The 64,771-nt window shown below is 32.1% G+C and overlaps 3 protein-coding genes across 3 annotated transcripts; 1 reads left to right on the top strand and 2 right to left on the bottom strand.

Moving 5' to 3' along the window:
- Positions 1-10,259: 10,259 nt before the first annotated feature.
- Positions 10,260-10,972, bottom strand: LOC136975216 (protein lethal(2)essential for life-like). The gene has a single exon (XM_067270249.1). It carries the CDS (start codon positions 10,878-10,880, stop codon positions 10,359-10,361), a length of 522 nt encoding a protein of 173 aa, XP_067126350.1. The 5' UTR covers positions 10,881-10,972; the 3' UTR covers positions 10,260-10,358.
- Positions 10,973-17,481: 6,509 nt separating this feature from the next.
- On the bottom strand, positions 17,482-38,667 carry LOC136975204 (gametocyte-specific factor 1 homolog). The gene is made up of 8 exons (XM_067270243.1): positions 38,649-38,667; positions 36,924-37,037; positions 35,529-35,652; positions 29,608-29,685; positions 24,771-24,912; positions 21,222-21,285; positions 18,595-18,649; positions 17,482-18,040 (listed from the first exon to the last, which is right to left on the bottom strand). The coding sequence occupies exons 2-8, from the start codon at positions 37,035-37,037 to the stop codon at positions 17,922-17,924; spliced, it is 696 nt and encodes a 231-aa protein (XP_067126344.1). The 5' UTR covers positions 38,649-38,667; the 3' UTR covers positions 17,482-17,921.
- Positions 38,668-62,746: 24,079 nt separating this feature from the next.
- Positions 62,747-63,652, top strand: LOC136975225 (uncharacterized). The gene has a single exon (XM_067270255.1). The coding sequence runs from the start codon at positions 62,747-62,749 to the stop codon at positions 63,650-63,652; it is 906 nt and encodes a 301-aa protein (XP_067126356.1).
- Positions 63,653-64,771: the final 1,119 nt, after the last annotated feature.

Genomic DNA, 64,771 nt, shown 5'->3' with positions numbered 1-64,771 from the left:
AACTCTGTAGCCGCCCTTTACACAAACCCTTCATCTATGTCAGTAACATTATCTTTCGATTTCACTATTAATTGACGGACCACAAATGGAAGAAACTGATTGGTCTGTTTCTGAGTCAAATTGTCTTTTAGTTGATTGATTTCTTTTGCAGCTTCAATTGCCGATACAGTCTGACCTTCCAGTTTCAATACAGCTTGATGAAAACTTGCTGACAGAGCGTGTAAAAAATAAAGCCACAATTCGGATGTGGGATCTTCAAAAAAGTTTTTTAGTAACAGGGGACATTTTTCAATACTCAAAAAGTCGTTTTTTAATGGCCGATACATTTTTAAAACCCTTTCCAAGGCAGGCATAAGAGCAAGCCATCTAGTTTTGCTATAGCCGAGCATTTGTTGATATTCCGTTTCAGTTTCGGCGCAAAACTCCTTTAGAGCTTCAACTCGAATCGTGTAAATATAAAAAAATGAATATATCTTCACAATAATGCTTTCTTAATCTAAGGGTAGCCTGTCTGCAGCAGATTTTATTGCATTGTGAATTACATGGGCTCCACATCCAATACCTATCAATGGCTTTTTCAGTGATGATTGCAATTTCGTTAAAACATTGTTAGTTCCTCGCCTAGCCGCACCTCCGAAATTGACGTTGGCATTGTCTCCGCAAAATGCCACGACTTTTGCTGTCAAATTATTATCTGTCAACACTTGGTTTAAATAATGGACAATGATGTCAGAAGTCTCACCTGGTTGGTCTTGGAGATCTAAAATTTTTACTTGCACACCTACGTAAGGTTGAAAAAAGCGCAGTAGAATAGGGTATATTTTCTTGTTACCGTGGTTTGAAGCGTCGTTTAGTATTGTAATACAATTGGACTTATCAAGATCATCTTTTAATTCTTTCATTGCTGTAGGCGTCAAAACGTTTACTACAATAGCTTCTGATTTCGTACGCGTGCATGTAAATTTGGGATCAAAACATGATTGAATTAATTTCGACGCACAATCATTAGAGCGAAAACTGTGGTTTTCTTGTATCGTGTGAGTAAGCCTAGACGCCTTCTGCCGCGGCGATATCCAAATCCTTTAAAGTTGGTGCGTCCGATTTCTTGAAAAAGGTTAACATCGAAGAACTCGAAGCGGCGGTACGATCGGCATTTTTGTTTTTCAGACTTTAAATGCTGTTCAATATCATTGGCACCACCATGGGAAACGCTAAATTCTGTACGACTAATTTCTGACACTTTTCACATCTGACATCTGAGGGAGTATTTATTTGCTTGATAAACGGATATTTTTCTTGTAAGTTAACATTGAACGTATACTTGCGTTTCGGCATTTTAACTTATGATTCCAAAACAAAAAAAGTTTAAGTTATTTACTAGGTACACGAGCATCAAACAACAACAAAACAAATATCGAGAAGTGGGCGAACAAAAAATCTGCCAAACAATTAGTCAACAAAGCGCGAGCGATGACGTCTTCGCCACTCTCGGCTATCGTCGCGTCAACTGACGACGCGGTTTGCTCTCGCACACCGATCGCGTTCGGCCGCCGGCGCGACGGCCGTCCGGCCGGCTCGACTACTCAAATTTTCGCGCGGTTTCAGAAAACGGGACAATTTTGCGTCCCAGAGTTCATTTCGGGGACACCGGGACTCGTAACTCTAAAAAGGGACAGTCCCGTTCAAAACGGGACGTCTGGTCACGTTAGCCATACAGCATCAGGTCATAAATACTAAAAACTACAGAAAACACATACTCAACGATGCAACACTCACAAATGACACATGCAGAAAATGTCACATCATGCCAGAAACTATAAACACATCACTTCTGGTTGCAAGCTCTTGGCACAGACAGATTATCTACACATACATAATCAAGTAGCAAATATAATACATCAAGAGCTTGCAAAGAAACACAAATTAGTAGACATCCACGAACCATACTACAAATACATTCCACAGACAGTATTGGAAAACAACACGCACAAAATGTACTACGACAGAGCCATAATCACAGATAAAACAATTTACCACAACAGAACAGACATCACACTCATTGACAAACACAATAAAATCACATACATTATAGACATATCCATTCCAAACACTCACAATATACAAAACGCATGCACTGAAAAAATTAGCAAGTACACAGAACTCGCCCAGGAAATAAGACATCTGTGGAGGATGGATAGGGTGCTTATTGTACCTGTTTGTAGGGTATGGAATCGCCTAGGCGAGATTTTTGCCCTGGTTTAATTAATATAACGAACTTTCGTAACGGAAAAACCGTTAGAAACGGCCGTTAGAAACTTCCGTGGGAAGAACCGTTAAGTTTCAAATCGATGATAGACGAACGATTGGCCGACGGAAAGTGACCGTTGGCTAGACGTTGTGGAACATTCGAATTTGATTGGCGGAGGGTTCGAACGTTGGACACTATTTAAGGAGTAGTTTCGGCGGGAAGAGGAGTTCGTATCGGGAAGATCGGATCGGATCGGATTAGGACCGTTGTTACCGAAGTTCTAACTGTCTCTCTCGTTGGACGCTACGGAAATCTGGGGGAAGTAATCTCCAGTGGTTTAGTACGAACTTGTTCCTGATTCGGAGGTGGTGTTAATTATAAGTCTGCTTGTGGATGTCGTAAGGAGTTTCTTTCGACGAACTTGTACGGGTATAGTCGGTTGTTGTTTGGACTAGTGTTTGTGCATAATTAATTGTAACTCTAATTTGTATTATTTTGTACATTTTTACTGTAAATATAAATTTTGTGTTTCGTCAAACCGACTGAGTTGACGTCCAACATAATAATAATAATAATTTAATGTTGCAAAAAGAAACCGTCAAACGAGGGAAAAAAGGTAGAAACGAAAAATGTATATTTTGTGTCCATAAAAAGGTATGTCTGTAGAAATTTAAAACAAGGTTAAAACAATAGATAAATTTGAGTACTAAGATCGAACATCTTCGATAGGAATGGAATTGTCAGTCGATGTTGACTCATCCTACGATCTGGGTTCCGATCTCGTTACACTTCGTAACGAGAGGGGACCAATTGGAGAGCGGGGGTAAGTCGGCATCGACCTATCGGAATGTTCGAACTGGGACCCAAAAAGGAACTTATAAAAATCGCGCGAGTCAAGGACGGGACGCTCTCTCTCGGATCTTGGTTCTTGGTTCTTTGTCTCTCGACCTTACGACTCGGTGTTTCCGTGAACTTCTTCAGTTGGATTTCATCTCCTTTGGAGTGTCACTCGCTCCCCTGGAATTGTCACCCGCTACCAAATCATCCCTTCTACCGGAACCTTCCCTTAGAAACTGAACAGTGCTCCGGGGCCGTCGACTCCTGCGGAAACATCGGAGAACTTTTTTTTTTCGACCTTCGTCATCCGGAAAAGGGGCCCAGAAGATTTGACCTTCGTCATCCGGAAAAAGGGCCAGAAGATTTGACCTCCGTCGCCCGATAAAAGTGTATTGTTGTTGTAAGAACCTTTCGTTATATAAACGGGTTAAAGATGAATAGTTTGTCTCGGAAAGTTTTTCCTACCCCTACACGTTAGACGTGACGGCGCGACAATCCTGATTAACGCAGTCGGTCGGCAAACCTCACACTAAGACGAAATCCTGCAGACGCAGTAGTTCCGTTGGTACTGTACATAACAGGGATGAGTTAATTTGCTTGTGCCAGTAATTATAGGTGGCATATGAGTCGATCAAAATGGCTGCCACAAAGGGTAAGCACAAGATATGATTCAACATTGATATCTCACAGAGACATTTTTAATCGAACAACCATCTGACTTGTCTCTTGGCGGATACGATTATTATAAACTATTTTAGATACTACACCTTTATAAGCTTCGGCCTTAATGTAATACTAATCCATGGCTTATAAAAATGTGATTCAAATACTATGGAAATAGCGCCGGATTAAGCCTCTAGCGGGCCCTAGACAAAATTTAAATTGGGGCCCCATTTAAATAAGTTTCTCCTAAACAATGGGCTCTCGTGGCGCACATTACTTCTGACGCACGGGTGGCTGTTGACCTTCTTTTTTTTTTTTTCTTTTTTTCTTTTTTAGATAATGGCTAGTCGAGCGGAGCTTAATAGGAATTGTTAAATACAGCCTTTTCTGTCCTATCTAATTTCTTAAATAATTTTTAACTTGTTTTGAAACAGAGAAATCTTCTGCACTGAAGCCGGGCTCCTCCGAATTCCGGGCCCTAGACATTTGTCTACTTTGCCTATTCGATAATCCGGCCCTGTATGGAAACATATTAAACATAAAAATCTTATCATTTTTAAAATATTCGATAACAACACGAACGAATATTTATGGTCCGAGATCGTTTATCTTTTATTAAGTAAATCCTGATGTTTTATGATTTACTTAATGATTTACTTGATCACCTTAATGTTTAAATAAATCATTAGGGTGTTTGTTCATCTGATTGCAATTAATCTATGATTTTTAATGCAGAACTCCTTCATAAAATGAAGTTAAACGTTTATAAGTTCGGGACTCATTGCTATCTTTTAAACATACGCATTAACACATTTGGATCAGATACTATTGATAAAACTGTGCATCAACTTGGAATCAATTCAAATATAATTATTTAAATAAAAAAATATGAAAGTATGCTGATAATATATAACAAAATATAAAAACAACAACATTTCTAACTAACATTTTAAATTTTGTTTTAAACTCAAACTACTTACATCTGTTAGAAAATGAAAATGTTTAACTGAGTTGTATTAACTTGTTAACGTCATTATTGAAATCGTCTTTTTTCCTTTAAACATACTAAATATAGAACATTTCCTGTTTATTAGAGAACTATATCGGAACTGTATATGTAATAAAGAATAGAAGCTTCGTACAGGTTAGAAAACGGAAACGGGGCAAGAGTTCTAGAGTTTTAAACGTTTATCAATCCAAATATATATATTGCTCAATTGATGATAACTTTTTTAACTATAGCTTTTTAAAACTAAAAGCTTCAAGACAAGAACAATTGAATTCTAATTTATTAATAATTTAACTATACAATTTTATTTATTATACAGGATTTTTTTACCAAAATTTTTTCTCTGTAGGCGATTGTTCGTTTCATGCCAAATTTATTTTAAACTCTTTGAAAGTTAAAGCTTTGTGTATCAAATAACTTTTACTCAAATGTAATTACCTGTTCCAAAAACAAAAATATTACAATGTACTCAGTTCACTAAAAAAAAAGACATTCTGTTAAATATGTTTAAAATCATATTTTGTAATTCAAATATTTTATCACTTAAAATAATTTTTTAAGTAATAAAATATTTGAATTAGGAAATAATTATATCTGTACAGTAGTTAACTGACTTTATATTGTATGTATACAGTATATATACTGTATATATATATATATATATATATATATTGCTGCTGAAGTAATGATAGAAGAAATATACTTTAAAATTCCAAACAATTTCACAAATGCTTTTCGAGATTGGGGTGCGGATGGTGTAAGTGGACACACCCACAATAAATATTACTACAGTACGTTTACAAACACACAACGTTTACATTTTGTTATGTTTATCGGGTTTCGGGATGGAAATGGTGAGTGGGCCACTTCTCTAAAATATCATCAAAATGCATTGTCATAGGATTTAGGTCTCATAAAATATCATCAAAATGCATGTATGTATCAATTGGAAGTGAATGAAATTCGAGTTGCAAGATTTGAGGACACGATACGAAACAAGTTACATAAAAGCGTGTTGAAAAAGGTCAGAATATGAAGAAATTTATTGTTTCTTTTAATTTGGGAAATATTTTTATATTTTAAATAAAAGCGTTTATCAATAAAAATAATTTTTTTAAATGTTATTGAGTGCAGACTTTTATTATAGTAAAAAGTGAAAAATCATTTTTAAAATTCTATTAAAAATAATGCTTGCAATAATAATTAAAACGTATAACTCAGCTGCTTAATTTACAATTAAATAAAATTTCTTTAAGCATTAGCACTTTTATGCTTTAATCTGAATGTAATTCTAACGAAATTTAATAAAACTTAAGCAAATTAATTTTTTTAAGATGTCTTTTTTTCATAGTGTAGTTTTTGTGAAAATGCAAGACGGTCCTCTACTTTCGTACCTAATCGGTTGTATGAAAGTTGAAATGTACGAAAGTAGAGCAATGTAAAAAACAACATCAAAAAGGGTTTTCAAAATATTTATTTTTGATTGATTAGTATCTGGTGTTTTCTTTATAAATTTGCCAAGAGATATTTGAATTGTGCTCTTTCTTTTCTTAATAGAGTTCTTAACATGCTGTGTGTTTTTCAATTTCCCTTTTGATATATCGATTTCATTGCACACTCAAAACTCGTTTTCGGGTTTTTGCTAAAATCGTGATTTACTGAAAATCGATTAATCGGTTTTACCGAAAACCGGGGTTATTGCCAGCACTAGTCACCATATCAAGAATCTATTGTACTTCAGTATATTAGCAAAGACAGTCAAGATAATCAGTTTCAAGTGTATTGATTTCTTCTGTTTTTCCATTTCATTAATCTTAAATGTAGCTTTGAGAAGCACTGATTTAAGTCATCAGGTAGTAGCAAACAGCATCAAACGTTCAAAAAAGGTCATTCAGCATTATTTGTCAAATCCTGCAAATTATGGACCAAAGAGTAGAAGTGGATGTCTTTCAAAGCTTACGCTGCAAGATCGCAGATGAATTATTAATGCAGCTTCTAATTCTACAGCGTCCACGCGTAAAATTGGGGAAGATTTGGGTATTTAAGTACATTACGAAATTGTTCGAAGAGTTTTATATGGCAACAACAACATTGTTTGCTCTCGAATGAGAAGTGCCCTGCTTTTAAGACTGAGCACAAAGCTGCCCAACTCAATTTTGCTAGGAAAAATATGGCCACTCAATGGAATAAGTTTTTTTGTTTCGTTTAGACCTATCGTGCCAGCACAAGGAATAACAACTTTTTTGTCGTATAGATAATCTTTTCGGATGAAAAAAAAATTAATTTGGATGAGCCAGATGGTTTAGCGTTCTATTAGCGTGATTAACAAAAAGAGCCCAAGTACTTCTCACAAAGGAACTTTCAGTGGTAGTACTGTTATGGTTTGGGGTGCTTTTTCTTCATTGGGAAAATTGGATTTGGCATTCGTTACCTGTCGCATGAATAGTGCTGACTATCAACAAGTTCTGGAGAACAAATTTCTGCCATACAAACGTAGATTCAGAAGAATTCCTGTTATTTTCCAAGAGAACAACTCTTCTATCCATGTATCACGAGATACGAAACAGTGGTTTGAAAAATAAACAGATTGGCCAGTTCGTTCTTCTGATCGAAACCCTATAGAAAACGTTTGGGGATCTTGGTTGGCTGAATTTATGACCAAAATCGTCAGTATGCCGACATTGAACACTTAAAACAAGCAATATCACTGCTTGGAACTCTCTTGGGGTATCGATCATAAAAAACCTCGTTGATAGCATGCCAAATTGCATTTTCAATGTTATCAGTAAAGGAGGTGTGCAAATAAATTACTAAATTAAACTATTTTGTAGTATTTAATGCTTTTTGCATTCATTTACTAGTCTATTCTATACCTTTGTGGTGTTTAAAATTAGTTTATTTGCAATTTCTGCTTTTTTCTGCAGTATAAGAAACTACTAGTTTCGACAAATTATGTTTTCATAAATCCTGAACAATATAAGAAAGGTAGCTACATCATATGTGTAATTCATAACATTTGTAAAATAAATTTGCAGAGGTTCTATACTTTTGTGGAGCACCTTATTGTTTTTGTGACACTTTTCAACATCTGTCTTTGACGATGACACTTGATTTAACAAAGATTTCCTCAAAAAATAGAACAATGTTTACTTATTGATTTTAATGCTTTCACTGTGCATAATTATTTCTTTTATTTATTTCTTTTTTCCTCTTCATCAACTTTGTCTTTGTCTTCATTCAGTACTTAAAGACAATTATGTTGTAAAAAATTCTTCCCGATCTAATAAACAATATTTTTGTTACAATTGTTTCTTCGAACTCCTAACATATCTGTTTTTAGGCTGCAATAGATGACTGGCACGACTCCATTGCTAACAGAAAATTATGTACAGAGGCAAGAACTATAATAATTTGAGATGGAGAGCATATTGCAGCCCGGCATTGTGACGATGTCACGATAAATAATTGCTCGTTGACAATTGATAATCTGTTGGCAATTGCTGCAACCCGGATTCGTGAAAACCGTACTTTAAGGAATAATACGCTGAGGTGTTTGACAGCGGAGTAACAAGCTCATTATCTTAATGGATTTATACTGTATGTGTACACACCACCTGTGGCTATTCATAGGACTATGTACGGCACTCCCGAAGTAATTGTCAGATTAGAAAGGAAATTTTATTACTGTATTGTGTTATTATACCATGAAATAGTATAGAAATTCAGACTATTGGATTATTGACATGTACATTAATGCTATGTATGTTAAAAGTGTTTCAAGAGGTTGTATCCGAATAAAGAGAATGACGGATTAGAGAGGTTCGACTGTACTGTATATCATTTTCCCGAGTTGATCCGGGTACCTCAGCTAGTATGTTAATAAATAAATTTAGATTATCTCTTAATTGCCGAAATTGGTATTAATTTTATTCGAGAAATAAAATATAATTTTAAAAACTTGTCTGATTACCGTTATCAGCTTAATACGCTACAATATTTAAAGTTCTTACTTTCTCGGAAAACTTCTCACGTCTAGTGGCGTAGCGTGGGTGTCAGTCGCCCGAAGCGGAGGAAAATTTCGTTCCCTTAAATAAAATACGGGGAATCTCTACAAATCAGTACAGACGGTGTTGTCAGTCGCTACAATGAGCAAGATGTCATTATTATACATTCATTTACAGAAAGGGGATTCTCCAGTTTCGTCACAGAATAAGTAATAAAAAATTCCGTGTTCATTTCATTCGGTCCGAATCGTAGGTGCGACAAAAATATGAAATGAAATGGTTCAAATTTTTACAAGATATTATTATTATTTATTGTGAAAAAATGCCTCCCCCTAAAAGTGCCGCCCGGGGCGGGCCGCCCCTGCCGCCCCCACTACGCTACGCCACTGCTCGCGTCAACAATGCTAGAAGATATTTAGGGTTTTAAATAAATTTCTGAAATATTTGACAAATTTCAAAAATTTTTTAGCATTCAATATAAACATTACGATTTTATTTCATAATAATAAATTCATTCTTTCTGTATCAATCTTATTACCAAATTACTTTAATTTTTTATGGAATCCACTCTTAAAATTTCAATAAAATTCTTTAAAACGGTTGAATATTTACATCCATTTTTGTTACTATTTTTAAATGATCGTAAATCGGAGAGCGATAAGTAAAGAATGCGTGACATTTCTTGACAAGTGTGATATATTATAATGCTTCATTTGAGCCATTTTTTTTTACTCTTTCGAAGAATTTAGAAGAAAAGAATTACTTTCATTAAAAACACAAAAATGGTTTCAATATATCTCAAAAAGAAAAACAATTTATTCGCCTCTTGCTCGAATTTCCCAAATATTAGTTACTCCCGAGTAGATAAAATAAGTGATTCAAAATGTAGTTTGATCATATAAATAAATTTGAATATTCAATCGAGTGGATTGAATATTCAAATTTTGAATATTCAATGAATCTGAATTTTAGAATCGAATTTCATAAAATTTATTTCCGCGACAAAATATAAATTGCATATCAGTTCGGTCTTTGGAATATAAATGTAGCATTTCCCTACTTCATACCCGATTTATATTTATCTTTCTGTGAAGAAACTAATTTAGAAAGGAATTCTAATGCAGTGAGTTAAGTTCAAAACTATTTCGAAAACAGTTTTTAAAAACTGATTATTCTCTATAAAAATTACTTTTCTTACATAAAAGATAAACAACTTTTAAAGCAAATGTTTCATTTTGTATGAGTTTTGTTATTAAAATTTTATTAATTTTAATCTTTTATTTATTTTAAAGCATAAAACAACACAAAAACACATTTTATATGAATGTTAAAATTATTTATTGGTGCAAATAGCTAATACAATGGTATATTTTTATTAACATTTTAAAAACAAAATTTAGCAAAAGTTGCTTAATAGAAAATCATTATATTAATAATTCAAATTAGCCATTATAATTTTTTCATTATTATAAATATTAAAATGCAATAACAAAATTGCTTAAGCCAAATAATAAAAAATGAAGAATGTGGATCATTTGAATAAATAAGCAAATGGATCCACTCACATTCTGTAAAGGATAACGTACTTTGAAGTTTCCTATTCTTTGGGTAATGCCGAAGCTTCTTTTTTTGTTATGGGCACAAGTCTCTCGTTGGATGGCAATTGTTGAGAATGTTTCGGTGCCTCTATAGTAAGAACTCCATCGGGAGATAACGATGATACCACACTCTCGGGAACCACTTCTTTAGGTAGAATATATTTTCGCGTGAATTCTCTAGAAACGAATCCGTGTTGATCCACCTTCTCTTCGTGTTTGGCGTGAACCATCAAGCAATTATCGACCGTTTTGACTGTTATATCTTCGGGACTAAAATGACTTACATCCAAACTCACTTGAAATTTATCGGAAGTGTTAACAATCTCCGAAACACCCGAATTCGATACCTGACGACTCGTTTGACGTCTGGGTCTTATGACCATACCTCTGTAAAGAGTGGGAGGAAAGAGATCATCATCCGTTAATCCCAAACCAAAGTGCTGATCGAGAAGACGGGGTGGATAATCGTACCCGCTCCACCAATCTCGGTTAAAAAACGTGGGAACCAAAGAACGTGACATTTAAGCTATTTCTATGCGTTTCTTGCAAGGAAGAATTTAAAAAATATCTACCGTCGTGTCTTTTGGCTCGTATTTATAACAGAGGGAAGAGGATATTCGAGAAGGGGAAGTTATTTTTAGTCGGTTCATACTTGTCAAAAAGAATGTTATTGGTTTAAAAGAAACTGATGTCACGAGAGGTTTCTGGGTGGTTAAAAAAATAAATATTCAAAATTTACTTTAAAATAACTAAAGTTTAACCTTTAATATTAATCTTTCTTATAGAGAACTATTTTAAAGTTTTTAACTCTATTTGGATTCAAAAATTCTGGTAGCGCTTTCGGAAATCATTATAAATAATTAAACATATTATTATTTAAAAGTTGGAGGAATAATTCCATTAGCAGCAAAACCACTTCAAATTACAATGTGAACATAACGTGTCCAGATGTTATTTACTTAACAATTTATCGATTATAATTTTTGTAGGAATGCATCCAGTTGAAAATTCCCACAAATTTGCAGGAAATAAAAGTATTAACGAATAATTACGAGGAAAAACTTCCACGTTTTTTAAGACAAAATTTGTTTATTTATTCTTATAAAAAAAAAGTCTTTCAAAATTACAACTTGAGAATTTTAAACACTTCTAGTTAGAAATTTTGACAAATTCATCTTGTCTTATTGCATGTATTTTATGAAGATAATCGAATCTTAAACTTATATTTTACTCAAATAGATCAGAGATGATCTTACGAATATAAATCATTGTAAATAAACGTAATTTGACATAAAATTTATTTTTATGTTAGCTGTTCAAAAATCTATAGATTTTATTTAAATAGAATGACATTAAATGATTTTATCTTAATAATAAACTATTAATAAATTATTGGTATTAATAGTACCTACAGGCCATCCATTAATTACATACAAATTTTTTAGCCCTTCCTTTCCTGTCGCGTACAGTGCTTTTGGCAAATCTCCCCTTTATTTATGCATACATTGTATAGGCCTACACTAGTTTATAAGGCCCTTAACATTGAGGTAATACATCTTTAGAAACTTCTGCAAATATTTTGATAGCCACTAGAGGGACGCTTATAAGAGCGAATTCGTAAGCAATTAATATCACAAAAAAGTCCACGTAGACCCCTATACTACCGATCCCTCTCCATCGTATACAACCTGCACTTTACGCCACTGTTTTTGGGCCGTACACTTAATTATGGTCCCTTATTTCATAATTAAAAAATCTAAATAAATGCTAATTACAAACAGTATTTATGTTCGTCTTGATTAAAAATCGACTGAATTTGTTTATTTAAATTTAATTATATAAAGCAGGGGTGGCCAACAAGTCGATCGCGCTCGACCGGTCGATCGCCAAGCCAATTTTGGTAGATCGCTAGTGATGTCTTGACTTAATGTATTATATACATATGTATGCCTTTGTAATATGTAAACATAATACCCAACCTTGTACATTTGTATATATATTGTAAATATTCATGGGTATTATGATCATTAGTGCATTGTTACCACCTATGTATATCACTATTTTTGTACCATGTATTCTCTCTTGTTAAGCATATTTGATGACTTGTAATATCTAGAAACTAATAAACTTTAATTGAACAGTATATAAACATAGTATGTATTTCACACTTCCCCTTCCCACTTAGACTATGCCTATGACAACAAGTCGATCGCGACACATTTTTACGATAAAAAGTAGATCTTATGTGCACAAAAGTTGGCCACCCCTCATATAAAGTAACAGACAGATATACACAGACGTGCCTCAGTAGCGCAGTAGGCAGCGCGTCAGTCTCATAATCTGAAGGTCGTGAGTTCGATCCTCACCTGGGGCATAATTTTTTCCCTCCCTCTCTCTCTCTCTCTCAACTTTTGGATTTTGATCGTATAATGATTATGACTTTTTGGGTACGTTCGTAAAATCGAACGGGTTCAAGTAATTTGGATTGGCAATTTCTAAAAAGTGTAATAGGTGAAGATGAAACGTTAAGGTGCCCACCACCACACTTCCCTTGATATATCGATCAATTTTTTTTTCTTTTTAAACACTATTTTAATGGAAAAAATTAAATACCTGGAGTTTCTACATTAATTTTGTATTTCATGTAACTATAAAAGTTGCAGATTTCATCTGAGAAAACTTTCATGCTCACAATTCTTCCCATATTTCTGTGTAACAAGATAATCGAATTAGTAAAATGCATTTAAGTTTCTATTTAGTGTGGAAGATAAACTGATTAAAAACTCAAACAGTAGTGCTACCGTAATATTTATGATATTAATTTATACAATGCCTTTTAGTAGACATCGCGAATCGATCTAATTATAAATATCAATTACATTAAATACAAAAACAAAAAAGCATTTTGTACTTCGACACCTATAGGCCTATAAGTAGCAAAAGATTAACCCACTTCGGGGTCCTAGACATTTTCTTCTTACCGGGCCCCTTTCTCTCTCCCGCAAGAAATAGAGCACACAAAAAATATAAAACAATAAATAAAACAAAACTAAATAATGTGAAAAATTAAAATAAATCTTAAATTTTTACTAATAAAAAGTATTTAATATACAACAATAAATTTTAGTTTTTCTAGAAAAGTTTGAACAGTTCGTTTATAAATTAAAAAAAAAAAAATTGAAATTTATTTTATTAAATGTCTAACAAAAGTTGCTATACAATAACAATATTGCCTTAAAATATTAATTGTTCAATTTAACCTTTTTAGTTAATATTTAAATAATATAATATTTTGCCCATGAAAGGTAAATTGAATAATGAAAAAGATAATTTAAATAAAAACCAAGATAGTTTATAACACCCTGTATAACAGGCTACAGCCTGATACAGGGTGTTATTACATTGTATTTACATTAATTATAACAATATCAATTGGTATCATCAGTTCATCTTATTACATTCATTAGTTGAATCAGATCAGGTACTTATAACTTTAAAGAGGTTGATTACAAAGAGTTTTTGCATCATTGTATAATTTGTAAATCATTACAGAATTTGCATCTTGAAATAAACGATACATTTGATTTTTTTCTTTAAAGAAATTTAGTTGGTTTAAATTCGCTTTGTTTCTTAGTTCGTGTCCCTTTTTACTCTCACAAAACGTGTTTATTTGATAAATAAATCTTGGCATCTTGGGCAGGTTATTTTAGAAAACTCGTAAATTCTATTATTAACTATAATCATTTTTGTATTTAATCTAAGTTGTATATAAAAATTCTTGATTGTAAATGGCATATAATAATTATTAAAATGGTAGTCCAACATATTATTATACCATTTAGGTTCTTTCCTCCTATGCGTTTCTTCAATGTATTGAGCTAAAGTAATTTCTAATGTATTTTGGATTAGTTGCTTCCTTATTAAATCGCTAATTTCTGAATTTTCTAACATTGGAGTTATAGAAACTCCATATTCTTTAACAATATTTCTCATTTGACTAATCCAGGAACTTTTTTGGGGATTTTGACAAGGATTTTGACAATTTTTATACAGCAAATCTAGCAATTTTGTTGGTAGATTACCATTGTCTCTGATCTTATAAAGTTAATAAGGGAGTTAATTTGAATCTATTGAGTTCAATTCTAAGAGCATATCCAGCTATATTATAGACCAGAGTAAAAATTTTTCGAATGAATTTATTTTGTATTATTTCAAATTTTTTATATTTTGTTAGACTCTAAATTGGCGAGGCGTAGGCTATCGAGTTAAGAATTATACTTCGTAGAAGCAAATAATCTAAAATGGCCGTATATGTTTTTTAGCTTAATTTGAGCAAAAACTTTCACCATGTTATTAATCAGTCGATTAGATTTGTGAACGGCTTCTTTATACAGTGGAGTGTCATTTATCCGAACGCTTTCCAGTCGAACTGTGTCGTACTAAATCGAACTTTTTCGATACTAGATTTACTTCTAAAGTATAATTTTTGTTTTTATATTTTTCAATATATTTATTTTGTTTGTACAAAATAAATATATTGAAAAATATAACAAAGAAAATTTTTTAACGATACAATAGCGTCGATTATTATTATAAAAATTTTCGTTAGGCTTAAAATCGACGAAAATTCAACACGAAGCGACACGCAACGGAGAGAAATTTCAACATCGGATAGGTTAAAATATTTTTTCGTACATAATCGGTTATCCGAACAACCCGTCTCCAATTGATTCGGATAAACGACTGTCTACTGTATTGCTTTTCTAAGGTTAGAGTGGGAGTCAGTAAAATTCTCAGAAATTTGACTTCTTGTTATTTTAAGTTGTTCTTTGTTCAAATAGAATGATGTACTTTTTTTAAAGTCTGGAACCATTTCGAAGTATCATAATTAAAATTAATTATTAACCCAAGAAAATCTTCAATCTATCAAAATATTCTTGAACTTTTGATTTTCCTACGGAGTCCTGCAGCTGTGGGTGCGACTATTACGATATCATCAGCATATGATATAGAGTGGATTACTTGGCCATCTATATAGAAATCATCGTCTTCTATCTCAAAACATTCAAAATTAGAAAGATGTGGGAACCATGGGTCGCCTTGTAGTAGTCCTCTGACCACTTGTAATGCTGGCCATTTTTTGTCAAATTGTTTTATTACTACTTCAGTGTCCAAACAATTGGTCAATTATTCTAATCATACAAGTATCTGCTCCATATTTACTCAACTTATCTAGCAACACTGCAATAACCACAAAATCACACACTTTTTTAATGTCCAAAACTAAGAGGTAAACTTTGTCTCTTTTTATATAATTACAATTGAACTAGTGCTGTCAATGTGAATAATGCAATTTGAGTACCTCCGTTTTTTGTAAATGCAAACTGTGTATAATTGAGGAATTTATTAGTATCAGTCTACTCATTAAACTTTTCCATTAATACTGCTGTAGACTTTTCGGAACCCAGACAGAAGAGCGATGAGCCGATAATTGGCTGGGCAGTTTCTTACACCTTTTTTAAATATCATTTGAAAAATTACTTTATTCCAATCTTTAGGTATTGTATCCGTGTAATAAAAATTATTATATAGGTTAGCCAATATGTGAATACCACCTATCGAAAAATTTTTGATTATCAAGTTGGTAATAGTCAACACCGGGAGCTGTTTTCTCTCTTAATTTTTTAATACATCTATGTAAATTTTCTGTTACTGGCTGAATCGTAGACCTTGTACGTTGCAGTTTCTGCTCTTTGTATTTATTTTTATAGGTAATAGAAAATTCCTCTGGGTATTGCTTCCAATTATCATAAGTTACATAGCACTTAAGCTCTGTAGTTTGCAATTTATTACGGACTTGATTAATATTATTCCAAAATTTTTTGGTATCTCTAGCCTTCAATAATTGGTCACTCATTTCAGATTATTATTATTTCTTTTTTGCTTTAAATTTTGATAAATTTTTTGTTCCTTATATATACTTTCAACGTTGACTCAGAGTTCATTTTTCTAAAATACTGTAAGCTACGTTGTTTTATCATCAAACCAAGCTTGTTTGAGTTGTATTCTTTCATTGTTCCTGGAGATTTTATAACTGAACTGGTCTATTATTTTCATTGTTATATTTCTGTATAGCAATAGTATTACTATCACAGTCTAGTATCTCTGACAATTTATTACTGAATTCATTTTTAAATTTTATCAAATTAAATCTTCGTTCCATCTCTTTTTTTATAGGTTCGACTGTTTTTTTGTTTGGGTTTAGCCTTCCTTATTTTCGTGTGGAAATCCAACCAATTCCAGTTGCACTGGGAAGTGGTCAGAAATATTATTTAAAACCTTAAATTTCTTATCTTATTTAGAATGAATTCCAAACAAATAATATAATCAATTATGGATTTGCCAACATTAGACAGAAAGGTGTATTCTGCAGTGTAATCTTTAGGGAGTCTTCCATTCAATATGTATAAACCATTTTCTTGTACAAATTCTAGTAATAATTTTTCTCCTAAGTTGATTTCTTTATCTTTAGACATTCTATTATCATCAATTATTATTTTTTGTGTCCATTTTTTCCACCTATTCAACTATTTGCATCCCCACCTATTATCCACAGATCTGTAATATTAGTTCTCAGTATTATCATATTTTGAATTTCTAGTAAGATAATCTTTTATTGATTTACTTATTTAATTTGCACAAGTACTTGATTGTTTGCTGTTCTCCCAATTGGTTTTATGTTCCTGGGAACTAATAATAAAATTGCTATTGAGAACTTTCATCTAGAGGATTTCCTGTATGATAAGTTCTCAATAGCAATTTTATGCTTGGTTGCAAAGAACATGCAAATAATTTGCATAATTTCAGAAATTTTCGACAAAGCACAGGAGTTTAGCTTCAGAGCAGAGAACAAAAGCCAGAAAAACAGAAAAAACCACCTAGATTTTTTGCATTTCTCGAAGTTAAGGCCCCTAGTCAAAAAAATTAAAAACCTTGGGAGGGGCATTTTTTTGACCTATCACCACACTTTTCCTCTTCTATAAAACAACCCGGGAAAAAACGAACAAACATCCTTTTATTATTTTTTTTGTACTGAATTTTCTTTTCAAAGAAATATAAAGATAAAATAATACAAATTTATTCATCAATTATTAAAATAAAAAGGTTTTATCAGTTTTTTTTAAATTTTACATTAGACATAATTTTGTTCAAGCACCTAGAAAACTTCATATAAAACTTTTTACTTAAATACAATTTGTATTCGTTCAAAACAATTAGTTTTACAGTATTTTAAAATAAATAAATTTTACAAAATGCGTTAAATTTATCTAAAATTATGCAACACTTTACAACTGTGAGTAATAGGAAACAAATTTCAGTAGGATGGATATGTAGAGTACAACTTTGTTAAGTAGGTTTGAGCAACCACAAGTCATGGTGATGGTTTAAAAATATTTAGAAAGTCATTATATTAATAATAATAAAACCAATTAAAAAATAATAACTGATCATCATCAAGATTAGACTTTCAGATAGATGGGTATTTAAACAAGCTTGAATTATTATACATTCTCTTTCCCGAGACCTCTTCCTACTGCCTTACTATATAATGATTTTTCGACAGAATTATCACCTTGTCCAAATATATTTGCTGCAATTCTTCTACTCCCTGCAACTGTTCCTAAAAAAATTAATGGTTTTTATTAATTTAATATTTAGTATGATCAATGAATGTATAAATCAATAATAAAAATTTTATAGTATAAATTAACATTTATCATATCAAAAAGAAACTACTTTTCAAAAATGATTTCAAAAGAGTTATATTTCACTGTATTAATAAAATTATTTTCTAATTTTATTTAGCATATATTATAAATGTTTTATTTTAAAAACAAATATAAATAATAATAATTATGTTATTTTACTCTGAACAATTAAGATCAGATTTTAAATTTCTCTGAAACAAACCAAGAATTAAAATTAGTTTTCATAATTTTAAATAAGTTTAAATTAAAGTACATTATGGTATTATTGTCCAAAATGGATTCTTATGCCAAATGAAATAAATTATTAAATAACTTCATTTAAATAAATACAATCTCGGTCATAATAAAAGTAATAATAATTCCTAGATTACATCAACCTCAGGTCTACACACACACACACACACACACACACACACACAATCTATTAATAATTTTTATAACATTAAAAGTGAATTTAAATACTTACCTCTACCTAATCCTAATGAAACATTTGATGATGCAGAGGCATGATACTGAAGAACCTAAAATTTTTAATAAAATATAAATTATTTCGAAATTATCAGTGAATCTAACATTTCATTTTTTTCTTTTAGTTCTAGTTATTGCTGATCTCTCCATAAAATTATTATGCTCAATTTCAATTCTCTTAACATTAATGTTATTAACATTTTTAAAAGACAATTCTGTGATATACATGTTCAAAATTAGCATACACATTATTTTTCAGATAAAAAGTTATTTTCCACAATCAGTATTTGATAAATTATTATTATTTTTTAAAATAATATTTACAAATAAAATCTGTATGCATTTTTATATTATAAACCATATATATGGAGAATTTAAACTTTCCTCCTTCAAACGAATACATTAATTTTCACTTACTGTTTATAATTAAAAAATTTTATATGCAGCTCCGACTAAACAGTTTTTATATATTAGTGGATCAGAATTATATAAGGATCAGCAGAGAAACATGTAAATTATGTCAGGAGCAAATTTCGATCTTCCATAAAATATGTACATGTAGAGGTTGTACAGAGATTAGGCAAAAATACGGTATTTCCACTTTATCTGAGAGTAAATCAACTAGTGAATTCTATAAAAAGTTGTTTCAAATGAGCCCAACTATAATAACAAGATTATACAATTTTTTTACTAAATATGTTAAATTGTATCCGGGAAGGCCAGTAACAAATCTGATAATGAGACTTAATCAAAATTGTCTTTTTGTAATTCAAGATAAATATTGTTATTAATGTTAACTATCAAAAATGTTAATTTATGTTCCCCCTTGTAACGGGACTATCCCATATTACGAAATAAATTAAACTACTTAACTATATTATAAACCATATCAAATTTAATCATATAGAATTTTTTTTTTGTAAAAAGAAAAAACAGATTCTGTAAAATTATCTTGTTACTAATTGGGCTGCAATTTGAAAAAATTCTAGACCTATAAATTCCAACTGTTGTCCATCCATCTTTTCTTCATCTTGAGAATGGAGTTAGACAGATAAAATCAAACACCAGATATAAAAACCTAAGGGGCAGGAGGCCCAATTGACTATATATGAACTTCTGATTTGCATCAAAAGTCATGTTATTTCAATTCAAAAGTTTTCCCCTGAAAGAAGTTAATAGATGATTAGCACGACTTTATTGTTAAAGGAAAAGTATGATATACAGGGGCAAGATACTACTATGAGGTAGTCAGCATATATTTTAAATTAAATAAATTAAAAAATAGGATTAAAAATTGTAGCCCAGTATTGTGACAATATCACAATAGATAATTGCTTATTTCTCTTTAGGGGAGAAAGGCCATCATTAGGAGACTCCAAGCAAAATGGCATTTTGTCACCTTCGGGCATTGGAAAGAAGAGTGGAAAAAACATCTATATATTCGCACTCAATGATTTCATGAATAAGTATAAAATCTACACCAGGTGTGTGAAGTTGCACCAATTACTGAAAAGTGTTACCACATACCTCATCATTGCATCATACAAGAAATTAGTGAAACCACAAAGCTCTGTGTGGTTTTTGATGCTGCAGCCAAGTCATTAAACAATAAAATCATTAAAGAACAGATATATACTGGATCCAAGATAATATATTTGAAATCTTACTTTGTTTCCATAAGTGGAAGATTGCTATATCAGCAGATGTAGAACAGACATATCTATGAACAAAGAAGATTGCAACACATTGTGTTGATATCACCAGAATTGCCAGTGAAAGAATATCAACTAAACACAATAACAAAGACCAGATGTGGTACCATACTTGGCTACAAGGATCTTGAAACAACTGTCAATCAATGAAAGAGAACATTTTCCTGAGGCATCAACAATAGTTGAACATGACTTCTATGTTGATGATTTAACAACTGGTAGAAATGAAGGTCAAGGAGGCAGTTTATTTGTGTCAACTGCTTACAGAGATGCTAAATAAAGGGCAGTTTTATCTTTACAAGTGGATCTCGAATGACAAAGTAGTGATATCAACCTTACAACAGACAGTACTGATGATCACATTAAGGTATCTGACTTAACAAAGGTCTTAATTCTTAATTGGAACACTTAAGGAAGATAAATTTTACTTTGTATTATATGAAAATCTCTAGTCAACCATCTACAAAGCCATAATTGTTTGTCTTCCTTACCAAAAACAAGAAACAAACAGTTAGGATCATTTATTACATAACAAATTTAGTATAAATTTATTCTGGGAAATCATTCACATAAAGAAAAATTTTATTAATAGTAAAAGGCATAACAATTAATTCTTGTTTTTAGAAACATACAAAAATAATAATAAATGTATTCAACTACTACAGCATTTTATTCATCCTGACTTTGTGATAAATTCTTTAATCTGTAATGTATCACTAGTGTTGCTGCATTTCCTGAATATACAGGAAAATACACAAAATTCACAAAAGTTTGTATTTTAAAAACTCCAGATTCTCAGACCTTTTGTAACATGATTTCATATACATTCTAAATTTAAGAAATTTCACAATGGTTTATTTTTATTTATTCATACCATAAGAATTAAAAAAAAAAAGCATTGTGAATGCATTACCTCTGGTTTATCTTTGGGTTGACGAATTTCTTTCAATTTCCATTCAGTTACAGCCTCTTGAGGTCTATAATTAATGCAAGTAAATAATTATGTAATAGTATTTAAAAATTATATTTAAATATTAATCTAAAGCATGTGATTTAGAATAATACACAATTTAATAAAATATTTTAAGAAAATTTATAATTAACATATTACATGCATTGTATTGACAGTTTCCACAAACTATCAATATTTAAGCACTCATACTACATTTAAAATTAATGAAGTTCTAAACAATATGTTCAGGTCAACAAGGTTATAGCTATTATTTATTAATTCAATTATGCTGAACATTTTTCTTTTTACCATGTTTTTTCACAATGATAGGAACTTTTTTGAATTGTTCCATATAAATATATATATATTTACAACAAGATTATTTAAACTCCAAGATTTCAAAAAGTGGCACCTTTATGCAAACTTTCGTCATCATCTACCCAATAATAATTAGCAAAGCATACAGATATAGTTATGAGATTTTATATAAGTTAATTAGCAAATATCTTGAAGACACAAAAACAAGTTCAAAAAGAAGCATGTATAGGTTTCAGAAATGCTATGTCAAATTTTTTTGAAAACAAAAAGCAACAAAATTCTAATTAATGGTATTCAATTATTGTGAAATGTACACTGTAAAAAGTTTGAGAAGTCAGGATGCAAGATGAGCCAGAAGATCCTTTCCATTTATCTCCTGCTAAACTCAATAATCTTGATGCAAAAAGTTCTTATAATTAAGGATGTGACAAAGTTTAAAATTTTAAATTGGTCAATTTATAAATTTTTTTATTAACCCAGTTTTGTCAAATTTAACATGAAATATAAAATAATCACAAATTCATAAAATTAAAAACTTAATAATTAAAAGATAAGAACATAATTTTCATTAACTTTCAGAAAAAAAATTATCATTAATATCCATTTTTTAACTAATTACAGAATATTAAGATCATTTTAATTTTATTTACTAGATTATTATTTATATATATATATATATGAGATAATAAACAGGGGGTCAGGGGTTAATCCCTTCCTGACCACTTATTCTGCACGGGCTGGTAAAGCCCGACCTCAGTGTCGTTGGATGGCTAGGAGGGCAAAAAGTGAGTGGGGAGGTTGTAAGTAAGTTGACAGGTGTCTTTTGATTGACAAAAGACAGGTCTTAACATAATGACATTAACATTTATTCTAGAACTAAAGGTAGGATATCCAGGTTAAACACATGCAGTTAAATACAGGTACAAATACTCCCATTGGGAGGAGAGCCAAATAGTTCTATGTTGCTCGCGAAACGTGCTCGTTCTATTTCTAATGGTTTGCTTGTGGAGAGAGTTTACAAGTTTCTAGCCCCCTAAATACCTCTCTTATGCATAGCGGAGAGTTGATTCAACGAACTTCGTTGTATGGAAGGGTCGTTGTGGATGTTCTTACAACGGGGGTCTTCTCTTCTTGGGTCCAGTCCGACGTATGGAGACCGGGAGATGGGATGTGCATGATGTCCCGATATAACTTCCCGTTGAATCGCTCTCCCCAGTTCTGGCAACTCTTACTTTTTAATCGCTTTAACGTGGGAAAGGGAGTCACATGACCATCAAAAGTTGACACAGCAGTGCTGAGTTGGCACTTACATGTCAAATTTCCCATCAGATTCTTATCAAAATGGTGATGACGACCTAATTTCTCACCGCCGCATTCTTCCGTCACATTTGTTACAATTTCTGACAAATTGGAAGTTCTGTCAAATGCGAAAATTCACAGCTTTCACACATATATATAATGATGTTAAGACTTAAATAAAAAGTTCAACAATATTGATTTTGTTCTGTCATAGAAGGAAGTCACTACAACATTACTTAAACAATAAAAACAAACACTGCTGGAATAGGATAATCAAACATTTTTATTTTAAAAATAATATTATTGATTTTCTTTAAGCCATTTTCAAATATATAAATGAAACAATTCAAAAATCAGAACATTGAATAAATCTTAAATATTTAAATCCATTTATAATTGAAAACCATAAGATATTCTATATTATCATTTTTCTGATCATTAGAATATCTACAAGTATTTAAATATAAATGTAAACATCCAATAAATCATGAAACTAACATAAAAATTATGTTAGTTTTATAAGTTATTGGATGTTTACATTTATATTTAAATACTTTTAGAACATTAAATTTTTATTTATTGTATTCTATTTTTGAACAGTTTGGAACAGTCATTCTAAAAATATGGCACCTGAGAATGGCCTATGCATTAGACTGAAAACATTATATAGCAAATAAATGTACTCAGCAGCAGAAATGTTTCATGATGATTTTAGTAATTATATCAAGTTAAAAATACACGGCAAAAAAGGTTTCTGTATACTTTTATCAGTTTATATTTAGTGCTTATAGTAAAATTTCAATCACAACAGTAAAAAAAAACTATAATCAAACCAAATTAAAATAATGTTTTGAATTATAATCATCATAAGTTCAAAAGTACTTGGCAGTACAAGTCAGAAGCATTGAAAAAGAGTAAGTAAGAATGTTTGCTTTATCCATTTATTTGCATACATGATTATCTGCTATTCCTTTTTTCATTTTTTTAATACAACATGAATAATAATTAAATAATAATCAAAAATTTAACAAAGTGAATTTAATATTTTTGAGAAAACAGCAAGCAGAAAAGTTATCATCATGAAATGTTAAATGTTTAAAACTATTTTTGAATCATATCTCACAATTTTGAAAATTATCAAAGAAACTAGTATTAGAATTTCATGTGAATAATCTGCAGTAGTGAGTAATCTACACTAGCATATACCCTACAACAAAAGAAAAAAGAATCTTACTAGAACAGAAAACCTTCACATAACCCAGACTTGCTTTCAGATTCACTGAAGTATAGATCTGCAGATTATCTACACAGAATTAAAGCATTTGTTAATAGTTATTTTCACAATATTTAACAAAATATCATGAAAATCACCGATGAAAAATGATTTATAGTTTCCCCATATTAAAATTTAAAAAACATATTTCATTTTTTACGATAATTGTTATGAAGATTTATCCAAATCAAATTTCAATATTTTTCATAGCAAACCTTTCCTTAACCTTTTCAAGATTATCATCATTGTAATTATGATAATAATAAGCTTGTTTTAATTATACACAATGCCATTATAGTAGTAAAACTGTATGCAATTAAATTATTTTCTCTTAATTACAGGACAATATCTAAGATCAGTGAAATTATTACAAAGGTATAAATTATTTAATACCTTTGTAATAATTTCATTGAAGATATTTTACACAGTTTAATCTAATTAGTACATATTATAAATACATGTGCAAAATAGTGTATATGAAATAGTAAGGGTGCTACAAGAAAAAATTTACCAAGTTGAGAAGTCACTATTAGAAAAAGATTGAAAAACACTATCTTAGAATTTCACATGTTATATCTTACATATATAAAATTTAAATACTAAAATTATTAAAGACTCACTCTTCATTGTTTGTATCCATACTGTGCAACTTTTCATAATACTTGCGTCTTTCAGCTGGAGTCTTGTCACTAATATCACAAAATATTGCTTTCTTTTGTGAAGATTTAGGGTCATATCCTGGCCGAGGAAGTGGATCTATATCTGAAAATAACAGATAAATTATCTTCAATTAAAATGGTTTTATATGAAATTTAAAAAAATTAAGTTTTTTTTAACTTATATTTTTCTAATTTTTAAATTCTTTCACAAATAAATAAATCTAAATATAAAAATAATTAGAAATTTTTTGTAACTGATTTTCATAAGAAATGTTATTTTAAAAAAGTCAAAGGATCATTTCTTTAATGGATTAAGCAAAGTTGTAAAATGAAGTAATTCAATAATATTTGACATAAAAACAGTATTAAGATATATAATAGTTAAAATAGAAAAATAGACTTTGAATTATGGTCTTAAAACAAATCTTTCCTTGTCGATAGAAAGTTATTTTTGGATTTAAAAAACAAATATTTAAAATATGTCTACAAAAATCTATAGAATTCCTATATTACTAGACAAAGAAAATATTGTAAGTACCATAGTACCTGACAGATTTATGGCTGAAAGTAATGATCAATTCAGGGAAGTAGACAGTATGATTATATTTCTGATGCTTTCTCTATCATTGGTATTGTCTGAGGATTTACACAAATTCTTTAATAAAAAAAATGTTTGTTTTTTCCCTCTGCAGAAGCATTTTATCAGAACAAAATTTGTAGTTATTAGTTGAAAATATAGTTGACTGCAGATTGCATAGTCTAGTAGTAAGAAGTTGACTCATTAAGGATGAATAGTACAAAAATTTAAAGTACAGTAATACCTCAACTTACGCAAACCCAGAGTTACACAATTTTAAATTTCGTCGATTCATCTTTTGTTTGAGCGCCACGCAATTCTTGATTACTCACTCTCCCCACACTATTGTTCAGCTTACATGTTCAGACACGTCGCGCAGAATCGACGCATAGCTACAATTTATTTTGTGTTATTTATTTCTGTGTTTGTTATATCTACAGAGACTTGAGAGACTCTACTATGTCATCCAAACGAAGTAGAACCGATTCCTCTGCATCAAACAAGAAAAGAAAAATTTACATTCCAAAGATAAAGTTTAACATTATTAAAGACTTCAATACAAAAATGGAAAGGGGTTACAAATTTTAGAAAATATAGACCCTAATGAAGAGCGCATTTCTTCTACAAAATGAGAAATAAAAAAATTATTAGCATGCTACAAGGAAATTTTGCGGGAGAAAAAAATCTTTGAGCCATCAGATGAATTTGTTAGATTTTATGAAGCATTCTACATCAAAATAACTTCGGTTTATGATTTTAATAATATAATTTGTTATACATATGTATTATCTAAGATTTTATTAAATATTTTTTTCTAAATTATTGTTTTCGTTAGTCCCGACCCGAATTTGTATTTAAAATCAAAAATAATTTGTATGTATTTATATGCGAAATTATCCCCCCCAACTTACGCGAATTTGACTTATGTGGTTATCGCTCGGTCCCATCTATCACGTAAGTTCAGGGTATTACTGTATTTTGTTCAATATAGAGCATCATAAATGTATAAATCAAGTAAGAATGAAAGTTTATTTTAAATAAATTGAGCAATTGAACAAGTCATTCAATCCTTCAGAAAGTTTTAATTTTAAACCAATCAAGTAACTTACTGAAAAAAAAAATTTGAAAAAACTGCAATTTTTGAAAATCACATTTCAATTGAAAAATCTAAATATTGAAATGTATTTATATATGAAAAAACCACAATTTCAAAACATGTAAAAATCTTATCAAAACACAAGTCACTTGAAATTCTGACAACTGAATACAAAGTCAGAACAAGTAAAACTTGTTCAGAGAAATTTTGTGATGACACTTATGAGTACAAAAAAAAAAAAAAATGTAATTCCTTGAAAATGAATTGATAAACCTATCATAAGTTTGAATCTACAGAAGTCAATGAAAAAAAAACAACTTTATTTTAAGTTTACAGTACAGCTGCTAGAAATTGACATCAACATACTCTGAGATTTTCAAATCTAATTTATTATTAAACTATCGCCACAATAAATTTGACATTACTTTTTCAGGCTCATTACATTTGAGATGCAACTGAACACATTGTATCATACATTTATGCAGGTGTGTTAGATAAGTCAACATCAGTTATTACATCCTCCTAAAGACAGAACAGATGTTCCAACATTCAATGATCTATTTTAACAAGGTTAATTAATATGGAATACTTTCATATGTGTAATTAAAAAAATATGCACCATATTTTGAGTAAAAAAGGTTGCTATATGTCAATTTCTTCATTGAATTGTAGTTTGTCCATAGTGCTATCTAAGCTTTCCAAAATGGACTGTTGCCAGAACAGGTTAAGAAAAGTGTTCATGTCTCAAAAACCAACATTCTTCAACCATAGACCAGACATCTGACTGGGAAGAGCATAGTAGAGTAAGAATTCAACTATGGTGAGGAGATTATTCCAAGCATGACTTATCAAGATCATCACACCAGAAAAGCCTCTTCTGACAAAGCAAATGAAGTTGTTCAATGGGCCAATTGAACATGCCAGATAATCTGAAGAAGAGTGGACGTTATTTTTTAGGATGTATCAAAATTTACTCTGCATGTATCAGATGGCAAAGTGTATTTTAGGAGATGGTAAAGTCAAGAATTCCATCCTGATAAAGATGCATGTGAAGCATTCTATAGATTTTTTGGAACAATATTTCTTGCCAAAGAATTGGTTGACTACATTTTGTGACAGGCTCAGTGAATTCAAAAGTGCATAAGGACATCCTTCAGTCACATCTACAATTTCTGATCAGTTTAAAAAGACTGAGGAGTGTCTTTCAATATGCCACAGAGCAAAGTGATCAGATTAGTGTGGTCTCCAATTGTGAATAATAATCTGAGTCTGGCTTAAAAGCACAACCCAACAGTTTTCAAACCTTTATTACAATAACAAAAATCCATTAGATTCTTCTGGTTCCTCTGGCACCTATTCTATACCCATACATGACCACTGATTCAATAAAAAAATCCAGCAACAAGTTTCTTAACTTTCCCAGCAACATTTAACATTTTGGTGGAATCATCTGTTATGATATTTTATTTAAAAACTTTTATATTTTTAATTATTATAAAATGGCAAAAAGCTTATTTTTGAGGGTAGGGATGAGTTTTACAAAAAACTGTAAATGCTAATAGAAAGTAAAAGTATCATTAAGTCTTACCCTACTGGAGATAAACATGACTCCTCGTTATCGCCCCATTCCCTTGATCTTTAACCACCAAAATTTAATAGCATCAACCCCTCTAATACACAAACCTTCCTGCAAAAGTTCAGAAATTTTCAATAAAATGCACAGGAGTTAAGCTCCAAAGAGTGTGAGCAAAATCATGCCTCCCCCCAAACACAGGCACACAGACTAACAGATCTATATGAACAGAAAAATCCCCCCAAATTTTTTTGCATTTAGACATTTTAAGGTCTCAAATCAAAAAACAAAAGTCTAGGGTGGGACATTTTTGACTGATCACCATACTTTTGAGAAAGTAAGAAATACATTGGTGCAACCAAACAGAACCTCTCTAATAGAATTAAGAAACATACATGGGTAGTGTATAAAGGTCTTAGCAACATTGCTTTACTGGCATTCACTAATGAACTCAACATGGAACATTAATCTATGAACAATGAATAGTCTAAGAGTTGGAATTCTAGAAATTTACAAAGAAACTAGAAGCCTTGGATATGTTAACTATCAGGAAGCAGACTTTTGGTACACTGCATGGAAATAATTATATGAAATGTAGCTTAATAAATAACTGGAATTTTTATACTATTTTTGTTCTAATGTTAACATCCAATTTTGTGATTATTTTATTTACTTTCTTATGCTTAAATATTTGAATACTGAGTTTTTTCTCAAATGTTTTTTAAACTAACTTTTGTATGTTCTATTTCATTTTTGTGTTTGGAAATTGAACAAGATCCATTAAACAGGATTGAAAACATTTTGGGTTCATTAAATTTCAATTGCTAGTGAAAAGATGTTTTGTATCTAATTCTTTCTCCAGTTTCTACCTTTGTTTATTAAAAGAACAAGCAACATAACTGCTAATTTTCCTTGTTACAAAAGACCTAACACTTTAATTTAATCATTGAAGGATATCACTTTCTTCAGCCCTATTGATAAAAAGAATTGTTAACTATAGACTTGGACTTATTAGCTACAACTTACAATATATTCATAAATATTTTTACATCATGTAGAAAGCTGTAATTTTTATTTTTGTTTTTTACTTTTTAAATTTACTTATATATATTTTTTTCATCTCTATTTCTAAAAGTCTCCATAGCAATGTGATTTTGTACAAGTATTTCAATAAATGCACAATATTCTAAAATATTGGAATCATTTAATTTAGTTTGTTTTCCATCATTGAAGCAATTTTATTATTTATTAGTATTTAAAATCTAATTACTTTTCTAAAAAGTTTATAAAGAAAAACAAATACATTAATATATTTGTAAATTTTAACAAAATCAAAAATTTAATTTTAAAATATTAGCTATGTTTAATAATTTTCTATTATAACTTAACATTTATATCATAAAGCAATACACCAACCACAGCCGAATTATCGGGCTAGAAATGGCTATAATAATAATTTATAAGATAATTTGGTACTAGAGTTAGGCATTAGGTGCCATCTCTTGCTAAATTTAATAATTATAATTTTTTAATTAAATAAATAAAAATATACCTTGATCCCAATTTTCTGTTGTATTAAATTCTCTGTCTGAATCTTCATTTGTTATCTTCTTTTGTTCTTCTGAATATTCTAAAAATAATAATCTAAAATTTTAAATTTAAATAATACATTACACACACAGTGGCCGAAAAAAGTCATGACCACCTTACTTACCACCACCTTATTATCAATGTGGCAATGATGATATAAGTAATACAGGAATTTGCAAATTATCATGGTATAAATATCTAAGAGGTGCAACTGATGCAATTTGTTGGTCTGATGAGCAAAGGTATTGCACACAAACAAGGAAACAACAACACAGTTCCAGAAGGTCATATCACGAAAGGTCCTGTACAAAGTTAAAAAGGAACCAAGGATATCACAGTGACAGGTATTGGACAGAGAACCCATCCAACATATTATAAAAACCCAAGAGACAATGACAAAATATTATGCAGACACAGTATATGTTACAAGATCATCCTTAATGACCATAACAAGCACACTGAAACACATGATAAATCCATTACACACAACTGACAGAAGCTCAAAAGGTCTGGATGTACACAACTGTAGCCACAAAAGAGCCATTCATTAGCAACATGAATTGGAGAAAATGAGCTATTTAACTCAAAATACACATCACATTATTCTTGTTAATTTTGAAGGAAATCCTTTTAGCAGTATGAATAAAAATAGAAGCAAAACCTTGTACAGTACTTATGAGCATGAAACCAATACTTTTAATGAAGGTTTTGCTTTGAAATCACCGATGACATTTGAGATCACAGATTTTACCAAATGACATTTGAGATCACTGATTTTAATCACTCTGTGCGGTTAAAGTGCATCCTCAATGACTGATATGTGCCAAGCGGTAAGGCACAATACTCAAAATTAAATGAGAAAACTGAAGTTAAAAATTGCAAAACCCAAACCCATTGTTGATAAATATCCATGTAATTAATTTCCCTCTAACTTATTTGATCCTAGTGTTCAATTAAGTTATTTTTCACTGTAAACATTTGATAATAGCATCAATTACATGTCTTAGCAAGGAATATAACCTTTTTCCGAGGTCCTAATGCAAAATACTATGATGCAAATCTAACTTGAGAGTAGCCACTGAATAGCTAATTTTTTAAAGTTAAAATTTGTCTACAAATAGGAATAACAACTATTGGTACATAGTTAATACATATATGAATTTGCACATTTAATACCTTTAAAAAATTTTGCTATTTAGACTAACATCATTTCAGTGCCACTTTACATTAAAAACAAATTTGATAATTTAGCAGGAATTCCTCTATAGTTAGCAACATGCACCTGCTGATGAAAAAGATGATCAAGTTTGATCTGCGTTTTAACACAAACTCATATCTCTCACTTAAGTATTCATGACATTTTTCTGTAAATCATTGTGTTGTGCTATATCATGAAAATGTTGTGGGAGAAAACAAAACAAAAAAAAAAAGACAGAACAAATCTCATGATAGAGAAGAAATTAGATGCATTAAAGAAACTGAATAAAGGGAAAAGTGTTAATAAAATTGTAAGAGATTTAGGTGTCAGACAAATAACAGGGAGGAGGTTGGGGGAAAAAAGACTGAGTAGCTAAATAGAAGGTGTTGAATTTGAAAAATGAGAAAAAGGAAAACAGAACATCCATTACAGGACCCATTTTGAAAGAGAAAGCCCTCAAATTCTATGAAGAATTTCAAGGAGGAGAGTCTGGATTTACTGCAAGCACTAAATAGCTTGATAGGTGGAAAAAGCACTATGGGATCAGGCAACTGAGCATTTGTGGAGAAAAACTTTCTGCAGACAGTGTTTGTACATTTAACTCTAAAGAAGAAATTGGTTAAAAACCAGCTTAATCTGTTCAAGATTAAAATTGGCTAATAGAAAAGTTATTTAACTGGTTTTGCTATTCAACATCTCCTTATAGCCAAAGGATAAAAACAATTTAGTCTCCATGGACATACAAAAAAAAAAAAATCATCAGAACTTGAGAGTTGAGGATAATTTTCATGAACTAATTGAAAAAGAGGATCTCTCTAGAAATTGAATTTACAAACTGTGATGAGAACAGCCTGAATTTTTGAATGTTGCCTTTGAGAACACTTACATCTGGGAAAAACTTCTCCAGGCTACTAAAAAGTAGTTACAATCCTGGCATGCAGCAATGCAACAAGCAAACAAACAAACTGACACTTACAGGAAGTCAAAAATCCTCTTCCATTTAAAAATATACAAAAGTATACAAATAAGAGCACCACTTTTATTGAGCTACCTGTTTTGTACAGAAACTAGTCAAATGCACAGACGAATAGAGTAATATTTTAGGATTGTTTTATCAACAGTTTGTTCCCTCAGTGGAAGGTTTTTGAAATTAAATGAGCATTTATTTATTGTGACATTGTCACAATGCTGGGCTGCAATTTTTTATCATATTTTTAATTTATTTAATTTAAAATATATGCACTCCACCTCAAATTAGTAGTGGCTTGCCCCTGTACATCATAACAATAAAGTTGTGCCAGTCATCTAGCTAACATCTTTCAGGGGAAATTTTTAAATTGAAATAATGTTACTTCCAGTTTGCATCAGAAGTTTGTATATAGTTAATTGGGGCCTCTTGCCCCTAAGGTTCCCATATCTGGTCACATCTTTCATCTATCTGTGTTCAAGATTAAGGAAAGACAAATGGACGGATAACAGTGGGAATTTATAGGTCTACAATTTTTTTGGTCAGAATACATTCACTTCATATCATGGCAATTGTCTACGATTTTCTCAAATTGCAGCCTAACAATGCCTCATTACACTGATGCTAAACAGTTTTAAGATGGTGACATTACAGCCATGTTTCTCTCTCCAAACATGATTTCATTATGTCAGCTAATGTTTTATCAACAGTTTTATCAACAGTTATATATATATTGAGGTGGTGAAATTGTTGTATTGGTAAAAGAAAAAGAATCAGCAGATAAGGAAGTAGACAATGATGAAAAAGTTAGATGAATCACTGAAAGACTAAAGGCTGCTGAGGGAACTTTGCATAATTTTGAGAAGCAAGTGCATCATTAATGGACATTCTGGTAACACTGAAAAAAAAAAAAAAAAAAATACAGGCATAAACTTCTTTCATCACTAGTCTTAGCTACAGAGGAAGAGTGTGATATGATCAAAAAGCTCAAAAAGTTGGACTTGTTAGATGCAGTGGAGTCAATTGCCAAATCTTGGGATGAGTTGATCCTATAAGCCTTGTTAGTTCCTGGAAAAAGTTTCTTGACCATTCAGGAAACGAGTTCCCAGAGAGCCAAGAGAAAATTCTGAGCTAGTGGACTTTAGAAGATTCCAGGCTGCAAGGAAGCTGCCAAAAGGTGACATTAGGAAGTGGATGGAACAGAATGGAAATGGCAACCTTCTGGGAGGTGGTGAAATTGTTGTATTGGTAAAAGAAAAAGAATCAGCAGATAAGGAAGTAGACAATGATGAAAAAGTTAGATGAATCACTGAAAGACTAAAGGCTGCTGAGGGAACTTTGCATAATTTTGAGAAGCAAGTGCATCATTAATGGACATTTTAGTTCTCCATTGCCTAGATAGTAAATCAGCATGAAGACAGAATGAGTGCAAGAGACAATCCAACATCACCAGATCAGTCTCTAAAAGACCGTCACATTTTGCCTAGAGGTAAATTTTTATATCTTTTGTAGTACAGTAATTATTTTAGGTTAGATTGTACTGTAGATTTTCTTTTGCTCAGAATGTGTTAAAGATTTTTAATAGATCCATTTATAGCAATATATAATGAATTGAATATATATATTTAATAGATCCATTTATAGCAATATATAATATAATATACAATGAATTGAATAGCAATATATAATGAATAACTGACTTCAAGAGCTCATAAAACTCATTTTCAGTCATTTATCACCTTCTCAGTCCATATTAAGTTTGTAGGACTACTGTACTTTCATTTTTTATATTAGGTAGTTCATAAAGTAATTTCATTTTTTCGTGGGGGGAAAAACAATGTTCTTATAATATATAAATGTTTTACTGAATTATATATTGACCATTTTGGTCAAATACCTTTTGCCATCTTTCTGGTAGTAGCATGATTCTACATTCATAAAAGTTTTGATCTTTGCTTACAAAAACTGATCCAAGTGATTTTTAACATCCTCATTTGAAGTAAATGTTTTGTTTAAAAAATTTTGTAAAGACCGGAACAAGTAATAATCTGAGAGTTCCAGATCTGGCAAATATGGTGGGTGTGGTAGTACATCCCAACCAAGTTGTAACAGTTTCTGATGAATTACCAAACTTGTGTGAGATCTGGCATTATCATGGTAAAACACTACACCTTTTTTGTTGATCAATTCTAGCCTTTTCTGCTTGATGATATTACTCAATTTGTTTACTCAATAGCAGTACCTGTACACTTTTGAATCAATTGTGAAATTGTCTGGTAGAAGCTCAAAAAAAAAAAATTTTTCTTTAAAACCCCACCAAAGAGAGCATCTCTCTTTAAGAACATGTGGAACTCATATTTCGAGCTTTGAAATGAAACCAATTCATTTCAAGTAATCATAAACGGTTCAATTCAACAAATTTAATCTCTTAGTGATTTCATGTGTTATTATTCGGCAGTTTGCTTCAATCAGTACCTTTATTTTGTTTTCATTGGTTTCAACTGGCCATTCGGAATGTGGTGCATCTTCAATATTGAAATTGCCAGAACGAAATTTTGCGAACCAGTTTTGGCACTGTCTTTCTCTCAACACGTCATCTCCATTCATGTACCACAATTTTTTTCTTGCTTTAACAGAATTTTGATTTTTTGGTAATAAAAAAGCAAAATATGCCAAAAATGATGCTTTTGATTTTCCATATTTGATGGGACACCACCCCAAAAAAAATATTCACAGAATCAAACAAAATTTTTTACAAATAAGCCTTGAAATGTCAGCTGTCTAAATATATAATGAAAATGTGGTTTAAAATGAAATTGGCTGGTAAAAGTACAACTAATTCCTCTAGTAATAAAAAAACAAAATTACTTTCCGAACAACTCAATAGAATAAAATACAACTATTGGCATCAATTCAATTTTTCTGCATTAAAAATACTCCTATAATATTTATTTAATACCAGTTTGTTCTTTGATGTATTTTTACATCAATGCTAAATATCCATAGCAATGCTTTTATTCCAATTATCCTTTTCATGATCCTGAAGATGGCTGATTAGCTAAAAATATTAGTATGTTTATTTCTTCTTGTGATGTTTCAAATGGACATTACTCATTGGAAAACAATTTATGGGTAAAAGTCATGTAATGATAGGCAAAACAAAAAAAAATTTTCCTTGAATTTCAACATGGATTACATAACTATGCCAAATTTTTGCAGAGTTTGGTTGTTCAAATAATTCCAATAAACCAGATTGTGAAAATGTTTCATTCCATCAATTTCCATTGAATAAAAAGTATTAAAAACAACTAATTAAAATCTTTCTAGTCAAAATCTGTTCTGCCTATTTCAAAGATTTGTTTCAAAATTGTTAATTCACAAAAAATTATTATTAAAAGCAATGCTGTTCCAACAAAATTTATAATTTTATGAAGAAAAGTTAAAAGTTTAATATGTATTGTTATGAATAATATACATTAAACTATTAAAAAAAAGTCTGATGATAATTATTGTTTTTTAAATCAATAATAAAAACTTGAATTAAAACTTAAAAATTTTTAAAAAATAAATCACAATCTTCATTATAATTAAAAAAAAGAATGATGAAAGCTTCAATGTACAATTTTATGCAACTATTACATGCTTAAATTCTACTATATTAAATAGCCGTAGTTTCTTAATATGTTATAATTTTAAGTCAAATAAATTTAAAACTTACTGATTAATTGCCTGTCAGCTATTTCCCTACTTGGACAAATCCTCAAGTGATGAGTATATTCTGCAGGTGATATATGGTGCAAAGCATTAAATGGACAAATTCTTTTTTCTTCTTCTGCATTACGCTAGAATTTTTATAGAATTATTTAATATTTATTTTTTATAGTTATAACTTCATTATCTTGAATTTCTAATAATGATAATTATTATAGAAATATTCAAAATTAAACCATACGTAGTACAAAACAATGTTTATATATACAGTCAAACCTGTTTTTATGCGGTCTTTTTTTGTGCAATTTTTTTATTTGTGCGGTATAGTTGGCGACTAGTCTCGTGCATTTTGTCATGTCTCACATTGACTTATTATAGCTAAATAAACTTATTATAGCATAAATAAACTTATTATAGTAATATTATTGCATGAATATGTGAAAAATAAAATAATTTATTTTTTAAGTCAACAAAACACCACCTGGACAAAAATATGTAAAACAGACGATAGACGAGACGATGCAGTCAAGTGCTGACATCTGTTGTCAATAAATTCTATTTCGTACGGTTTTGAGTTATTTTCTATGTGAGACTTTTTTTTATGAGGTCCCTATTGACCACATAAAAAAATATTTTTTTAATTGTGTTGTGAAAACTATTTTTTTATAACCACTCGTGAAGTTTCGTGCAATTTTTTAATGCGTTTTTTTTATGCGATCCCTATCCACTGCATAAAAACAGGTTTGACTGTATTTATAATATAATACACTACATATAAAAAGAATAGAACAAGTCTTAATAAAAACAATAGAAAAAACTTAACAATTTTTTCGATTTAAAATTAAGACTGTTAAATACAGATATACCCAAATTTACAATTCCCAAATTCAATTTCTAGCTTTATAAACTGATAGATTATAATATAAATCCAATCATTATCAAAGTTTAAATATTGCTACATGTAAATTGTTATTTAGTATTATGATGTCTTTAAATCAAAAGAAATTCACTATTCTTTTCCAAGACAACATTAGTTGAAGACTAACTATGTTTCAAGAACATTCTATGTTCTTGAAACTTGTCCACAAGAGACAGGAATAAAAAAAAAAAAGAATTGAACAGAGTTTCAGAAGCACTGTTTAAAGTACTTTTTAAATAATATATATATATATATATACACACACACACACACACACACAGAAATATAATTCCCCATACTTAGAAATATAATTCTGAACTTAATTTTAAATCTATTGATCCAAAATAACATTTTTTGTGTGTATACACATGCTATTTTTTTTGGATCAATACATTTAAAATTAAGTTTAGAATTATATTTCTAAGACACACAAAAAATAATTTTATATTATTGAGTAGTATGAAGTATTCTGTTACACATTACTTTTTGACATTTGGCAATATGTAGTTGAAGACGACTTTTCTTTACTTTGTGAACAGGATCATAGGGACAGGATACCAATTCATCCTTATCAGTTTCTCGGAGAAAAGAAGCCATCTATAAAATATTTTGTAATTTAAATAAAAAAATAAAAATAAAACTGCTTTATATCTTCTATTTGTAATGAAACCAGACAATTGCCAGATTTTAAGATCAGCTACTGCTTACTGCTACTATTAATAATTGAATTCTTAGTAATTTGATACTGGAGGTAGGCAATAGGCAACAGGCAACAGTTCTTATTAATTTAATAATTATAAACTAATATATTCTGGATAAAAAGAATCTGCTCAGAGCAGGACTCAAACCCATGACCCCCACTTACTGTGCAGATAAGCAGGAGCTGAATTATTTTCTAAATTATTTATTTAATTATAATTATTAAATTGAATAAGAAATAGTGTCTAATGTCTACCTCTAGTATTGAAGTACATAAAATCTAATCATTAATTGCAGTGGTAAAGTAGCCTGATACAATATGGCAATTGTTTGGCTTACAGAAGTTAAAGAATAATATGCTTGATATGCATTTTATCTGCAGACATTTCACTTGATTTTATTCAAACAAAATGTGGCATAAAAAGTTTAAAATAAGCTTCTAAGAGTATAATCTCATTTTAGCAACAAAGTGTTAAATTTCACAACTGTTATAATTAAAATCACATATCTATGTTAAGTAAAGACAGCTGTTAAAAATGTGTAAAAACTTCCTGTTGAGCATAGAAGAGAATACCAAAATTTTCCATTATATGGTCCAATTTTCCTTCCCATTTGTGTGTTAGATAGATTCTGCCATATACAGGTTAATTTACATTCACTTTTGTAGAAAATTCAAGGGATCAAAGAAATCTCCCATTAATGACAGATTTTTGCTAAATACAGGTTCCTTTATAGATACGTTTGACTGCATTAATAGTGATATCATTTGGTTTCATTATTAAATATCAGGCTTTGAGATGTTTATATACATAGACATAATTTGTTTTGTTTTTTGTTTGCTTTGCGTTTGTTTTGTGTTTTTCTAATCGGTGTTAGAGCCACGACTACAGAGGACCTCCAGGAGGTCCTCTGTAGTCGTGGCTCTAACACCGATTAGAAAAACAATGAACTATCAACCTACCGCAACACTAGACATAATTTGATAATTAGGGTCAGTTAGATTGATCTAGTTCAATGGATTAAAAACAACTTCTTAACATAATTACTGGAATGCATATACTTTACACTTGAGAATCTTAAAAGTCAAGTAATAATACTTTAATAGAAAAACTAACATTTTCAATTGTACCCTGATCTTCCTCAGGTTTTTAGAACGCTCACGAAATTATTTTTAAAAAACCCACGGAACCTAGTTCCATAGGTTTTTGAAAAATAATTTGTAAATATTATTCTTTGCATTCCAAGTTTGAATCTTACTGGTTTTAAAAACCTTAGGAAGACCAGGGTATGGTTGAAAACGTTAGTTTTCCATTACTGGACTTTTAAGGTTCGAGTGTAAACTAGTTCAATGGTCTAAACCTTTTTAACACACTGCAATTTTTAGCAGCACACTTATGAGCCAGTTGCATCAAAGATGCTCTTATAAAAATAAATAAAAAGTTACATTTAAGATCTGCATTTTTATATATTAGAAAAACACACAAATAAGATTAAAAAATAAATTCACACCTTAGAAATCAACTCCAGCAAAAACTTTTCTGAAACAAATATTTTCAATCTAATTTAATAGATCTTCATCAATTGAGTATTCCAAAATAAAAACACATTTGAATGGTTGTTCTTTTATGAAAGCATATACAAATTATATGGCACTGAAGAGAGGTTGAGAATTCGTCAACCTGAAATGCATATGTAGAAGAGAAAATTGAATAATAAATTGCACATGGTTTAAACCATTGGATATTTGTTTACTGTAGGAAATACTATACCTGACGTAAAAGATTATGGAGTTAAACCAATTATTTCATTTTGTTAAATATTAATTTTTGTTAATTTATTTCTGTTATTTAAATTTAATTTTGTTCTTTCAATAAATACCAGTACAATAGTTCTTTTTATAGGTGAAAATTCAATTCCAAGTACAAGTACATATCCCAGTGTTTATAATTTTAAATACATCTTAATCCCATGGAGATTGTTGGACAGTACATCTTATAAAATTTCATGTTTTATTCTTATCTTGGTTTGTTTACACTATATTAAAAGTCTTATAAAACATTAAATTTTATAAGAAGCATTGTCCAACAATCCTTCCTATGGTTTTCATTTTAATGTTTGTTATATACTATAACATATATAAATCAAATACTGTAAAATAATATAATAGAAGGATTAGAAGTACAAAATAATCTAATAATCTTGGTGTTTGTTGTTACTTTTGTCTGGGCAACACTGGGCTTATCTGCAAGCTGACCAATATTATCAGAACCTCAGGGCATTAAATAAGGACTGCAACTTCATTTCTGTCTCTGTTGAAGAGTATAAAATTGAATATGTACACAATACTTTTATTGCTGGGTTGTTATCCCCTCAGGTTCAACATCTTTTAGAAAATCATACTCTAAAACTCAAGGGAGTCTTGTCATATGCCTATGCTTTAAATTCTGTTTGTATCCAGTTGGAAAGCTTTGTCTCCAATATCAGTACAGTAAATGCTATTAGGATTTCCATTCAAAAAGAACCTGAGAAAGGCAATCTAAACAATCTCAGATATTACTTCAATACACATGTTGGCTGCCACTTGAATGGAAGTGTCCTTATTGTGGTTATATGAATATAGCTGCTCAAAACAAAAATTGTAACAGATGTGGAAAGAGAGGATCACTTTTCTAGAGTATGTAAAATGAGGGAGAGTAAACCAATTATGATTGCTGTGACTGGCAAAAAATCATTTCTAGCTCTTTGTCTAAAACTATACTAAATATACAGCTAAACCATATCTTAATCTAAGCCCTAGTGTATACTGGTAGCTCAGATTTTTATAGATTATCGTTTTGCATTTAACCATTGTCTCAAGATAACCTCTCATTTTGCTCAGGTTTCTATGGCTACATCTACCTTAAATTAAACTTTGAAGGATAAGTGTGTTGTTTCTATTTAAACAGCCATACTTATTCAAAGGTTTCATTGTTGGCTCTGTCTAGTCTCTGTGCTGATGTAATTTTAAGACAATTTCTTTTCTTTATACACCATTGCTTTTTTTCAAATTTGGTGGCTCTCATTAGCCAGTATCAATCCGTTCTGCAGCATTTACTATCTGCCCATCTTTTCAAACACCTGTCTAAAATCATAAGACCAATTGCTACTAAATCTAGGTGTTTCTCAAAACCTGATCAGTATTTTATTGATGCAGAAATTAAGAGATTGATGGCTGAAGGAATAATCAAAAAAAGTAATTCACCATGGAGGACCCAGGTGGTGATTGTATCTGAATATTCTCTAGAATTCCACCTGAAGAAGGTCGTACAGTTTGTAACATATCACAAATGGAAACATTTGTGATACATTACAAAATAACTGCAAAGCACTATAAATGTGATATATATTTGTATCTGGATTAAAAAAATAATAATAAACAGTTGTTATAGACTATTCTTGCACTATTAATAGATTTACTGAATCTGATGCATTCCCTCTTCCTAGAATTAATGATCTGATCAGAAAATAGCTTCTTAGAACATTTTCAAGCACTATAGATTTATGTCAAGCCTACAACCGAATCCCATCTATAAAGAAGACAGACATTATACTGCTTTTGAAGCTTTTAACAAATGGTGGCAGTTCAAGCTTTGGTTTCATGAATGGTGTTGCTGGGTTTCAACATTTCATCTCACAGTTAATCACTAAAGGCAGCTTAGCCAATACCTTTGCTTATTTGGATAATGTTACTACAGTATCTGTAGAAAAACTCAAAAACAACATGATCATAATCTTGCTTGTTGACAATGACCCTTAAACATAACTTGACACTCAATATGGCAAAATGCCACTTCTCTTCTAAGTCTATTTGTATACTTGGTTACCTAATTGAAGATGGAACAATATGACCAGTTCCAGAATGCCTAAATCCTCTACTAGAATTACCCCTGTGTGAAGGTTCGAATATAAGAATAACGAATTTTTATTTTATTTGCCAACCGATTTTCGACAGTTAGGGTTAAATCAAAAACAGAAACAAAAAAACGGAAAAACACCGACAAATTTTCTCGTAAAAATTAATCATAAACTATCGTTCCCACGGTAATACTTCCTTGTAGAAGATGAGTTAACTGTTGAAAAATAATTATATCATGTAATTCACCATTGGTCAAAAAGGACTTCCACCCTTGACGTACTTCACAAAATCTCGAACCCAAGATCCCGAAATAAAAGGAAAAACGAACGAAGATGACGAGAGAGAGAGAGAAAGAGTTTTGACAACTGTCAAGTGTGTGTGTGCCGTGGATTATCATCTCCTGCCGTTGAAGCCGTCCATCCCATCTATCTACAGTCCATTGACTCTTATTTTCAAGCGAACTCTCGTTCCTCGGACTTTGTGCAAATCTCAGGATCACAAATCTCCGGATCACTAAGGTATTTATCCTGCTCGCGATGTTTTGTAAACTCTCTCTCTCCGATCACTCGAGACGCGGTTTAATAATCCGATTCGATGATATAAATCCTTCCAAATACGTTAATTGATGTATTCCCTATCAATCTCAAAATAAACGGGTACTTTTGTTTAATATTAGAAGAGTGTGCGTTTCTTCCTCCATTACCCTCATCATCGGCATCTTATGCTTCCGAAAAACGCGTATCTATCCGCGAGAAGTTTGATAGATTGGTGTCAGTTCCTGACGTAAACCGGATCTTACGATCCCAAATCCGTAACTAATCATTGACCGCTCGAGCCTTAATCATCCTTTCGACAACCGAGGTCGGACCTCAAGGTCTTGTGCCGTTAAGAGGTAGAGAAGATAGGAATCATCCTCCATCTCCTACCCTCGGTTAACCTCACACTGGTGGTCAGAAGTGGGATCTGTTTCGATTCGTTCCGACATCTCACCCCCATACATCTTTTCCGGCGATTCTAAGAATCGAGAATGGAGACAACTGGAGACGGTAATCCAGGAGGAAGCGCATTCTCCGGAATGTCGGGAATGATTCCCCTAACTCCCACATTTTCAGGAGACACATCAGGGTTGCGTATAAGGGACTTCTTTGACTCGCTAGATGAAATAGCAAAACTGACAGGATGGACAAAAGCGCAATGTCTCGGAGTTGCGAAGCTAAAACTGACAGGCATAGCAAGAGATTTCGCGTGGAAAGATGAGCGAATGCGAGCGATCGACACGTATGATGAGTTCAAACAGCAGATGACGCGGAGATTTGAAAAGGAGCCATATGCACTTAGACTGCAAAAATTCTATGCATGTATACAAAAACGCGATGAGGATGTACAAACATACGCGGTTCGGCTGCAAGGCCTAGTTTCAGAAACGATACTCGAACAGACAGGGGCCGACGCGCGGGAAACGGAAATAATCAAGCGATGTCAGGCTAAAGAACGAGACGAGAGACTACTCGTCCAATTTGTAAACGGTCTTAATGACAAAATAAAACGTACCGTAATGTCTAAAAATCCTGAAACATTTCAAAATGCAGTCAAAGCGGCCATTTGGGAAGAGACGGTGCTCCAATTAACAGAAACCCCTCGAGGAATAATTAGAACGATTAATAATCCGGAACACACAAATAGCAATCTAACCGCAACGATAGCGCATTTACAAAAACAATTGAATGATCTAAAATACAAGGAGGAAAATCGGCGGCGGAGAGGAATACAATCGGCGAATAGAGGGAGACAACATTACTCATCCCCATCAGAAGGACGCGGTTATGTTCGACCCAAATTTTATGGTGGAGGTACGCGAGGCGGAAGGCAACAAACCCGACGGGAAGACCACAATAGCTCAAGCGAACAAACAACCCAATTTCAGTCACGACAGACTCCATCTCAATCTCGACCCCTACCGCAAGGGAGAATTAACAAAATGAGCTGGCGAAGAAATGGCGGAAACTGCAGGAATGTTGGACAAGGTTCCTCATTCTCCTCCCGGACGAATTCACAAACTACAAACAGCAACGGTAGGCACAGAGAATGTAAACCTCGAGTAGGAGTAGGAATAGTGGCCAAAAACTTTGAACCTAGCTTATGTTGTTCTATCAATGACTACCCGGCTCGACTGGCCATAGATACAGGTTCCACGGTAACCCTTTTATCTCGATCCTTCGCTCAACGAGCGACTAAACACAAATTCGAACAGAGGGAAAGAAAGGTATTATTTCAAAGCGTCACAGGACACGGAATCAGAACATATGGAGCCATGGAATTCCGCTTCTTAATAGGACCCTTGCATTTTTCGTACTTATGTTACGTGGTAGAAGATCAAATACCTTATCCGTTCGATGGCCTGTTGGGACGAGACATAATCAAAGCTCAAGGCCTCACTATAGATTTGGCACGGGAAAAAATATTATTTCGAGGAGGAGAGGAAATCGATTTCCGGAAGGCAGGAGTAGAAAGGATAACGCCAAACCGGAAACGCGAAAAACGAAATCGCAGAGGTAAACCAATCCAAGTTGTTTCTACATCACCCACACAAAATGAGAAAACAACACCTCTCGTTTCAACGAACCCCATCAAGGAGGGACTAATCCGACAAGTATTATTATTGACAGATTGTAATATTCCTCCCAGATCAGAGATTTTTGTCACAGCAAGGATCTCCGGAATAAAACGGAAGGGTGAAATAGGAATTATAGAAACAGAAATAAACAATCGAGAAGATGTAGTGGGAGTCGATTCTATAGTTAAAACGACAAGGGACGGTCGAGTCCCAATTCGAATAGCAAACTTATCTACTCAACCTAGGAAATTATCAAAAGGGGACTGCATTGGAACTTTCCATGAGGCAGTAGAAGAAACAGAACCTCCGAACGTCAACCCAATCACTAACGCCCAACCCTCTACCTCAATTCTAAACAAGCAAGAATTTGGACAGTTATTCGATTGGTCCAACATAGGAAAGGACAAAAAGAAACCTTTATTAGACTTATTATATAAATATAAACATGTATTTGCCGTCAACGACTATGATTTGGGATACTGCCCGATCGTGGAACACGAAATACGCACCGGAGACGCTACACCCATATATCAGCCACCTTATCGAATCCCTTATGCTCAACGGGAACAAATGAATAAAATCATCGACGGACTTTTAGACCAAGGTATCATTGAACATTCGAAATCACCTTGGTCTGCTCCCGCTCTCCTGGTGAAAAAACGTGATCAAACATGGCGTCTCGTTGTAGACTATAGGAAATTAAATAAAATAACAAAGACAGATCCTTATCCCTTACCACTCGTGCAAGAAGCACTTAGCCTAATCGGGCAAGCGAAATACTTTTCTACCATGGATACCCTGTCTGGTTTCTGGCAGTTGGGGTTACGAGACAAGGAAAAATCCGCATTCTCAACACCGGACGGTCATTACCAATGGAATCGTATGGCAATGGGACTTTCCGGAGCCCCCGCGTCTTGGCAACGGGCTGCCGATTTTATACTACACGGTCTGAAAGGAAAAATTTGTCTGGTCTATATGGATGACATACTGACCTTCAGTCCAGACTTCCAAACTCACTTGATTCGTCTAGAACAGATTTTCCAAAGACTCGCAGATGCAGGACTAAAACTAAAACCAAAAAAATGTCACTTCCTTCAGCGACAGATAAAATTCCTCGGACACGACGTCTCGGAGGAAGGGATCAGACCAGATCCAGATAAAATCAAATGCGTTTTACAGTTTCCCCGGCCAACAAATGTACACGACATTAAGTCTTTCCTAGGATTAACGGGATATTATAGACGACATATCGATTCATACGCTAAAATAGCAAAACCACTGACTGATCTACTGAAGAAGGATACCAAGTTTCAATGGGGAGAAGAACAGGAACGTAGTTTCGAAAGACTAAAGGAAATAGTCACTTCAGCTCCGCTTTTAAAATCTCCTGATTTTGCGACTCCATTTATACTTTCGACAGATGCTTCGAACGAAGCGATAGGAGCAGTTTTATCCCAGGAGGATGAAAATGGAGAAAAACCTATAGCCTATATTAGTAGGATACTCCGAAAACCCGAAAAGAATTACAGCACAACTGAGAAAGAGTGCTTAGCTGTAGTTTGGGCTACAAAATACTTCAAACCATACCTATATGGGAGAAAGTTCACAATAATTACAGATCATCGACCATTGAGATGGTTAATTAGCAACAAGGACTCTTCAACAAACTCGCGAATAGCCCGATGGATCATTTTCTTACAAGAATTTAATTTCGATATTAAACATAAGGCAGGAAGTTGTCATAAAAACGCAGACGCGTTAAGCAGAATCCCTGTCCGACATATTTCTACAGTCAACGATGTTGACCCCATTTATTCAAAATCACAAATCGGGGAATTCCAAAGACGAGAGGAGAAATGGAAACTTATTATTCAACGTCTAGAAGACGGAGATGACGCAAAAGACATACAACGCTATTTCCTCGACGAAGAAGGAGTGTTATATCATGAATTTCCTTCCCCACAAGGAAGATTCGTAAATCAATTAGTCATCCCATCTATACTGATCCCTTACATTCTACGTATCCATCACGATACACCTATAGGAGGTCATTTAGGATCTCAGAAGATGCAACAAAAACTCCAGTCATTGTTTTACTGGCCTACTATGAAACAAGATATCAAAATTTATTGTCAAAGCTGTCAACGTTGCGCTATACAAAAAAGAAAGGACAAGCGACAAGAGGCGGAATTACAATTATTTCCTCCTTTAACACGATTATTTGAACGAACTGCTATGGATATCATAGGTCCTTTACCTATTACTACCAAAGGGAACAAATATATACTCGTCTTTATAGACCATTTCAGCCGTTATGCCGAAGCTATACCTTTAGCAGATACCCGAAGCCAGACTATAGCCAAGGCTTTCGTTACTCATATCATCTTAAGACACTCAACTCCCGTTCAACTACTTACTGATCGAGCACCTAATTTGATATCTAAAATGTTTAAAGAGGTGTGCGAATTGTTACAAATCAAACGACTTCTTACTACAGCATATCACCCTGCATGCAATGGAGTAGTAGAAAGATTCAATAAAACCTTAATCGACATCCTCGCCCATTACGTCGCTAAGGATCAGCGAAACTGGGATGAATGGATCCCCTATGCCCTTTTTGCCTATAACACAACCATTCATGCATCTACCAACGACAGTCCTTTTTTTTTATTATATGGGAGAGATCCAACCTATCCCTTTGACCTTGTAACCAGCCCCACTCGAACGAAATATGACGTCACCGACAACTACGCATCAGAACTTAGATGCCGAATGGCTGAAGCTCATCAGGTAGCACAGAAACATGCCGAGCAAGCTGCTCAAGAAAGACAAATACACCATCGACAAACTCACAAAATACCCACATATCATGTAGGCGACCGAGTATTTCTCGACGAGGTTACCATACCTATTGGATTAAAACGTAAATTAGCACCTAGGTGGTCAGGACCATTTCGAATTGTAACTGAATTGAGTCCCGTCAATTTTATCATCGAAAATATAGATACAAAGAAACAAATTCAAGTGCACGCCAATCGTCTCAAACATGTTATTGCTCGACAAGAATTCGACCAGAAAGAACTTGTAAACCAACCTTCGACTACCACGACTATCCAACAACCTTCCCTTTCGGAAGAACCCCCTTCCACCATTGATCCATGGGACGAATTTATCTTTGCAGAAATGGCACAATCTCAACTCGAGTCTTCATCTGAATCCGAATCTGAGGAAGAACAAGAAACAGAGATTACACCCTCTATCGAGGAACAACCAACTACATCTTACGCCTTGAGGAGTCGAGGCCCAGTAGAGGATCGACCTTGGGTCCTCCCACTTCCTAAACGAAGTCGAATTCCTAAACGAAAGGCCAGCCCAATTAAAGAAGGAAATAATGGCCAACTTCCCAAAATCACAAAAAGGGGATCCCAAGTAAACGAAGAGGGAACTCAATAAATTTAACTTTACCCAATAACCTTGTTTAATTTTGAAAATTTTGCATAATAATAAACTATATTTTACCGCTTTAAATCGTAATTTCTTACAAACAAATATCACGCTAAGCGCGTCACTAAACATGTCAAAAACGTGTTATAAAAAAAAAAGAGACATTAAATGTGTTAAATTAAATAAAGAAATTAAATAAAGAGTTATTAAATAAAGAGAAAAAGAGAGAGAGAGAGAGAGTAATTAACAACGAATTGTCAACAACGTTATCGCGACGTGTCAATAACTTCCGACACAACGGGAAATAATACTGTAACGCGGTACAATATATATAAAAGAGAGAGAGAGAGCCGGAACAACTTCGTTAACTCATCCGTTTCATAAAAATCCAGCTTGCTCGTCAGGAGTAAGCTTGATTTTAGAAAGTCCGCGGTGATGTGAAGGTTCGAATATAAGAATAACGAATTTTTATTTTTTATTTGCCAACCGATTTTCGACAGTTAGGGTTAAATCAAACACAGAAACAAAAAAACGGAAAAACACCGACAAATTTTCTCGTAAAAATTAATCATAAACTATCGTTCCCACGGTAATACTTCCTTGTAGAAGATGAGTTAACTGTTGAAAAATAATTATATCATGTAATTCACCATTGGTCAAAAAGGACTTCCACCCTTGACGTACTTCACAAAATCTCGAACCCAAGATCCCGAAATAAAAGGAAAAACGAACGAAGATGACGAGAGAGAGAGAGAAAGAGTTTTGACAACTGTCAAGTGTGTGTGTGCCGTGGATTTTCATCTCCTGCTGTTGAAGCCGTCCATCCCATCTATCTACAGTCCATTGACTCTTATTTTCAAGCGAACTCTCGTTCCTCGGACTTTGTGCAAATCTCAGGATCACAAATCTCCGGATCACTAAGGTATTTATCCTGCTCGCGATGTTTTGTAAACTCTCTCTCTCCGATCCCTCGAGACGCGGTTTAATAATCCGATTCGATGATATAAATCCTTCCAAATACGTTAATTGATGTATTCCCTATCAATCTCAAAATAAACGGGTACTTTTGTTTAATATTAGAAGAGTGTGCGTTTCTTCCTCCATTGCCTCATCATCGGCATCTTATGCTTCCGAAAAACGCGTATCTATCCGCGAGAAGTTGATAGATTGGTGTCAGTTCCTGACGTAAACCGGATCTTACGATCCCAAATCCGTAACTAATCATTGACCGCTCGAGCCTTAATCATCCTTTCGACAACCGAGGTCGGACCTCAAGGTCTTGTGCCGTTAAGAGGTAGAGAAGATAGGAATCATCCTCCATCTCCTACCCTCGGTTAACCTCACACCTGCCTACAGATATGACTTCTCTTCTTCAAACTGTAGGAATGTTGGTCCACTATGCTCAGTGGGTAAAGGGGTTTAGTGAGAAAATCCAGCCACTAGCTCATAACAAATTGTATCCATTGTCAGCTCTGGCTGCAAAGACATTTTTTGGATCTGAAAGCTAAAATATCTTATTCTACCTTGATTCCTGTCAATAGTAGACAAATATTCAAGATTTTCATTTGCTTTCCCTTGCCCTTATATCAGTAGGTAGTACTGGATTGTGTTTCCATCAGTTATTTTCAATCTTTGAAGACCCTTTATATATACATTCTGATACTGCTTTATCTTGTAAACTTTGTTTCTTTCTCACATCTATTAGTTTTGCCTCTGGTTTCTCAACTCCATATAATCCTTAGGGCAATGGTCTTGTTGAGCATTACAAATGGTATTATTTGGAGAACAAACAATCTCTCTGACATTCTGCTCTGCTAATCTGAGTATTGACCAATGATGTGCTATGTGATGCTTTACATGCCGTTTGGTGCTTCTATGCACTGCTACTAATTCTACACCTCATGAGATTTTTCAAACACTCCAGAAAAGCAGGAACAGGTATCTGCCTTCCTACTTGGTTATCATCCCCAGGACCCATTTTACTACATTCACATAACTGTACCAGTAAATATGCCCCTCTAGTTGAGGAAGTCTAGTTATTGGAGGCTAATCCCAGATATGCTCATGTCCAATATCCTGACAGGCAAACATCAACAGTTTCCCTTCGGTGTATTGCTCTACAAGGCAAATTTTTGTCCAAAGAACTGAAGGAAGACACTGTTGTTCCTAATACTTCTGCCTAGTTCTAGGACAGAAAAGCTTGGATGTTCCCATGGCATCATCTTCAGTTTGTGAAAGTGACTTGCATTCCTCTCAAGCTGAAGATAAAGATAAACTGATCACCTTGACTTATAAAGGCTGAAAGTGCTGTCTTACATTTGAAAGTTTATATTGTATAATGCAATTGAGGAGAGTGTGATAGTATGACAACACTGTTCCCTGCCATGTTCAGTTGTAAATGCAATGTTTAAACTGGCAATCACTATATTCTTGTAGTGTATTTTTAGACACAAAGCCTTTTGTTAAGGTAACATCTCTCTATATTCTTCTTGTGTTATGTAGTTTTTGTATTTTTTATACATAGTTAGTGTACACTCACAACAGCCGTAAATGAATGGGTTAAATTTGGTACTAGAGCTAGGCGTTAGGTGCCATCTCTTGTTAAAACTAGTAATTATAATATTTTAATTAATTTAGAATAAACTGGAAGAAAAGAAGAATCGGCCCGAAGCGGGATTCGAACCCGCAACTCCTGCTTACCATGCAGGTGCATTGCCAGTTATGCTACCCAGACCTCCGTTCCGATCTCCTCTTCGAGTATATATAAGCCAAAGACATAACCATTGACAGCTATAATGGTGCTGACTGGGGATGCATCCGCACCCACGGCCTGCAACAACCACACAAGGCAGCTCAGTTGGCCATTGCAACCCCAGCAAGGCAAAGATATACAAATATACATCAACAAAACCCGATAAAATTTAAACAACAATTAAACAAATTAACAAATAAAAACTAATAATTTAAAAATAAAAATGTACTTATCCTCAGTTGAAATTTGCAAAATTTTCTAAGATCATCTCAAAAATAATAAAAATGAAAGAAAAGCTCTGCTTTTGATGGTGACCACTACATGACTATACTTATAATGACATTTGCTAGCTGGCCACATTAATCATACATTCATAATTCCATTATGTTTCTAGATAGCTAAGTGAGTGGGATTTACCCTACTTTCCCTTATAAATTTTGTTCATTGTGAAGTCTCAGTTATAGTTTCAGGTAAAGGGTCAGCTTCAGGTAAATAGGAGTTTTGAAACTCTCTTTTTCACACCAAGACCTTCACAGCATATGGCTCATAACAATCTATAAGCTATTATTATCTGTCTTATTATTATATATTATCTTTTTAATCATTATTTGCTGGTAATACAACAGTTTAAACTGCTAGCACTCCTTATTTCAATTGTTTTCAAAAGGTAGCAGCAGACAGACAACAGTAAATGAACAACATAACAAATAAGGATAATAATTATAATTAATAAATCTTTAAAATTTACAATTTAATTGGTTTAATGTCTCCATTTAATATCAATCAATAAATCAATAATTTCCATTAACTGTAGTCTTATTTACTTATCTTTATAATGTTATTTTGATCATCATCAGTTTAGGCAAGTCCCAAAGTGGTTACAATAAGCAGACTACTAATTTTTTTATTTAATTTCATAGTTTGATTTTATCCAGTTATTGCTTAAATTAATGGATAGCAAAATGTTTTGTATGCTATTATTTCTTTGTTAGTTTGTATGATTAAAAATATACATAAAGAAATTAACAGAATCATAAACAAAATATAAGATTACTATCATACTTGTTTATTTCTACTTTTTATTTTTAAATTAAAATGGAATGTTTGCCAATATATACCATTGACTCAGGGTTTGGGTATAAAAATAGCTAACAAAAAACCTGTCATTTATAGGACACTGACCAGACAAAGGAAGTGCAATAAGGTTTATTGAAAGGAGCAATGGATTTGTTCTATTCAAAGTAGTGAAGACACCACTAACCAGATGTACAGCTTTTGGCAGTACAATATTGCTTTCAGAAAATCTGTACTGCCAAATTTGTTTACTGCCTTTGTACTGCTTTTTTAGTATAGTACTTTCTCACACTGACACTGACTTGGTATTAAAAAATAAATTTTCATTTCTGTAAGACAAAGATATAATTTTAAAACTGTCCATTACATGAAACAATGCAATCATAGATGATGATCGATGTTTTGATGAAGATAAAATCCATCTTAAGAAATGAAGCAATAACAAATATGTCTACTCTAATAACCTTAAATAGCTTTTGATGAAGTTAAGTGATATCAATATTTATTGTTTAAGTTAGAAATTAAGTAAAAATAGAAACAAAATAATATTGGAATATAACACACACAATCAATGGAACATTAAACATTTAAACAAAGAAATTATTTAGAACATTTCAAAGTACTGTTTACCAGGAAAAAATTAAACTATTTAAAGTTTTTACAATAATGTTTTTGGAGGCAATTGTTAAATCATTGTCAGTTGTAATGATGGTAAAAAATATTTTATTTTATAACCCTTTCCATTCTCTAGACACTAAGTGTCTTTTACCATGTCCATAAAAAAAAAAAAAAACAACAAATGGTAAGGGATGAATCCTGACATATCCAGGTGAGACCACCCATATAAAAATTTCTAGGAATCCTTGCTTGGATTTAATCACAAGTTCCCAGAGCAGTAGAATAATGCTTTAATTGCCTGGACCACCTGGCCATAAAAATACATTTTAATTATATGCATATAAATTTGAAATGTAAGTCATAGTAACAAATCTGAAAAAATTCATTCAAATGAAAAATATATTCAAATCAAATAAAGGTATAGTCAGTTAAATACATCAATTAGCTTTTTTTATGACAAAGTTGATGTACTGTTTTTACTTTTTGAAAACTTGCCAGCCTATCTTAGCTCAATGAAACTGGTTTAAAAATCTATGCTATTAATTTCACAATCCTTCAATATCAACTTTAAGATTTTAGATTAAAATTTGTCAAAATATTAAAAAAAGAATATAAGACATTTAAAATTAATAATAGTTTCTTGTAGTAGCCTCTTACAACCAGTAACACCATCTATTATCATAATAAAAATTTTTAAACTCACATTTTGTCTGAATATAGTAAAAAAATTATTATGTATATAATTTAATATATATGTTAAGGACCAAGTGATTAATAGGACACTATAAATAATGCCCAGCCATTATGAATAATGATTAAAATGGTCATGCAGCCTGATTGACTAATTTATTAAACTGACCAGACATTATGAACACAGCTACATTTTCTTTGGGCAATTTGATTTTTTTTTAAATCTCCACTTTTTTCATTACAAATTATTTACTTTTTGTGAATTATTTCAGTCTTTTAAAAACAACATGAGATCTTTTAGAGTAAGTATTATTAGCTGTATTAAACTAATGTTAAAAGTATTGTCAACAAATTTATACATCAATCAAAAAAATCAACTTAAAAGGAAACTTCTGGAATGTTATTTTTGTTTTTTAAAACTAACAACAATGAATTTTTTATATAAGTGTCTAAATCTTCCTCTGTATTAATGTTAGTTAATGATTTGTCAGGTATAAAATTCTTTAATCCAACTTTTAACTTTGCTCCAAACGTGACCTCACTGAAGCTGCAGTTTATACCAGTACAATGTGCTCGATTTTTCATCAGTTGTACAAAATGTAATCCTTCAGACCATTTGTTAGTGTTGTTAATCTCCAACCAAAAACTAACCATATTTTCTACATCTTCATTATATCTTTCTACTGAACCCTGACTTTATGAGTGCTTGGGCTTTCCACGCACCAGTTTTAACTCAGGCCACATACTACACAGTTCTTTGATGAAATTGATGAATTTTCTGCCATTATCACTTTGTAGAATACTCAGCGCATCAAAAATTGTAAAAATGTCTAAAGGAACATAGGCTACATCTCCAGCCCTTATGGCTTAAACAAAAATAGCACACAAAAGTTAGAAGTTTTCAAAGGATAGAACTGTTTTTATGTTTTTTGTGCATTCATTTCTGATGAGGGCCTCTAAAAGACAGCCGAAAACACTTGAACATTGAAATTTCTTTGTTTATTATGTACTGGAATTCACATTTAGGTGTCAGTTAGTTGATTTCCTTATGGCTTTTAATGGCTGTAATTGAATAAATTTAGTCAGGCAGTCTTAGGGTCTTAGTATACTATTGGGTTGTTTGGAAAGTAATTTCGTTTTTCGTGGAGGAAAAACAATTTTCTTATAATATATAAATATTTTATTGAATTATATATTGACCATTTTGGTCAAATACCTTTTGCCAACTTTCTGGTAGTAGCATGATTCTACATTCATAAAAGTTTTGATCTTTGCTTACAAAAACTGATCCAAGTGATTTTTAACATCCTCATTTGAAGTAAATGTTTTGTTTAAAAAATTTTGTAAAGACCGGAACAAGTAATAATCTGAGAGTTCCAGATCTGGCAAATATGATGGGTGTGGTAGCACATCCCATCCAAGTTGTAACAGTTTTTGACAAGTTACCAAACTTGTGTGAGATCTGGCATTATCATGGTGAAACGCTACACCTTTTCTGTCTGATGGTATCACTCAATTTGTCTTGTTGACAGCAGTACACTTTTGAATCAATTGTGGAATTGTCTGGTAGAAGCTCAAAAAAAAAATTTTTCTTTAAAATCCCACCAAAGAGAGCATCTCTCTTTAAGAACATGTGGAACTCATATATCGAGCTTTGAAACAAAACAGTCATTTCGAGTGATCATAAACAGTCCAATTTGAGAAATTCAATCTCTTAGCAATTTCTCGTGTTGTTATTCGGCAGTTTGCTTCAATCAATACCTTTATTTTGTCTTCATCAGCTTCAACTGCTCTTCCAGAACACGGTGCGTCTTCAATGTCGAAATTGCTAGAACAAAATTTTGTGAACCAGTTTTGGCATTGTCATTTGGTCAACACATCTTCTCCTCCATACATATTACACAATTTTTTCTTGCTTAAACAGCATTTTTATTCTTTTGATAGCAAAAAAGCAAAATATGCCAAAAATGCTGTTTCTCAATGAAACAAAAAAAAAAAAAAAATTGCACAAAATCAAACAAAATTTTTTACAAATAAGCCTTGAAATGTCAGCTGTCAAAATATATAATGACAATATGGTTTAAAATGAAATTGGCAGGTAAAAATACAACTAGTTCCTTTGGTGGTAAAAAAACAAAATTACTTTCCAAACAACCCAATAGTATAAATTTATATTGCTCATTAGCTTGTGACTGCATATATAATTATAAAGTGAAACTGACATCTCAAGTTCATTTCATTACTTAAAATTGATTTAACTAGACCTACATGTCTTTCTCAGGAACATTATGTGAAATTTCTCACAAAAAACATAAGTTCAAGTAAATTATGATATTGCGTATCCCTCATAATATTTTTATATTTCATACTTAATTCTTTTTCCATGCAGTTTCTGCTGCCATGGTCAATAGCAATATGGTCCTTGTGCAATATCTGAAACATTTCTTCAGTGTGAGCTAAATATTTAATCAAATTACCTTCTTTTACAGGCACAATTAATTTTATTTTTCTCCGATAAATACGATGTCACATCTACATAAACCCTGATATTCTTCTGGTAACTTCAAAGTCACTTTCATTTTTCTCTCTTCCACTTTTTGTATCATTGTCAAATATGCAGATTTTATAAAAATTTTACTATTTTGACCTTTTGCTGCTATTAACTCGTTTAATCGGTTGTCGAAGCGGTCATTCACATCACTTAATGATTACTCTACGATCGTTACTTCATTCAAAGAATAAAACACTATTTTAAGAGGCAAAAGTAAAATTAAAATGTCCCACAAGATTAACTACCGGTCGCTCGAATTTAAAATTCGATACTAAACACAATACGCAAGCACAACTCAGAGACGAGTGCCAACCAGCTAGCGTATGTCAGACAATCACTCCTCAAGATATTATCATTCTGCCCAACCAAGCCATAGCAGTGTCCATGGTGATCGGTCAATCCGATAAATTGGCGAGGTTGAGGCCGAAGTTTTAAACACGAAAACGTGTACGTCAGACATTCGGCGCCGCTTTCCTGTAAGCCCAGAAGTTTGACAATAGCGTTTGGAAAGTCAGTGGAATCATGCTTGACATTCCAAAGGCCATTGCCAAACTTCTAGGCCTACAGGAAATCAGCGCCGAACGTCCGACGTACACGTTTTTGCGTTTAAAACTTCGGCCTCAACCTCGCTATTATGATAAAAAAAACACCTGAAATTACAGTGCTTGATTTTGTGTCATTATTCATAATGCCCATATTAATTACTTAGTCCATAACATATACATGGAATTCATTATATCAGATGTCATTAAAAGTGCCATCATGTCTACAAATTTCCACCTCATTAAAATATGAAAATTTGTATACACATATAGAAAATTTATTTATTAATAACAATTCATTTATAATTAACTCCAAATCTCGTTCTTACAAAATACACATTAAATTATTTACGTTTTAACTTAATATGTCTTTTAACAATACTAAAAGACATGTTACTACTTTATAACTTAAAGATAATGAAGTATAAAATACCGAAATCGAATTAAAATTTGAATTTTCTTTTAACATATAAACATAGAAAGTATTAAAAAACGAAATAAATCTTACTTGTTAGTCAGTTTAAAAATTAATAAATAAATTACGACAACCCGGAAGACAAGTTAATACGATCCGACGTCAACGTTTCCAGAATTAATTTGGAAAAATCGGTAGATAGTTCCCTGAATATTCAGTAGATTGTCGATTTTATTTCTAAATCCTAAAAATAATTTGTTTTTTTTATTACATTTACTTATAAATTTTAATATTAAAATCACTAATATTTTACCCTTGGTCATTATACAAATTAAGAATTTTATTCACAAACGTCTAGCCCCAGGCATGAGCATTAGTTCTAAATTACGCGGCTACGGCGAACAGCGCCAATGGCGGGACTCGATTTATAGTGTTTTCTGATCGTAGTTATAAATTACGAATGCTTTATTCGTAATTTCTATTAGTTAAAAATGAAAATGAGATTACTTATAAATGAATGATTTTTTTTTTTTTTTTTTTAATACGCGAACGTCGGACTTTTCGCCCGATCCGAAGAGTAAAATAGCACGTTTATCATTTGTTTATCGTACTGGCAACGCTATTGAACTCGTTGTACGTTAAAGATTGTGTTCTGATTTCAAATATGTACAGTAACGAATTTTAAAGTTGCGCTGATTAAAGAAAAAATGCCGAAATGTTTCTCCTAGCAAGCATTAAGCCCCCTTCATCCTTAAAAACGTACTTTTACAAAGTGTTTACTTCAAATGTGGAGTATTATATTTTATTTTACCTCTTTTTAAACTACAGTGTATTAAAGAAATACAAATACTTAACTTTGCTTGTATTATTATATAAACTCGAAAAAAAAAAAAACAGTAAAATTTTACTCTATATTAATGTGTGAAATTTAAGCGAAACCCAAAATATGTTCGTAATATAAATATATGAGATATTCTTGTTTAAGTAATTTTCAAGAATATTTACAGTAACACCACATTATACTGCTAGATAGATAAATAGGTAGACCAACAGCAATAAGTTGGTCACGTGATTTACCGATGTTTCTACCGCGCCCAGGCCTGTTTTTCTCGTTGGCAGTGGCGATGCTAGTTTCTTCGGCGCCCCTATGCAAACCTCTAAAGTATGTGCCCTTTTAACCTTATGATTGTCATTGAAAAAATTTATTTAACATTATTATTTAAATATTATTTAAACTCAATGTTACTCTATTTAATATTTTACAAACCTCTCGGTAATGCATACGCGGGGCCGAGAAATGTACTTTTGTACCTAAAGAATGTATGTATGTATGTATGTATTATTATTTAAATTTGCATATTTTCGGCATATTCCTCATAGTATACTAAAATAAAAAAAATAAAATAAAATAAAAACTTACTATATGCATGCTATGTATTACATTTTTATTATATTATATATGCAAAATACAAATGCACATTAAAACAGAAACACAACCAAATAAAATTACCTTTAAAATGTCACGAAAACTAAGCACTAGATATGATTCAACATTGATACCTCACAGAGACATTTTTAATCGAACCATCATCTGACTTGTCTCTTGGATACGATTATTATAAACTATTTTAGATACTACACTTTTATAAGCTTCCGCCGTAGTGTAATACTAATCCATGGCTTATAAAAATGTGATTCAAGTACTATGGAAACTTAAAATCATATTATGTACGGTAATATTAAAAATAGAAATCTTATCATTTTTAAAATATTCGATAACAACACGAACGAATATTTATGGTCCGAGATCGTTTATCTTTTATGATTTACTTAATGATTTACTTGATCACCTTAATGTTTAAATAAATCATTAGGGTGTTTGTTCATCTGATTGCAATTAATCTATGATTTTTAATGCAGAACTCTTTCATAAAATGAAGTTAAACGTTTATAAGTTCGGGACTCATTGCTATCTTTTAAACATACGCATTAACACATTTGGATCAGATACTATTGATAAAACTGTGCATCAACTTGGAATCAATTCAAATATAATTATTTAAATAAAAAAATATGAAAGTATGCTGATAATATATAACAAAATATAAAAACAACAACATTTCTAACTAACATTTTAAATTTTGTTTTAAACTCAAACTACTTACATCTGTTAGAAAATGAAAATGTTTAACTGAGTTGTATTAACTTGTTAACGTCATTATTGAAATCGTCTTTTTTCCTTTAAACATACTAAATATAGAACATTTCCTGTTTATTAGAGAACTATATCGGAACTGTATATGTAATAAAGAATAGAAGCTTCGTACAGGTTAGAAAACGGAAACGGGGCAAGAGTTCTAGAGTTTTAAACGTTTATCAATCCAAATATATATATTGCTCAATTGATGATAACTTTTTTAACTATAGCTTTTTAAAACTAAAAGCTTCAAGACAAGAACAATTGAATTCTAATTTATTAATAATTTAACTATACAATTTTATTTATTATACAGGATTTTTTTACCAAAATTTTTTCTCTGTAGGCGATTGTTCGTTTCATGCCAAATTTATTTTAAACTCTTTGAAAGTTAAAGCTTTGTGTATCAAATAACTTTTACTCAAATGTAATTACCTGTTCCAAAAACAAAAATATTACAATGTACTCAGTTCACTAAAAAAAAAGACATTCTGTTAAATATGTTTAAAATCATATTTTGTAATTCAAATATTTTATCACTTAAAATAATTTTTTAAGTAATAAAATATTTGAATTAGGAAATAATTATATCTGTACAGTAGTTAACTGACTTTATATTGTATGTATACAGTATACATACTGATATATATATATATATATATTGCTGCTGAAGTAATGATAGAAGAAATATACTTTAAAATTCCAAACAATTTCACAAATGCTTTTCGAGATTAGGGTGCGGATGGTGTAAGTGGACACACCCACAATAAATATTACTACAGTACGTTTACAAACACACAACGTTTACATTTTGTTATGTTTATCGGGTTTCGGGATGGAAATGGTGAGTGGGCCACTTCTCTAAAATATCATCAAAATGCATTGTCATAGGATTTAGGTCTCATAAAATATCATCAAAATGCATGTATGTATCATCTTCGAGTTGTGTACTTTACAAGGTTTAAACCTTTTACAAGGTTTAAACCTTGTAAAACCACGGTTTTACAAGGTTTAAAAAAAACCTTGTAAAACCGTGACTACGTTCTCAAATCTTCGGCCTTCTATCTTAATTGGAAGTAAATGAAATTCGAGTTGCAAGATTTGAGGACACGATACGAAACAAGTTACATAAAAGCGTGTTGAAAAAGGTCAGAATATGAAGAAATTTATTGTTTCTTTTAATTTGGGAAATATTTTTATATTTTAAATAAAAGCGTTTATCAATAAAAATAATTTTTTTAAATGTTATTGAGTGCAGACTTTTATTATAGTAAAAAGTGAAAAATCATTTTTAAAATTCTATTAAAAATAATGCTTGCAATAATAATTAAAACGTATAACTCAGCTGCTTAATTTACAATTAAATAAAATTTCTTTAAGCATTAGCACTTTTATGCTTTAATCTGAATGTAATTCTAACGAAATTTAATAAAACTTAAGCAAATTAATTTTTTTAAGATGTCTTTTTTTCATAGTGTAGTTTTTGTGAAAATGCAAGACGGTCCTCTACTTTCGTACCTAATTGGTTGTATGAAAGTTGAAATGTACGAAAGTAGAGCAATGTAAAAAACAACATCAAAAAGGGTTTTCAAAATATTTATTTTTGATTGATTAGTATCTGGTGTTTTCTTTATAAATTTGCCAAGAGATATTTGAATTGTGCTCTTTCTTTTCTTAATAGAGTTCTTAACATGCTGTGTGTTTTTCAATTTCCCTTTTGATATATCGATTTCATTGCACACTCAAAACTCGTTTTCGGGGTTTTGCTAAAACCGTGATTTACTGAAAATCGATTAATCGGTTTTACCGAAAACCGGGGTTATTGCCAGCACTAGTCACTATATCAAGAATCTATTGTACTTCAGTATATTATCAAAGACAACCAAGATAATCAGTTTCAAGTGTATTGATTTCTTCTGTTTTTCCATTTCATTATCTTAAATGTAGCTTTGAGAAGCACTGATTTAAGTCATCAGGTAGTAGCAAACAGCATCAAACGTTCAAAAAAGGTCATTCAGCATTATTTGTCAAATCCTGCAAATTATGGACCAAAGAGTAGAAGTGGATGTCTTTCAAAGCTTACGCTGCAAGACCGCAGATGAATTATTAATGCAGCTTCTAATTCTACAGCGTCCACGCGTAAAATTGGGGAAGATTTGGGTATTTAAGTACATCACGAAACCGTTCGAAGAGTTTTACATGGCAACAACAACATTGTTTGCTCTCGAATGAGAAGTGCCCTGCTTTTAAGCCTGAGCACAAAGCTGCCCAACTCAATTTTGCTAGGAAAAATATGGCCACTCAATGGAATAAGGTAAGTTTTTTTGTTTCGTTTAGACCTATCGTGCCAGCACAAGGAATAACAATTTTTTTTGTCGTATAGATAATCTTTTCGGATGAAAAAAAATTTAATTTGGATGAGCCAGATGGTTTAGCGTTCTATTAGCGTGATTTACAAAAAGAGCCCAAGTACTTTTCACAAAGGAACTTCAGTGGTAGGAGTTTTATGGTTTGGGGTGCTTTTTCTTTATTGGGAAAATTGGATTTGGCATTCGTTACCTGTCGCATGAGTAGGCCGGATGGCCGAGCGGTCAAGGTGGCAGCCTACCGCTCTGGGGACCCGGGATCGAATCCGAACGGGTCGAATAATCCCCAGGAATTTTTCGGGGGTGGTCCGTTCGGATATGTCGGGCCCCGTCGCTCACTACCCGGCCGCCCCATTGTGGGCCTGGCCAAACCCATAATTGGCCTACTAAAAGAGGCCCTGTTAGTGCCCACAGGGCGGAAAAAGTTAAAAAAAAAAAAAAAACCTGTCGCATGAATAGTGCTGATTATCAACAAGTTCTGGAGAAAAAATTTCTGCCATACAAACGTAGATTCAGAAGAATTCCTGTTATTTTCCAAGAGAACAACTCTTCTATCCATGTATCACGAGATACGAAACAGTGGTTTGAAAAATAAACAGATTGGCCAGTTCGTTCTTCTGATCAAAACCCTATAGAAAACGTTTGGGGATCTTGGTTGGCTGAATTTATGACCAAAATCATCAGTATGCCGACATTGAACACTTAAAACAAGCAATTATCACTGCTTGGAACTCTCTTGAGGCATCGATCATAAAAAAAACCTTGTTGATAGCATGCCAAATTGCATTTTCAATGTTATCAGTAAAGGAGGTGTGCAAATAAATTACTAAATTAAACTATTTTGTAGTATTTAATGCTTTTTGCATTCATTTACTAGTCGATTCTATACTTTTGTAGTGTTTAAAAAAATTGTGAAAAATGTAAAGAAAGAATCAACAAATACTCGTATAAGGCAACAACTCATTATTTTATAATATAATCGAGATGGATTGATAATAATAATAATGATAATAATAATAGCGAGGTTGAGGCCGAAGATTTAAACGAAAAACGTGTACGTCGGACGTTCAGCGCCGCTTTTCTGTAAGCCTGTTTGACAATGGCGTTTGGAATATCGAACATGATTGCACTGACTTTCCAAACGCCATTGTCAAACTTCTAGGCTTACAGGAAAGCGACTCTGAACGTCCGACGTACACGTTTTCGCGTTTAAATCTTCGGCCTTAACCTCGCTAATAAGCGCAGAGCCCAAACGGTTAGGTGTTGAAAGTTGAAATTTGGTACACGAGGTGTGTCGTGAGAACGTACACTAAAAAGGAATTTTTCGAAATTTTCATCGCGGGGGGAGAGAGAGGGTTAAATACCAATGCAGAGACTTTATTTCAAGTTGTGTACACAAATTCAACAACGTTTACCAGATCGTATAATTCTAGAACAATTGAGTCTACTGGATCCATCAGTTGCAACATCATAACAAAAGCGATCAATTCTTTCAATTGCACAATTATTATCACCTTTTTATTTTACTGAAACAAAGTCTGAATGGCAAAATATTCAAAATAGAGTATGGAATAATTGTGACAAGACAACTGATTTTTGCATTTAAGTTTTTTAGAACACTGATTCAGCTGGAAACAACATTTAAAAATATTGCTCACTTAGCATTGAAATGTTTGTGCCTTACAACTTCTAATGGAACTGTTGAGAGAATTTTTTCAATCCATTCAATTATAAAATCAAAATTAAATGGAATTTCAGACATTAGCATCAATAATCGTTTCGTAATAAATTTTTCTGTTAAATTTAGTGTGGTGAGAAATTATCTGCGCACAAATCTCGCTCGTATTTTAGTATTGCTAACTCTTACCTAAGGTCATTAATTAAACATCTTCGTGCTCATCGTATATTTCATCACACTTGCAATATGGCAGCTAATGATTCTTTGTTTTGTTTTGTTTTGTTTATAGAGGGCCGTTTTAATCTTACCCATCGTCGGTTTCTGAAGATCTACAATTTGGGGTGCTGGATTGTCTTGACACATCAGGTACAGATAGCTTTGGGTTTTTCAACAGCCCGAAATCGATCTCAAAGCGGTAGACTGAAGTCTTAATCGCTCAAACATCCGACCGTCACCTAGTTATACTAGGTGTTGAAAGTAGCGAAAGTATGGGACCAGATAAAAATATCGAAAAAAATCAGGGAGGTACTAGAAAAAGGCCCTAACTTTGTCCCAGATGTTGTAAATAGTTCGGAAACCTCCATACAGGAGATTGAAAGAGGGGTAGTTGGTATGAATCCCTTGGATGAAGAATTGTTTAGATGGAAGACGGTCATCAGTAACCGCCCAAAAGAAAAAAGCAACTAGTATTAAGAATAGAGACATATGGCTTACGTTAAGAACGAATGACTTAGTGATGACCAAAGCAGACAAAACTAGGCATTTATTGTCATGAAGAGGCATACTTTTAACAAGGAATTACACGCTTACATCAAGAAGACCGAGTGTGACATTGTTGATGACAAAATTATCGGGTCTTTGGACAGAAGGGTCAAGAGGTTAGAACGCTCAAGTCTTGCTGCCGTTTTACCTTTTCTGAAAAAATGTCACAATCCAAACGCAGGAGCTCCAAGATTGTTTGCGTTTGCTAAGACGCACAAAGCCGGAAACGAATTAAGACCAGTGGTAGAGAAATGTGGGGGGCCCACCTTTGTCTTAGAAAAAAGATTACATGAGTATTTATCCTCACAATTCGAAGATGATAGGCTGGTGGCAAAAGATCCTCTTGTCGTAGTCAATGAAGTACAAAATATTTCTTTAATGGAAAATGAAGTAGCGACCGTTTTGGATTATGAAAGCATGTATCCTTCAGTAATGATTGAATCTTGTGTGGAGACATTATTGAATTTCATGTACAACAACAAACCACAGTTGCTTAATTACACCCAAGACCTAGAAGAGCTAGCTAGCCTTGTATGCCATCAATCTTGTTTTACTTTTTGTGGTCAAATGTACAGGCAGAAAAGAGGGGTTCCGATGGGAAGTCCCCTCTCTGGAATTCTTTGCGAGTTAGTAGTTAGAAGATTAGAAAGAAGAGTCCTGCGTGATTTTAAAGAAGATATTATACATTTCTGTAGATATGTGGATGACATCTTTATTTTATGGAGAAATAATAACAGGATACATGAGTTTTTAAATAGAATCAATGATAACAAGGATGGTCTTAAGTTAAAATTGGAACAAAAAAGTTCCTTGAATGTGCACTTCTTAGACATTAATATCAAGTTCATGGGAGATCATTTGTCCATCAGCGTGTATATTAAACCTACTTACACTTCACTATGTATACCCGCATAGCGATATAAAATGGCCGCTTTTCAAACTTTGATAAGAAGAGCTTATTTGTATTGTGATAGAATCGATGACAGAAATAAAGAAATTAACAGGATATTGCAAGTAGCCCAGACCCTAGATTACGAGAAAAGCACTATTGTTAGATTACTCAAGAAGTATGAAAGGAACGAAGAGAAAAAAGGCTTAAATACCGCTTCCAATAGGCGCTTGAAGTTTACATATAATAGTAATTTGAATTGTATTATGAAAGAAGTTGCTAATCGAAAACAAGCAAGAATGATTTTAAAAAGAACCCCCAATTTATATAAAATATTGAGTAACGATAAAGATAGAATAAGAACAGAAGAAAATCCAGGTGTCTATAAAGTACCTTATGAGAACATCCAACTAAATGTTAAGAAAGCCTATGTAGGCGTCACCAACAGAAGCTTGGGAGTAAGACTAAAAGAGCATAGATATCACGTAAAAAAAGGATCCAATGCTACAATTTTGTCGCAAATGTCGCAAGTCCAAGGTTCGGTGGTAAAATGGGACGAGACAACAATTATAAAACCTATATCTTCCCCCACTTTATCAATGACGGCGGAGAAGATGGAAATATATATAGAAGTAGGCTACATGAGGGATGTTTAAATGAGAGAGATGCTGAGAGCCTGCCGTCAGCGTGGAAGTACTGTACATGATTTAAAAGTTCACTAAAAACTCGGACTAGAATTAGTTTATTGGAAGATTTATGATATTTCTTATTTTAATTCGTGTTAATTTTATTTTGTGTTAATCTTATATGTTCTTCCGTTTATCTTGGATATATTTAAAAAAATTTTTTTTCTAAATTTTGATTTAAATACATGGAACGTATCTGTTCCATTTTCGTTTCCTTTTTTAACCTGATGATGGCCTGTTAACCAGGCTGAAAACGTTTGTTTCAAATATATTCTTCTCAGCAACAAATTAAGGTGTTTTATTTCTATGTGTCTATTTGCTGAGCACTTTTAATGCGATCGCCTAAATATCGGGCTATAATATGCCTAATTAAAGATGTGACAAGACTTCAACTAAGTATGAGTTTATTAAACATTAACTAAATATCTGGTCAAAAATATGCTTCTTCCGAAATTCGTT

The sequence above is a fragment of the Centruroides vittatus genome, unplaced genomic scaffold, assembly GCF_030686945.1.
Source record: "Centruroides vittatus isolate TY-2023 unplaced genomic scaffold, ASM3068694v2 contig_1082, whole genome shotgun sequence".
Classification (NCBI taxonomy): Eukaryota; Metazoa; Arthropoda; class Arachnida; order Scorpiones; family Buthidae; genus Centruroides; species Centruroides vittatus.
Note: the sequence above shows the minus strand (reverse complement) of the source record. Positions and strands in the feature narration are given on the sequence as shown.

Excerpts from the sequence above, each read along its gene's own strand:
- LOC136975216 (XM_067270249.1), bottom strand. The coding sequence starts at position 10,880 with ATGTCACGTTCTTTGGTTCCCACGTTTTTTAACCGAGATTGGTGGAGC.
- LOC136975204 (XM_067270243.1), bottom strand. The coding sequence starts at position 37,037 with ATGGCTTCTTTTCTCCGAGAAACTGATAAGGATGAATTGGTATCCTGT. Across the intron at positions 29,686-35,528 it reads AGCTGACAGGCAATTAATCA|AATATTCAGAAGAACAAAAG; the intron begins GTAAGTTTTAAA and ends TATTATTTTTAG. Across the intron at positions 21,286-24,770 it reads ATGGATACAAACAATGAAGA|ACCTCAAGAGGCTGTAACTG; the intron begins GTGAGTCTTTAA and ends CATTAATTATAG.
- LOC136975225 (XM_067270255.1), top strand. The coding sequence starts at position 62,747 with ATGAAGAGGCATACTTTTAACAAGGAATTACACGCTTACATCAAGAAG.